At 39.8% G+C, this 62,447-nt stretch overlaps 1 protein-coding gene across 1 annotated transcript; it reads left to right on the top strand.

Moving 5' to 3' along the window:
* The first annotated feature begins 2,030 nt into the window (after window positions 1–2,030).
* On the top strand, window positions 2,031–52,841 carry LOC146614931 (leucine-rich repeat-containing G protein-coupled receptor 5-like). Its single transcript, XM_085375725.1, has 20 exons — window positions 2,031–2,308; window positions 19,095–19,166; window positions 21,089–21,160; window positions 23,317–23,388; window positions 30,588–30,803; window positions 32,170–32,241; window positions 37,610–37,678; window positions 38,003–38,074; window positions 38,560–38,631; window positions 40,729–40,797; window positions 43,319–43,390; window positions 43,649–43,714; window positions 46,014–46,085; window positions 46,937–47,008; window positions 47,425–47,550; window positions 47,944–48,086; window positions 49,470–49,553; window positions 50,013–50,256; window positions 50,843–50,997; window positions 52,120–52,841. Exons 1-20 carry the CDS (start codon window positions 2,031–2,033, stop codon window positions 52,839–52,841), a joined length of 2,820 nt encoding a protein of 939 aa, XP_085231851.1.
* Window positions 52,842–62,447: the final 9,606 nt, after the last annotated feature.

Raw genomic sequence — 62,447 nt, forward strand, 5'->3', positions numbered from 1 at the left:
ATCAAATTTGCACAACATTTGAATTCAGTTTTTATGTTTAATCTATTTAATCTTTACTCTCAGATCATTAAAAGCCACAGTTCAAAGAATACAAACTACCATATGCACATCTAAATAATAATTTAATGAGGTAATAATTATAACATATCAGATTTTATGATTTGTAATAACAGGGCTGCTACATGTTAACATGTACTGTCAGCTTTCTTTGGCTTCAAATACTAATATTTTTCCAGTTTTAGTGTGCACATGTTCATACAGCATTTTAAGTACTAAACTGCCATTTGGTGCTTTTCCTGTTACTAATACTCATACAGCTTATTTGCCAGCAGCTGTGTTACTTTCCGTCTGTATTGCGTTTATAATCGCTTCATATTATTCTAATACTGTACTTTTCTCTTCCTTGCTCTGCTGCCAGCACATTTATCCCTCTTTGTGATTGGTCAGGTGCTGCCAGCACCACCCCTTTCTTGTAGCTTGACTATTGAAACCTGGGCTGACTTACAGAGTTGACATGTGACCTCTGAGCCTGATTGCTGATATCAGGTTAAGTGAAGGTAATGAAAGCTATGCTGGCTATGATGAGCTTGCTTTGTAGCACAGGGCTCTGGAATATGAATAACAAGATTACTTGCTGAGACTGTTTTGTGCAACCCAAATTTTTTGCAGACAGGTTAAAAAAATACTGTGATTAACAGCTGAAAAACATTAGCACTGTTAAGTTATTTGTTATAGTTATGTTTTGTTTCAATGGAATGTAAAAGAGAAAAAATAGCTACAATAAATAAGCATATCAACATCAGCTATGAGACAAATAGCTGTTGGGGGGGGGCAACTCTGTTGCAGAGCGAACAAGCTAGGCTCGTTGGTGGCACTGCAGGCCAAGAGCAAAGAGATGGAGAAGATGGTTCAGCTCATTATCAACATCATTTAAAAAAAAAAAACCTGCAAGTTTATGCATAAAATGCATGAAATTCTTTAAATGTCTTTCATGTTTCCACAGCTTATAAGAAGTGAGTTTCAAATGTGAGTGCAGGTTTCCTTTGAGCACTTGGAAGGATGCAGATGGATTTTGGGGTCCTTTCTGAGGAAAATTTAAACCTCAGACTCTAATTTTTAACAGACTCAGCTTCATTAAACCATTTGAAAGGATTCGGTTTAATTGAGTTTTATTTATATAGCACCAAATCATAACATCAGTTGCATCGAATTGCTTTATATTGTAAAGACCCTACAATAACAGAGAGAAATCCCCAACAACAAAATGAAGAGCTCGATGAGCAAGCACTTTGCTGACAGAGGGAAGGAAAAACTTACTTTTAACGGGAAGAAACCTCTGGCAGAGCCAGGCTCAGCGACCGACTGTGGGTGTGAGGAAGTTTCCTAGGTCTTGTTATAAGAAGCATGCTACTAAACAATAGTTAAAACAGTAGAAATAATAAGAATAAATACTAAAGTAAATAAAAAGTAGATAATAAATGTCCTATATCAATTTGTGGTGGAAATTACTTTTTTATGTGAAGGAAACTGAAGTTAATCCTCTCCTGTACGTTTTTATTGGGGGGGGGGGGGGGGGGGGGGGGGGGGACATGCATGTGACATAAATAATGAGGGACATGCTCTGTGGATTTTAATATTTACTTGTTTTTTCACTGCTGCTATTAAAAATCACGGCACACGCAGAAGCAGAGACACACCGCCTATATAAAGTGAACCACGGTTTACACACTCCTGTAGAGTGAGTGGAGGGACACACACACGCACACTCTTGCTGTGCAGCTCCACGCGTTCAGCCTGGAAAGCGACCAAACTTCAGACAACCTGCACTTTTATTCCACTCTTCAAATCCTCTTTGTGCTCCACTTTACATCCGGATCAGAGGAAGTTAAAACTGAGCGGTTTCCAGTTTGCTTCTGGTGAGTAGGGACCAAAAACCACCACAACGTGATCCAGATCCCAGGCTGCAACTTTATATTTCCACATCACTTCTGACTGAAACTTTCACCCTGCGGAGACAGACCACGCAGGACATGCTAGGGTTTGTGCCTGTCCTAGCCGCCTTTGCGCTGCTCTCGGTGGGCTTCAGGAGCGCGGGGGCTGAGCTGGAGATGCGGAGCTCCGCCGTGCCCGCGGTGCAGAGAGCTGCAGCTGGGTTGAACAGCTCCGGGGACGAGGTCGGGGGAGCGGGGCGGACCAGCTGCCCTGGCCGCTGCCGGTGTGAGGTGGACGGGCTGCTGCACTGGGTGGACTGTTCGGACCTGGGCCTCCGGGAAATACCGAGCAACCTGAGCGTCTTCACATCTTACCTGTAAGTCAGCAGCGAAGGTTTTCGTTTTCTTTAAGGTAACCTGTTGATCCAAAGTCTGCACAAAGTAAGTGTTGTGTGTGTGTGTGTGTGTGTGTGTGTGTGTGTGTGTGTGTGTGTGTGTGTGTGTGTGTGTGAGCGTGCCTGCGCGCGCACGGGTGATGTTATGTAGTGGTGAGAAACGGAACACCTGTCCTCTGTGCCTGTTTTTCGGGTGCATGTCAGGTGCTGTGGTTCATGATGTTTAAGGAAAAACATTTAATCTGCAGAGACCCAGAGTGCATCACTGAATTTACACCTGGAGACAAAAATAAGTTCCCAAATTCAACCACAGCACAAATGAAGCTGCAGTTCCCCGAATGCCCACTTGAGGCAGTCTCCAACAGTGGGTCAGTCCCCATAGATTCCCATATTACAATGTCCAACGTTAGAGGAGAGAAAACACGTTCACAGCCTGATACAAAAACACCTTTGCTCTCTTCACTAACTGCTGCAGTAGGATTATTTTTTATATAACTTAAAGAATTAAAATTTGAGTAAAAGCCATTACACACCGAGGACAAACAGGGACACGACATTCAGAATTTTTCAGATCTGAACTTGTTGCATTTTTTACAGAAAATTCACCCTCAAAAAACACACACTGTGAAAAAAATGAAGTGGACACCAAGCGATGAAGAGCTGGTCCTGATGTTTCTAAACAAGAAAAGGAAGAAACTGAGATTCTGGGTTCATCTAATTCTCAGGAGAAGGCAGAGGTAGGGTCAGTTTCATGGTTTGACCCAGGAGTTGAATCTGTGTTGCACAGCTGCTTTTGTGCACATTTCAGGATGTTGGTGGGGCAGTATGAACTCTCGTTAGCAGGGTTCGGACCACGTAAGAGAAGGCATAGAAATCATTTCAGAGAGCCTACTGACCTGAGCAGTGTCTATGTGTATGTCTGAGGTTCAAAAAATAATAAATGCCGCAAATTCGTCCATCAAAATTACGGCGGTGTTGTGAACAGCTGCCAAATGGCTGCTCTCGGGGGACTCTAAGTGTTAAGAATAGGTGAGTCCAAAAAATATTTTTTATGCTTGAAATATTACACGGATTTTATGAGTCCGGCCTTAACACTTAAAAGTTCATGTCTTAGCTGAATCTATAACCAGGTACATTGCACAGACTGCAGGGTAAGAGTGCCAACATCAGGACAGGTGTTATTTCGGAAACCGTTTTCAGCCAAGACTCATTGAAGAAGCTCCTGGAGTTTTTCAAGTGATTCTATTCTTTCTACGTTTAGACAAATTTGGAGAGGTTTCAGCAGTTTTAAAGGAGCTCTGATATTTCAGGTTTCATTCTTTAAAGGCATTTAAGAGATTTTTAATTGTTTCAGGAACCTGTTGAAGGAGTTCTTAAAGTTTTCTAAATGGTTGTGCTGACTGGAAAAAATAATTGGATGATCGACAGATTATCAACTTTGAAGAGTATAAGAACAGTTTTAATAAGGTTTCAAGACCTTTGAAGAAGATTACCTCGTTTATCAGGAATGTATTGGAGTTTTTTCTTTGCTTCTGTGATCCTTAAAAGAGACTTCTCAAGTACATCAGGGATATCAGGGAATTCTTGTAGATGTTTTGATAGTTTCTCTGAAGCTTTAGGATTGTAGAATTCTAACATACATTTAGAGACATTGAAGATTCTTTAAAGGACTTTTAATTTATTCCTCTACAGGCAAACAGGAATGTGTGGACTGACAATGTTTCAAGGGTGTTGAAACATCAGAAGACAATTTGGTGTCTTCTGATAGAGGATTAACAGATCCTTGAGTTTAGCCCACAAATGTAGAGTTTCCTGGAGGTTTTGAGAAGGTTAGAGGGATTTCTCAAGAGGTGCAGCTGGTGAAAGAGTTTTGCAGAAGCTCCAGGCGTTCTTCAGGAAGTTTTGGTTGTGGATCCTAGGGTGCACATGAAGGTAAATAAAGAGGTTTGATGTTTAAGGACATTTCGTCACATTCAGTGATCTCTAAAGAGGCTCCTGGAACAATTCAAGCTGTTTCATTGTTTTTGAGGAGGGAGTTTTCAGGTGTGCTTAGAGACATTTCATTTAGTTTTACAGAAACGCTAAACTTTCAGGAACACCTGAAAGGGGTCCTTAAAGATTAATGGAAGCTTGGGTGCTATGACAGCTTATTGGATCGCATCATAATAAAAGCTAAACAGCCCGAAAAATGGACTCAGTGGAATTTTAAATGTAGACGACTGGGAAAGTCTTTGAAGAATACACCCCAAAAGTGAATGTATACAAAAAGTTTGATGTTTGATCCTTGAGGACTTCTTTTCAGCTTCAGTGAGTCTTAGAAAGTTATTCTGGACTTTTGAAAGAGGTTCCACAGGTTTTTTTGAGGCTTCTGGTGTCCTCCGGGAAGACGTTTTATGGCTGCTTAAAGAAGTTCTACAGATTTCTGTGGCCATGTAACAACAGTATTTGCGAAGTTTTAGTGTTTCTACTTGAGTGTAAACTACTGTTAAAGCAAGACACTTAAATGAATTCAAATCCATTTCACCTCACAGCAGGTCATCGGCCTCGATACAAGACTTGTTTCAGCTTCTGCAAAAGCATTACGTCATTGTACTTTGTGTGTGTGTGGAAGGAAAACCTGCTCATCTTGGCTGTAGCTGCAAAGCAGCACAATGTCCAGGATTTAAATTTCACTCTCATTAAAGAAAACCTTCCCCTATTCAGAACAGCCGTGTGTGTGTGTGTGTGTGTGTGTGTGTGTGTGTGTGTGTGTGTGTGTGTGTGTGTGTGTGTGTGTGTGTGTGTGCTTCACAGTGAAAGCACTTTCCTTACAGTTCGTCCACGACAGGCAGATGGACACACACAAACCCACTCACACAGCGACTGCCAATCAAAGAGTCTTTGTGTCTTTATTAAAGCTCCAATCAGGAATCGAATCCAACAAAACATCAAGGAGTTCCTGTGTCTTTCTTTGTTTTGGAGACTAACCAGATAAATTTTTACATTTTTGTTTTGGTGCAAAAAACCCCCAACAAAACCCTGCATCCACAGAAGGGACCTGCTCTAAAAACCTAAAACTAAACATGAGTCATTATTTTTATTATTACTAAATGTAAATGCTGGAAATCAAAACTGCTTAATTGATGAAGAAATTACAAAGGAATAGTCCACACCTGTCCAAACAGTTTAAAGTCAGCTGCTCACTTACTATGGTTCTTTGAAAAGAATATGCATTAATGTAATATCTTCAAATGAAACCTTCAAATTATAATACATTTGCGATATAGTCCTTTTTTCTGGCGTTAAACAAATGTGTCCATTTCTATTCTGTTTTTGATATTTGTAACCTAGAAAATTGGGGACATTAGGCCAATTTAAATTTTTTTCCACATATCAAACAAGGATCAACAGAAAATACCTTCTGTCTGAAAGTCAGCCGTGGGGAGAGCAGCAGTGCAACCACATCAATGACATTGATTAATTCGGAACAGCATGAAAAGGAGGAGCCAGATGGAAGTGGTTTGCAAAGTGGCTTGCAGATGTGCCGCAACTGTAGGTGGTCTAAAGCAGCCTAAATATGCCCACGGTATAAGATTCACCGACTGGATATGAAGATGTGAATATGTAAAAGGCTTAAGACTGATGGTGTTTGTGGCTTGACTTGACCTGAACTAACGCTACGCTCAGTTTATTAATAGTAACTGGTATGAAGAGAACATGCCCCAATTTAAATACTTGGCCAATTCAATGGCCAATTAGCATATGTCAGCAGAATGTTAGCAATATAAGGACAAAATCAGCTTCACTTTAAGACAAATTAAAGAATAATAGGTTGACCAATTGCATTTATTTCCAAAAAAGGTTTTAAAAATTCATTTTTATTTACGAAAACCTTTTTTGAGAAGCTGCTCTCTCCTTAGTGTCCTCTGGGTGAATTGAAGCGCTTCTCATAAGTTGGGTTTGTCTTAAATTCAGTCCTCCTGAGCACGTGCTTATAGTATACAACAGGGGTGCCCAATCCCAGTCCTCGAGAGCTACCGTCCTGCAGCTTTTAGACGCATCCTTCTTCTGACACACCTGAATCAACTGAATGCCTTGTTATCAGGCCTTTGCCAAACTTGATGGCATGCTGAAGAGGTAATCACACCATTTGATTCAGCTGTGTTGGAGTAGGGATGCATCTAAAAGCTGCAGGATAGTAGATCTCGAGGACTGGGATTGGGCACCCCTGGTATACAAGAAGCCGTAGAACACCATCAAAGAGAAACAACTATACTCAGCTTTTTGTTATCAATTTGATGCAACAGATCTTGAAAGCAAAAGTTTTGATTCAAACAGATGAAAACTGTTGATGACAAACAGTTGATGAGTTTGTTGTTGTCTATGATCAGGACTTGTTATGTCACTTTTTTGAAACCAGAAACAATCAATTAAAATATCAGCTCGAATGTCCTGTTGTGATTTTGTGCCTCCTGGTTTGTTGTGAGAACTTTAAGGGACCTTCTGAGGAAAGCAACTGATCTCAGAGTCGCTTTACAATCTCCTTCAGTCTGTCTGTCTGTTTGACCGCCGTCAGTCTGAATACTGCCATCTGTCAATGCCTTTGTGTGTGTGTGTGTGTGTGTGTGTGTGCATACACTTGCTGCATGCCTAAGCAGAGCTGCCTGAAGTCTGAATGGGCCTGGAAGTCTCTATTCTACGTGTGACTGACAGCAGCAACACAGGAATGCATTTAGCCTCAATGTGATGAATGGACTGATGTATATATGAAGGTTTCTGTAGCCACGCCCCTTCTGGCAGCCATATTGGACATCCCGAGCCCTGAGCATATAAATCATGTCTGCACTTTCCTACACTAACAGCTCTAAAATTAAATGAATTTCCAGGTAATGCAGATGTTTAGCAAGAGTGAACTTCCTGACCTTTCACGTGACATCACAGGAAGGTAGGTAGCCCGTTTACAGTCCTGAGTGTTTGCACGTCTGCACTAGTGGAGTCTTAGTGTGAGGGAGCTCCATTGGTTTGAGCTCAGCTGTCATCAGATGGTCCTTGTGGATGCCACGGTCCACTGCACACTCACACAGTTAGTTAAAAGAGGACGTGACAGACAGGTAAATGGACTACCTGTCTTCCTGTGGGGGTATGGGAGAGGTCAGGCAGACAATAGAAAGTGATACTGAAATAGCCTTAAGCTATCAGAGATAATTGATTTAAACTCCACAACCGTGAGGCCACAATAAAAATGTTCATCAGTGCTTGGACATTTCTACTCCTAGATCTTAAAATCTGAGGTCAAAACATCCCAGCAAGTAAGCTACACTGATATTACTGAAGCTGTTTTAAAAGGCTGCGTTAAATTGCTAAATGCAGGCACAATGAATGTGGTTCCTTTATCTCGCTTTTAGAAAAACTTTGGACACTAAAAAAATGGTAATGAAAGGATGAGATTACACTGTATATTGAAAATGTGAGCTCATTTTGATTCCTGTAGTCCTGAAAACTTAGTGTTAACTGCTTGACAGCTCAGGACCTGATTGTCAGATTTTTCAGCTCTTTAATCTTCTAAATGTTTTCAGTGGGTGACATGTCTGGACTGCAGGCAGCTGGTTCTTTACCCGTTGTCTAAAACAAGTAGAATATATTTTTACAGTCTTGCTTTTCGGAGAAGACAAAGGTTTATTTAGCGGTTTATGTTCCACCAAACTTTGCACATCTTTCACTATTAATGGTGCCTTCACAGACTGAGCGTCCACCTGGACTAAATGCCTCCCTGTAACTTGTGTTGAACTATCTGATGGGATTATGTTGCTGAAATAATAAAAAAATAAAATGGATGACAGCATATGTTGGTCCAAGAAACTGTAGATCACTCAGCATTAGTGGTATTACCAACATGAATGCTGGATTTGAACTGTGGTGTGATTGTTGCGCTTTTCTTAGATGTCCTAAAAGAATCTCCGGTTTTTTGGCCAGACTACAGGACGGTTTTCCACTTTGCCATCTTAAATCAGTTTTTTTCCCAGGAAAGGCGGTTGGTGACATTTCTGTATCCTATTTTAAACTTGTAGGAGGCTGTGGCTCAGGAGGTAGATTGGATTATGTCGTAACTGGAAGGTTGGTTGCTTGATATTTGGCACATTCAGTCCACATGTTGAATTGTCCTTAAGCAACTGCTTCTGATGTATGAATCTGAGTGTTACTGTGTGCATGATAGGAAAAGCTTAAGGGATGGAGTAAAGTGTTGGATGAATGAGGCTTGTAGTACCTTTTCATGTTTAATTTGGGATGCAGAGATGAACTGTGTTCGATGATGATGATGGTTTTCAGAAGTGTTCCTGAGCCCATGCAGGAGTACCCACCACAGAATCAGGTCTGTTTTTAATGCAGCGCTGCCTGAGGACCCAAGGACCACCAACATTTAACTTGCAGCTTTGTCTATTTGCACAGGAACTTGTCTGAATCTTTGTTATTACGAACATTTACTATTTTTAAATGCTTATAGCTTCAAATGATTTGGAAAACATCCTGTTTTTATCCCGTGGTGAGAGATTTGATTACAGGTACAGCCTGGTCCTGACTGCTGTTTGCATCTTTGGTAAGAAGAAGCAAACACATTCTTGAAGCTGTGATTGCAGCTTTCCTCATTGCTGCAGCTTCACGTTGTTGCTCTCTCTTATCTCTGCTACTACGTTAAAAACACGGATCGTCACACCTTCAGACTTTTGTACTGTTTCTAAAGCTCTGAGCATTTTTGCTACACAGGGGACCAGAACTAATGTCTTAGACAGATAAACTCTTGATGTCTAGATTCATAAACATTTGTTCTTATTTCACTGACTGAGCAGCTCGTTTTAGGCGATCATCTGCGCCTCAGGTTACCTTCGTGGACACACAAACACAGATCTGACAGAGCTGCTGTTTATCTTGAGGTATCTTTTCCTTTTGGAGGAGACGACACAGACTGATTGAACCGACCGGGGAATAAACCTCCTGATGTTCTCTCGCCTCGGGGGGCCCCCCGCTGACCCACCCCCGAAAGACTGAAAGAAAGGCAAAAAGAAAGAGCAAAAAAAGACAAAAACTGAGAGGCCTCGCTGTCACACTACGCCTCCAAACTACACAGTTCCCTTTTCTTTTTTTTTTCCAGAGTTTGTCTTTCTGCAGCCCGCCGACATTTGAATAATCGTCTGATATCCATCAGTTTGAGCCTGAGGAGACGGAAAATAGACAACACACACACAAAGCTTCGTCCACCACAACATCGAGAGGGAAAAACACACAACATGGATAATGTATTCGTCTTTTCTTTCATCCTTCTGTTCGCCTTGTTCTTCATATGTGCCTCTCTTTCTCCTCCAGAAAAAAAACAACTCAGAAAATATTCAAGCGTCTGCCTTAAAGATCTTTTGGAAAAGTTTTGATCCGGTACTTTAAATTTACAGTATCAACAGTTTGCTGTACTTCAAGGTCCAGAAAAAGTCAAAGATCCTGAAAGAGTTTCTGGGAAGTTCATAAAGTATTACAATTTATCTTCAAAATATTTCAGAGTAATTCAACATTTTCTTGACTTCATGCACTTTATTGCCCCAAAAACCCTGCAGTTATTAAATCTTTATTAAACCTTTAGAGCCGATCGGAGCGGACACGCTCTGTTTTGCGTAACTATTTTTAAATCCCAGTAGCACTGCAACCACGTAAGCTAGCGCAAAAATTTTTTTTGCATATGAAACCGGAGGAGTTGTACTTACATCTTATGCCATCAGCTTGTCCTAGGTCACGGTTTCCTTCCACATAAAGCTTTGCAAAAACTGCATAAAAACCGCTTGCAGGAACAAAAACATAATATTCCAGAAACACGCTTTACCGATCCGATCAGCTGTTCATAACACTTCCTACGTTGGAATAGACGTCAGCGCGAACTTTTGCATTTCCGCCATTACCTGCCCGAAACCGGAAGTGACGTCATTTTCGCAGAAATGTAGTCTTTTTTGCGATCAGGGCCTCAGGGCCTATACTGGTCTTTTTAAAACTTATCTTTGACTTTATGACTTTCTGTGTCGTTTCTGGGATGCTTAGGACTCATATTGCACTGCTGGAAATAGTTTATTTTGATGCATGTGCTGCTTTTTTGCAAATTTGCACTATAATATTTATTTTCGTTTTTCCTGCAGTGTATAAAAATTGGTGTATTTCAAAAATAAAACTATGAAGACACTCAAAATAAATTTCCTGTGGTGGGAAACTATTTTGTGCAACTTTTTTGTATTTACAGTTTTGAGGGATAAGCCTCTTAAATTTCTCTAACTACAAATATATGTTAAAAAAATCAAAAACGATTTTCAATTTTTTTGTAGTTTATTGCACTTTTTTGCAATTTATGTAATTACTATGCACTTAATGCATACATATTATTAAAATCTGGGCTATAATGGTTGTATTGATGTATAGCAACTTGAAATGCTCCCAAAAATGGCTCCACAGCATGTAAAAATATAATATAAGCTCTGGCGGACTTGGTTCTATCAAATCAAATCAAATCACTTTTTATTGTCACATCACATGTGCAGGCACACTGGCACAGCACATGCGAGTGAAATTCTTGTGTGCGAGCCCCACAAGCAACAGAGATGTGCAAACACAACAACACAAACGAGCAAAATACAAGAATGGCCAACCTGAAACTAATAAATATATGTACAATATATAATAGTGTATGCATTTCTGGATGTGTATACTAAATATTTTCCTACGTGTGTGTGTGTGTGTGTGTGTGTGTGTGTGTGTGTGTGTGTGTGTGTATGTATACACATTTTTACAAATTAAATAGTAAAAAAATAAAATAATAATAATAATAATAAAATATATAAAATATACAGAGTTGAATATGTGCAAAACAAGTGGCATTTATATACAGTGTGGAGTGCATAATGTTGAAGTTCCAGTAGTGAAGCTGAGGTGTCTATGACGTGTTCAGCAGTCTGATGGCCTGATGGAAGAAGCTGTCTCTCAGTCTGCTGGTACGGGACCGGATGCTGCAGAACCTCCTTCCTGATGGAAGCAGTCTGAACAGTTTATGGCTGGGGTGACTGGAGTCCTTGATGATCCTCCCCGCTTTCCTCAGGCACCGCTTCCTGTAGATGTCTTGGAGGGAGGGAAGCTCACCTCCAATTATCCGTTCAGAGCACCGCACTACTCGCTGGAGAGCTTTGCAGTTGTAGGCGGTGCTGTTGCCATACCAGGTGGTGATGCATCCAGTGAGGATGCTCTCAATGGCACAGTGATAGAAGGTCCTGAGGATGCGGGGGCTCATGCCGAATCTTTTCAGTCTCCTGAGAAAGAAGAGGCGCTGCTGCGCCTTCTTCACTGTTTTGTTTGTGTGTACTGACCACGTAAGATCCTCAGCCAGGTGTACGCCAAGGAACCGGAAGCTGCTCACTCTCTCCACAGCAGCGCCGTTGATGGTGATGGGGGTGTGTACTTCTCTGCACCTCCGGAAGTCCACTATCAACTCCTTTGTCTTTGCGACGTTGAGGGTGAGATGGTTGTCTTGACACCAGTGGGTCAGGGCGCTGACCTCCTCCCTGTAAGCCGTCTCATCACCGTTGGTGATAAGACCCACCACTGTAGTGTCGTCCGCAAACTTCACAATGATGTTGGAGCTGTTAGTGGCTGTGCAGTCATAGGTGTAGAGTGAGTACAGGAGAGGGCTCAGTACACACCCCTGTGGAGCACCAGTGTTCAGTGTGATGGGGGATGAGGTGATGCTGCCCAGTCTGACCACCTGGCGTCTGTCAGACAGGAAGCTGAGGATCCAGCTGCAGAGGGAGCTGCTCAGTCCTAGATCCTGCAGTTTCCTGTCCAGCTTCGAGGGAACGATGGTATTGAATGCTGAGCTGTAATCTACAAACAGCATCCTCACATACGTGTCTCTCTTCTCCAGGTGTGACAGGGCAGTGTGTAGTGTCAGGGCTATGGCATCATCAGTGGACCTGTTGTGGCGGTATGCAAACTGTAGAGGGTCCAGTGAGTCGGGTAGTGCAGAGCAGATGAAGTCCCTGACCAGCTTCTCGAAGCATTTGCTTACGATGGGGGTCAGGGCTACAGGTCGCCAGTCGTTCAATGAGGAGATGGTGGAGGATTTGGGTACAGGGACGATGGTGGCCATTTTGAAGCAGGCTGGGACTACAGACAGAGAGAGGGAAAGGTTGAAGATGTGCGTGAACACTCCAGCCAGCTGAGCCGCGCATGACCTGAGGACGCGGCCGGGAATCCCGTCCGGACCAGTAGCTTTGCGTGCGTTCACCTTCCTGAAGCACTTCCGCACATCCTCCTCAGACACAGTGTGCGCACTGACGTCATCCGCGGTGCGCACACTGTCCGGTCTCATGGTGTTCGCTGTGTCGAATCTAGCGTAGAATACGTTTAGATCCTCACACAGAGAGGCCGTGGTCTGCGGTGTGCTGGTTTTCCCTCTAAAGTCTGTGATCGTGTTTAGTCCCTGCCACATACTCCGAGGGTTGTCAAACTGTTGTTCCACCCTGTCCCTGTACTCACGTTTGGCTGCTTTGATCGTCTTCCGGAGTTGGTAATGTGCGTGTTTGTAGTCCGATGTGTTCGCGGAGGCAAAGGCGGTGTTCCGTGCCGCCAGTGCCGCGCGAACATCTCCGTTAATCCAGGGTTTTTGATTTGGGAAGGATTTGACTGTTCTGGATGGGACGACATCTTCCACGCATTTCCTGATAAATCCACAGACTGAGTCTGTGTATTCATCAATGTCTCTGGCGGCCACGTGAAACATTTCCCAGTCCGCGTGATCAAAACAGTCCCGCAGCGCAGACTCCGATTGGTCCGTCCAACAGTGCACCGCCCTCCGGGTTGGAGCTTCCTGTTTCAGCTTCTGCCTGTAGGCGGGCAGGAGCAGGATGGAGCAGTGATCTGATTGGCCGAATGGGGCGCGGGGGAGGGCTTTGTACGCATCCCGGAAAGAGGTGTAACAGTGGTCGAGTTGCCGGTTTCCACGTGTGTTGAAAAGGATGTGTTGATGGAGTTTTGGTGAGACTTTCTTCAGGTTTCCCTTATTAAAGTCTCCGGCTGTGATAAACGCTGCCTCTGGGTGTGCGGTTTCCTCGCTGCTGATCGCGCTGTACAGTTCCCTGAGTGCACGGTCAGTGTCGGCTTGTGGGGGAATGTAAACAGCCGTATGGTAGGTCTTAAAGGGTTAATCAATCCAATCAAATCCAATTCAACTCTATTTATAGAGCAGAGCAAACACCACAGTGCTAAAGTGCTCTCCAGTTATAAGACAGCAATGAAATACAAATTAAATAAAATATTTAAACAAAAAGAAAAAAAATAACGGTAAAACATGTTTTTTGTTTATATTAAAAATACTTTCATCTCAAACATTTAGAAAACCCCTCCCCTATTTAGAAAAATAAGATGTGCTTTAAAAAACATAAAATAAAAAATTTTTTTTTAGGAACTTATTGTTATAGAAATGTACAAGATGTAACTTTATTTTTGTAAAAACGAGCAGGTTTAAAGGCAGATTGGCATAATTTTACATTGTATATGCAAAATATCTTCAATCAGAACATAAATCTTTTTTTTTTGCAGCAAAAACATTCAAACTTTTCATAAATCTCTTTAAATTTGTTTCTTTTTGTTCTATTATCCATGAAATAAACATAATTTTGTATATATTTTGCAATAAAACATATAAAAATATATACAGATATAAAAAACAGTATTTAATTTCTTAAGTCTAATTTCTAGATATACTTAATTTTGAATTTATTTGTAAAATATTTCACCCTTTTTAACTATTTTAAATGTAATTATTATTATTATTATTATTATTATTATTATTATTATTATTATTATTATTATTAATATTAGTAGTAGTAGTAGTAGTAGTAGTATAAAACAACAATGATGATAATAATATCATTGTTGTTTTTGTTATAAATTCCATAATAACTTTGTTTCCGGTATTTGACAGAAACATTGAGTCAGAGTGCACAGGAAACTTGGCAATTTCAAAATAAAAGCTCTGGCCTTCAGTCAGACAACAAACACAGTTTGTAGTTCCTGTGTATGTTTATACTGTCAGCATGCTAATCAGTGCTGGATGTTTACTTATTGTTAAAGCACAACAATACCTACTCCCATTGTCATCATCATCTCATCTTCATTGCAAAGTCGTGTGTGTGTGTGTGTGTGCGTGCGTGCGTGCGTACGTGCGTGCGTGTGTGTGTGTGTGTGTGTGTGTGTGTGTGTGTGTGTGTGTGTGTGTGTGTGTGTGTGGTTGGGTGTGTATTCCGTGAAGGAAATCAAAACATAGGACACACTGTTGTCTGTCTGCTGCTTTCAGTCAACTTTCTTTCGATTTCGAATCTGTGTGGCAGTGAAAACAGCCTCTGGACCTCGGTCATCAGTGCTTTCTAAATAAATGATTCCACCTGTAAATATGCTGCTTTTCTTGCTGTTACTCTGAGTGGAACATTTTTCTTTGATGGTGTATTAGATAATTACAATAATAAAGGGTAGAAATGATTGAACTGGTGAGGCGGTGGGTGCTGTTCCGTGGGTTTTCTCTCAGTGTGGAGAGGAAAGAGTCAATTAAAAAGAAAACATAATGTTTGCTGTGTGAGTCTGTAGGCTGAGGTGCAGTGTCAGCACACCCTCTGGAACAAACAAGCAAGACTAAAACTATATCATTGTGCAACTATCTCTTCATCTGAAAACCTTCTTCACTTTCAATAGGAATCTTACACACATGCAGATTCATTCATGTACAGTACAGTCACAACAACAACGACAACATCAGTGACGGCACGCACAGCAACAACACAGCAGTAATTCCTCTTTTCCTCGAGCGTCTACAAGACTACTCGGTTTAGTTCAAGTTTGCCATCACAATTGAGTACCAACTCAATGTATGAGCTGTACGAGCTGGTGCTATAGCAACGCAAAAGTCCCGTTACATCATTTTTGTGCAACATAAACACAAACACAACAATCGAGGAGATCAGGGCGATTGTACACTGACTGCTAAACTGGTGGTAAGTGTCTGTTTCTCGACATTAGACCGCACTGTTGGTTTGCGTGTAGCTCTCATGACTCATCTAGTGATGTTACTCCCTGGCAAATTTTTGTCATGTGTTGTGTTGATGTCACAGTTTTGGCTTGACTCAGCTTGCTTGGAAGCCTGCCCAAAAAAAGTACCTGGTACCAGGTACTACCACATAATGGAAAACCCTAAAAACCGAGCCGAGGAGAGCAGGTGTTCGAGGAAAGATATGTAAAGGTGACAATGATTGTTATGAACTGATGGTTTTGTGTTTTGTTGCAATTTTCTTTAAACAAGAAAAAACAAACCAAAAGTTACCAAACTAATAAACTTATCAAGTAATTTTCATTAACAGCTTTTTCTTTTTCATGCTCCAGACTTGATCTCCACTGACGGTCAGTGTCATGTTGCGCTAAACATGTAGTGACCCTCCAGAGATCCTTAGGATGGTGCTGATGTGATAACATAATACGACAGCATATGGTGCTCCATGTCTGTGCCAAGAGCTAATGGTGATCCAGCAGCTAATGTTACAGGGGAGAGACCTTACTGTTTGATAATATGGAGATTCATGAAAGTAAAAAACTGTTCTAAAAATGTACTATTCTTAAAGTTGAACTTTTGTATTAAGTAAAAACCTTTTTAACTCATTCATATCTTCAGATTCCAATCTGCTTTAACTTGTTTGTTGCAGTAGATGTTCCTATTAAGCATCTCTTTAAATGTAACCCTGTGAAACAAAAGGCTTCCGAATACTCTAATGATCAGGAACCTCCGAGACCAAAAAATACAGCCAAATGTGGAAGTCCCAAAACTCGCAGTTCCTCTAATGTCCACTTGAGGCTCCAAAAGTGAGTCACTTGCACACCCACTTCTAGCTCTACACACACCTCTAGCTATCGAAGCACAGAAGCCACACCCAGCTGCTGTTCAAACCTCTTGTTTGTGAGAAGGAGCCAATCAGAATAAGTTGTCCTAACAAGTGAACAAATGGCAGTAAAACTGCTTCTTTCAGACAGTGGATGAGCTGAGGGACTAAAATCAAGGCTCATTATAAGATGAAAAAGGATTATTTTGAAATATGAATCATACAAAGCTGCTCTAATAGAGCCCAAGTATTAAAAACATTTAAAGCTGGAAATAAGCAGCTTTAAGTAAAATCACATTTGCAATCATAAAGAAACACATACAGCGATTTCTGTTTATGTTAATGTTCTGTATGTGGGCGCATGCAGAGGCCTCCGCCTGACTAATGAACAGCCCGGTGTGTTGAAGCACGCTCACACGCAGCCTACACGACTACATATTTATCTTTATGAATGAATGAGTGAATGAAATGTGCTGGTGTTTTTGTGAGCGGCAGTAAAAGCCAATCAGCCATAACGGCGTTAGTCTGCTCAAGAGTAAAGGAGCATTCTGCTAAAATAAAGCTAAACAGAGGCGCTCTGTGTGTGTCTGTCTGTGCGACCAGACTACCTGTGGACACACATTAACAGGTTTTATGGAGTGTTGAGAAAGTTCCTTAACAACCGGTGTATTCAACCTGCAGACACACCCTCTCTCTCTCTGTGTGTGTGTGTGTTAAAGACAGAGACAGTCTGTCTCGGCTTCCTTTCAGACCCGAGCCCTCCTGGAAAGACGCTACCTGCCGATAGTTATCAGAGAGCAGAAAATAGACGGTTCAGATAAGAGAAGAAAAGAAAGGAGGAAGAACGTCATGGCTGCACACAAACACAACATACAACAAACGGTGTCCCTGCAGCCAATCACAAGCACCGATGTCGGCTTGTTTTGACTTTGCTTTTGAGCCGTGGAGCCATAAAAGTTCCAAAAATATTCACGACAGCGCCCCAAACGTGAATTGTCGAGCAAAAAAATTAATAAATAAAAAATTAACCAACATGCTGATGATTTTTTTTCTGTTTCTGCAGCCTTGCTAGTAAACAGATGAGATCACATTCCTGACATAGTGTTGAGGTGTGTGGATGCACAGGTGTGTATGCGTGGGTTATGATAGTGATGTAGTGTGTGGGGTTTTTTTTTGGTTGTTTGTTTGTTTCTTTTCGGTAATTCTGTGAATGTGCTGTGTCCTTATAATCAGATTGTTTCACTTGTAGTCATTTGCTTCTCTTTGTAAAAAATCTTTAATTTAATTGTAATTTATTTTTCTGTGTTCAGTTTTCATCTGTTTACAATTATTTTGTAACTTAATGGATGATTTTCCACTTTATGCGGTAGCTTTTCTCTTTCAGAATGCCCCAAATGTTTTTTTTTATCAGCCTTTGTGTTTGTTTATTTATTCATTTATTTTATTTTCAGGTCCATTTCACTCAAAGAAAATACTTTTACTGGAGGCTTGTTTTATGGTATTGGTGTTTGGACAAAAACTTTAATTAAGACTTCATAACATCTGTGTGTGGGTGAAATATTTTGACTCGCCAATTTAAATTTAATTAAAGTCTAAAACTACATCTTCATTAAAGTCTGAAGTCACTTCTCCAGGCTCAGGCTGAAAGTTGCTTGGATGAGGGATGAAGTGTTTCTCCCACTGAAATATGTGTTCAGGTGAACTGAATCAACCTCCTTGGATTTCCTTACCTGGGTTATTCATCACGCGTCAAGAGATTAAAAGTTATTGATATTAACTTAACAAAATAGCTTTAGCAAACACGAGTTAAAGCAGCTAGCAAGCGGTTGGACTAAAGCTTTGTCTGAGAGTGTTTATTTAACTGCAGCGCATAAATCTGAAGATCAGAATACAGAGACCATTACTGTAGATTTCTGTGAGTCTTTTTTAGTGGGAAACAACACAGATCTGTGTACAAATCAGAGCTGTCACTAGTGATTCAAAGTTCTTGAGCTAAGATAACGTGAAGGAACAGGGAAGATAAAAGTGTTTGAGTTTGGCTGAGGTCACTGTGAGCAAGCGTGAAGGAGGGAAACCTGCTCCTTTCTTTCCTCCGGCTCTCCTGCTTTCAGTGTTTCCAGTAATTTCTACTCCTGTCTTGTTTCTCACTCAGGTGTGTGTTGACTCATTCCTTTCACCGGCCTTAAAAGAGGCGGGAAGTCCTGCATGGGTGTGTTTATGTGCTTGTATGTCTAACTCTGTGCATAGGAAACCGCTACACTCATGGCCACCTCGTTTTTACCCTGAACTCTGCTAGACTGGTTTTGTGTGATTGAAATTGCAAAATAATCCTTTTTAATCTTATACTGGGCCTTCGTGCAGCCCTTCAGTTCAGATCTTCTGTCTGAAGCGATTTGTTTTAGTGCTTCCTATTAAAGCCATCATTTTTCTGATTGGCTCCCCTACATTAACAGCGGGACATTAGTTTGGGTTCAGCATGAGGGGTCTTCACAAATGTGGAAATATATGCGTAACGGGGCTCCCAGAGGTTGTCAGACTAAATGTTTTTACGTGCGAAGGCTGTTGAATGGTTCCTGTGTCTGAGCATAAACAGGTCTCTGTGGTTCTTTAATAATTCATACGTCTAAATAATTCTGTTTATTTTCAATGTGTGTCATTATTTTTACAGTCAACACTGATTCATTAATATGTATTGGATGACTTTTTATTAGTTTATGCTCTGTTTTGTTTCTGTACTTACAAATCCAGGTGTGTCAGTCACGTCTGAGCCAAAAGGTCAGATGTGACTGACTAAAGCTAAAGATAGAGCGACACTAACAGTCTCTCTCTCTCTCTCTGTGTCTCTGCAGTGATCTCAGTATGAATAATCTGACTGTGTTATCCAGCGGAGCTCTGTCCAACCTGCACTTCCTGGAGGAGCTGTGAGTCACACAAACACATGGTCATGTTTTCATCATTTCAGAGGGCCTTTACACAACCTGTACTTATTTCCTGAAGACTTACTTGAAGTCAGTGTAGACTCAGAAGAAGTCTTGCCATTTCGAAACAATGGAGAAGATTCAGCATATATCACAGAGGTACAAGTGCAAGGTGACACGATGACACCGCTAATAGCTGCTCTAAAAGTAGAAGCCTCTCTAAAAATGGTCCAGAGGTGCACGAAAAGATGACCTTGAACCAACAATCAGGCTAACTTAAACCAGGCTTGTAGCTTTTAAGAACCTGTTCTCAGAATCTCCTCTCCACACCTTGTATATGTTTTCTTCTTTATCATCCTTCAAGTCTCCACACATGATCAGATATCTTACGAACTCTTGTTGGTGGGCGATGGACTGAGATGGATGAAAGTGAGGGTGTCTGAGCGGGCGTTGAGCTCATGTATCTGTGAGGAGATGATATGTAATCCCATCTCTCCTCACCTAGCAGCCGCCACGTCCTGTACGAACATTTCCTTAAAGCTGGGGAGCCGAGAGACAGCGAGGCTGACCTCACAGGGACCTGAACATGACTCTGACTGCTGTTATGCTCTGCTGCCAGCTGTATGTGTCTGTGTGTGTGTGTGATATTTGTCACCGCAGCGTGAGAAACGTCACTGCGGCGATAGGACACCGCACAGATGCATGCTGGGTGTAGGCAGACTGGCTGAACTTTGTGTGGCCCCTGAAAAACATACAGACCTACAGGACCCACTGTGGGTCAGTGTTTTGCTGTTGGTTTGAAATGAAAGCACCGTGTGTGCTGGAAACACGGATCCCCAAACACACCTGATGTCTGACTGTCAACTTGTCTAAAAGATGATGCTCAGTGCGAGTCTTAAAGCTAAACTTGTGAGTTTTTGGAAACAAATTCATCAGTTCATCTTGCAGACTGTATCCAAGCAGCTCTAAATTTTAATTGCTTAGGAATGGCATCTTCTAAAGATGAGATAAGATGCTGTCATATTCAGCATATAAGATGTCATATTTTTGCATTAAACTCGGAAACGTTTCAAAATATTAAGATAAATGTTGGTTGCAGTAAACCCTGCAAGCTCAAGGATTTGCTGTTAACATCCTCACCTGGACTGTGTTCTGACGTCCCGTCTGAAGAAGTAAAACAACAAACAACAGGCTCATAATTGAGGAAATACCCACAGCGGAGTATGAGTTCTACATTAGGAATGAAAAGGATTTTTTTTTTTCATTATTATTATTCATTTTGAGAATAAATCCAAAATTTTGAGATTAAAGTTGAAATGGTATTTTGTAGAGAGTATAGCAGCCGTGGCAGCTGTTTGACTTGAAACAATTTTAACCTCCGTATTCCCACTTTATTCTCAACATGAACAATAATAATTTATCTTAAAACAATGTTCTTAATGTCTAATACTCCTTTGTAAATGCCTCCACCTACAACAGCAAGCACCAAAAGCACTAAGGACCCACTGCCAAAGTGTAAAAGAATAGTAAAAGCCCTCTTTTTGAGACACTTTGTTAGCATGAATGCAGCAGCTTTGATTGGTTGGCCCATCTCTGATGGGGGTGGACACGCTGAAAGGTGATGGTGGCACTTCATCTGAAGTTTACTTGGAACACTGAAGAGGACACCTTTTCTCATACCGGTACATGTTTCATTTTCATATTTGGAGGCTGTTTATAGGCTGACATGGTGCTTTGGGGTCACCCTGTGTAAAAGATATTCATGGCTGTACACAAAAAACATTCACTTTGGACTCCTCATAGAAACATTAAAAAATATTTTCCATTTGTAAACACATCCCTCATTTAGTTCATTTTTATGCTAATTTGGCCAAAAATGATCTGAAGTCAGTAATGCTTATAATCTCTCTCTCTCTGTGTCTCAGGCGTTTGGCGGGAAATGATCTGACCTTCATCCCCAGAGGAGCGTTCACTGGCCTCTACAACCTCAAAGTGCTGTAAGTTCACACATATTTCCTCACTGGCATGATGCCTCAGCAAACATACACATTTTATGATTGTTATGTGAATATGTTCCTAAAAGAACATCCTGGTTAAACACTAAAAAAAAAAACATTTATTGGTTTTTGGTGTTTAACCTAGACTGTTTAATCCCATTATACTGTCTCTGCTGGGCTATTTTTACTGGGCTATTCTCTACCTGTATTAAGATCTGTTCCTTCAAACTTGATCTTGACCTTTAAACGTCCTTTGAATTTGTAAAGATTGGCCAAGATGCATCAGAGAGCTTTATTGTCATTGTGCAAGCAGTGAAACTTCACTGGAGACTTCACACATGTTCAAAGATAAATGGGACTGGAGTAAGATAAGAGCTGTATACGGTTTACATCGGGGTGCATAAAGCATCAGTGATAAAGGTGCGATCTAACAGATTACGATTGTTTAAAACTGATAAGGGTCCTCAGAAAGATAGCAACTCAACCCCACCCTCTCCACAACCCTCACCCACCTCCTACCCCCCGGACACACACACACACAAGCACGCACACAAACACTGGAATATTGTGTGGTATGTTTACTGGTGCTAATCATTCACAGAGACACTTTGAAGATTTCATGTGTGTCTCGGTTTAGTGCACAGTTTCTGCAGTTTGGAACAACACTTCTGTTCCCTGTTTACATTTTACACATTCGCTCGTACCAACACATTATTCTGTTGTCTTTCATTCTTCTCTCTGTTCATTTCTGGGTCAGTTAATTTTCTATTTTATTGATCTGTAAACATTGGGACTGTTGAACTCCTGTTATTGCAGCACTTTATAGTACTGTCTTTATAATATTTCTAAAAGCTACAATCATACACATTATTAGTCTTGAAACTTGGTATTTGGTAAAGCATTTTTCTACTCAAACTGAACACACAAAGGGCTTTTTAATTACAAGCCTCATTCACCCAATATCATACACATTCATGCAATTGTTTTTTTATGCCTATGCACCTTGACACACCCACTCACACGGATTAATCAGGGACAACTCAGGGGTCGATATCTTGTCCAAAAAGACTTTGACATGCTGGCTGAAGTAACTAGAGATTAAACATCTCACCTTCTGATTGAGAGAGACCCGCTCTTCCTCCTGAGCCACAGCTGGCTGTGTTTTATGAATGGACGTTTCACATTTTTTGTTTTATTGTTAGACTTCATAAAATAATTGGGATTGACCAACACAGAAAGAAAGCAAGAAAATAAGTTTCCAGGTAACACAGAAACTTCTAAAAGATTTACAAAACAAATTCTGTAATAAATGGAGTTCCACAGGGTTGTGCACTAGGGCCTATTATATTTTCATGGGCCAGTAACTTCTACAATCTAAAGAGCCATTTTGAGCTAATTATTTTGTCCCCAAAATCTGCCTCAAAATATATTTGAGTCTTGTATTGAAGCCAACACAACATGTCAATATTACTATTAAGTATAAACATCTTTGTATTCATAGAATTATTTGGTACTTTACAGATATTTATCTGGTATTAAACTTTTTTAATACTTTACTTAGTATATAGTATACTTTAAATACTTTTTCATTTCATTAACATCATGTTTATTGTTGCACTTAATGGGTTTTGATCTAAAAGAACATAACCTATCAACATAAAAAAAAATATGCAAGCATATACAGGCCAAAACAGAGTAAGCAGTCTATTTTTAGTCACTCTGCAACCAGGAGCATTGGCAGTGAAAGCTGCAGTTTTGAAAGGCATAGACAATATTTTAGATAACACAGAATACATGTTTGTTTGCTATGCAGATGACACCCAGGTATGTTTATCTATGAAGTCTGATTTATTACTTAATATACAAACATGTCTTGAAGAAAAGGAGGATATATCCTTTAACAAACCAATATTATAAACTAAAATATTTTTTTTAAAAATCACAACACAACACAGACAAGTATAAAAATAGTTATTCACCACTTTTAATCTATTTCCTTAATTTCCAGACTTTATGCTAAGATTACTGGCTTCTGATTATCCTGTAGATATACATGCGACTCTAGTATTTCCCAAAATGTGGTCCTTGTAAACCATCTTTGTGTTGTTTTGTTGCGTTTAACACTTTTTGTTAAAGTTTTGATTGCGTTTTTACAGGATGCTTCAAAACAACCAGTTGAGATCTGTTCCTGCTGAAGCCTTCAACAACCTGCACAACCTGCAGTCACTGTGAGTCACATTTCACTTTGGTTTTTTTTAGTTTCGTGTATTATATTATGTTAATTCTTACTTTATAAATATACCGTGCCATTTTACTGACCACACATTTTAGCTTTTATTAATACTGTGTATTATTTTAGTTTCTCTTAAATTCCTTTGTGTGCTATAATCATTTGTCTTATGTAAACCTAATTTTGAATCTATGCTTAATATAACTATACCTTTAACCTAACTTTAACCCCAAGTTAAACTACACCCTCTGTCTTTGTGCTATTGATGTATCTTATGGGAACATTTGTTAAAACATGTTTTTAACATATTCCTCAGCACATATGTTTTTATGTGCTGAGGAAGGCAACCTCTGTCCTGTTGTGCTCAGATCATCCTCTCTTTAATGATTTTCAACTGCTTCCATCAGGTCGTCGTTATAAAGTGCCTGCAGTGAAGACAAAGAGACATAGATTGTCTTTTGTACCTACTGCTATTATCATAGTTAATAACACTAAACCATAAGTGTTGTTGCCATTGCACATTGTACTTTTTTGATGAAAAATCTAGGTTGTTTTCTCAGGCTTATATTATATTATATTATATTATATTATATTATATTATTTTGGAGTGTGTATGTGATGTGTTGGTTGTCTGTTTGTTTGTTTGTACGGACATACTGCAAATCAATTTCCCGTTAGGGACAATAAAGTTACCAATAACCAATAATAAGTCCATGCGATATTAAAATGGCTTAATTTTCCTACAAAAAATGAATAATACACATATAGACACACTAATCCAGCGGTCCTCAACCCAAGTCGTTTGGTACCGGGCCGCGAGAGTTGAGTTTTCAGAGTTTTTATCTGTTTTAATTGTTATTTTTTTTATCGTTTTTGTTGTTAACCCTTTAAACCCTAACCCATCACGGGTGACGGTTAGCATTTTCAGCAAGGATGGGCAACTCCAGGCCCCGAGGGCCGGTGTCCTGCTGGTTTTAGATCTCACCCTGGGTCAACACACCTGAATCAAATGAGTAGTTCATTACCAGGCCTCTGGGGAACTTCAAGACATGTTGCGGAGGTAATTTAGCCATTTGAATCAGCTGTGTTAGATCAAGGACACATCTAAAACCTGCAGGACATCTGCTCATAAGGCCTGGAGTTGTCTTCCCCTGGTTTAAAGGGTAAATTAGGTCAGGGTTTGAAGGGTTAACTCAGTTTCCCTGGGTCTTTGAATGTGTTATGAAAAGAGATGGGCAGTAACGCGTAACGTGTTACTGTAATCCGATTACTTTTTTCAAGTAATGTAAGGGATTACTATTGCAAAAAAAGGTAATTAGATTACTGTTACTTTCCCGTAAGCACGCCGCGTTACTGCATTACTAAAACTGTGATTTTTTTTGCAAGAGTGACAATGACGTAAGCGAGTACGACATTCGTGGAAACAGCTGTGTGCAGATAAACAATGGATCATATATCGAGTGCGGGAGAGAGTATGAGCGTGCAGTGTTTAAAGCGTGGAAGTACTGACCTTACTTTGAGTTTGATTCCGTAAAAAGTGACAAAAACATTAGCGTCCGCTGTTCACTGCGTGGGAAGAAAACTTATTTTTACAGCGAAAAAACCCTTAACTTCCAAGCAAGCACCGAGTGCGCTACGACGGAATGTGAAAGTCATAGACAAACTCGCAGATTCTTCCACTGACTGCTGCGGCACATCTGCACCAGGGTAATCCTCTGCCTGCTATACAGGTGAAAATAGAGCAACAGGACCACTGAGTCTTTGATATTTTCTGCTGTGTTTTACTTGCATCTATTTGAAAGACTGAGTGTAAACACAAAAAAATATTTTATTTTATGTGCTGGGATGTGCAGAAAATAGGTTTAAATGTTAAACAAATTTCTTCCAGTCAGAGAATGTTGCATATAATTGAATTTTTGCTTGATGCATAAAGTTAAAAGATTAAAACTAATAAAACAAGTTTTAAAAAGGGACCTTTCCATTTGATTACATTTTATATGATGGATTATGCAGTAAAAGTAGAATTGGGCTGAATGATTTCTTTATTACCTATTCAGGTTGTAAATCGTGTTTTTAAAAAGTAACTAAGTAACTAACAATTAATTACTTTTGAAAATAAGTAATCAGTAAAGTAACAGGATTACTTTTTGGGGGAAGTAATCAGTGATTAGTTACTGATAACCTTTTTCAATTAACTTGACCAACACTGGTGATGAATAAATCTTCCTTTTTTTGCTACCAGTACTGGTTTCATTTTGTTGTATTTATCCGCGACAGCTTAAAGGTATAAACCGGTCTGTAGCGCAAAAAAGGGAGCGCTGCACTAATCCCTTCGTTTCATTTTACTCTTTGGTGGAAAGGAATCTGTCTCACACACACGGCTCAGTATATTAATGTATGTAGTGCAGCGAGTGTGTTCTCTGAGCCTGATAACACACAGTAATTATACTGAAACTGTACCTCTCTCTCGCTGTGTGTGTGTGTGTGTGTGTGTGTGTGTGTGTGTGTGTGTGTGTGTTCGGGGGGGGGGGGGGGGGGGGGGGGAGAGATAAGGGTATAAGAATGGAGACGTCTGAGTCTTTCTTTTGGTCTAAGGTCTCTCTCATTTATCTAATGGACAATTATGTGAAGTCCCATCCTTCTCTTCTCTCTCCATGTGAACAGAGGAACTACTGTTAGGATGAACATACAGTCAGCTCTCTCTTTATATCTACAGATCTTGCATGTTTATGTTGCACAGCCTGCAAAAGAGCTGTGAGTTTTCTGCCTGAACTCAAGACAGCAAAAGTCAGTAAAAGGGAACTGAATGATATTCAGTAACTTTTTAAAATTAATATTAAACTGGTCAATTAGTAAATTAAGACCAGACCCTTAGACATCTCTGTGCCAATATCTCAAATATCCCCACACCCAATCAGTCAATCACTGAGTTTAATCTGAGCATGTAGCATTAGCAGAATTATCATTTATCCTATATGCAACATCTATATCTGAATCAAACTTCCCTGATTCAGAGCACAAATCAACAGGTGTTAAAGGTAAAATGTTCCATATTGGGAAATATTAAAACACTGTCTATCAGATTTTATTCATATTATAAAAAACAGGAAAAGCTATACCAAGTATTTATGTATTATAATATTCAAATAAGTTGTATTTATATAGTGCTAAACACAACAAATGTTGCCTCAGCCCCTAAATTGTTGTGTAAAGAGGAAACCCCAACAATCAGATGACTCAGTTTATGAGCAAGCACTTGGCAACAGTGAGAAGGCAAAACTCCCTTTTAACAGGAAGAAATCTCTTACAGAACAATGCTTAAGAAGGAGCAGCCATCTGCAACCAGCTGGGGTGAGGGGAAGGAAACAGAACAAAAGACACACTGTGAAAGAGAGCCAGAATTTAAAATGAATTAGGTAATGATTAAACAGTGGTGTATAAACTCATGAAGAGTGAAAACAGATGAGTGAAGAAGAAGTGGTCAGTGTCTATTGCAGCGTAACTAAGAGAGGGTTCAGGGTCACCTGATCCAGCTCTACCTAACAACCTCTCTTTGAGCAACACAGTTAAAAATCAAACAGGGTGGTAAGACTGAAAAAAATGTTTTGATGCTGTAACATGTGTATAGAAGTTAATTAACACATAAACAAGACACAAACAAATTAAAATGGACCTTTAAATGCTTCAGTTCAAATAATTAAGCAATTATTTTTGCGTCTTTGCATTGTTTAATACCACTGCCTAACAAATGTTCAGTCACTCACTTATTAAGGCTTATTGTTTTAATTTTCCTGCTTTTTGAGAGCTATGCCTTTGTCCGACTCACAAAATCCACACAATCACATGAGTAATAAGTGTGGTCATTAAAATACCTTCATTTGACCTGAGAGCCGAGAGGCTGGTTGAGTGGTGCTTGAGCAGCCTGCCGATCATTCCTTTGCTGCTGGTCAAACACTTGATTTCTAATGTTCCTCTTGAACAGACAGTGAAGTGAAGCCTTCAGTTTTGCATTTTGAGTCTCTAAACATAGAGCTTTTATTGTGCATCTCAAAAAGTAGATGTTTTCTGTTATTATGTGAATAATTTAATAATAATTTAATCAGTAAAGAGAGTTATTAGTTCTAAAGTGTCTTAATTATGTAACTATAATGCCGCATTAAGTTAAAAATTGCAGAAAGGATGGCTGGGTTTTTTGTACTTTTTATTAAAAATGAGAAATTAGTATGTTATCTGCAGAGCAGGGCCCTATTTCAGGAAGCCGGTTTAGAAAACTCAGAGTGAAAAACGATACTCAGGGTTGAGTAACCCCGAACTGTCCAACTCGGAATATTCGGATTCAGAAAGGCTGATAACAATTAGTTCAGTCAACGCGGAGTTGCTTTAACCCCAAGTTAAAGCACGAGGATACATAAAGCCCTGATTAGTGGAGCACAGATTAAGCGAGTCACCATGGAGACGGAGGGAAAGAAGGCGCGGTCAATGTATTTTACAGCACTTGAGGCCGAAATTCTGATGGCAGCATATGCCGATAACATGCAAATTTTGCGGAAAAAAAGTAACACAGCCTCAGCTGCAAAAGAAAGGGAGCATGCATGGCAAAACATAGCCGACAGAGTCAATGCGTGAGTGTTAATCTAAACATTGATCGAGGGATTTCCACCCATTTAACACGTTATTTTATTATATTTTATTTTATTTTATATTTTATACATTTTATTTTGTGATGTGACGTGAGCGCAGGTGCAACCCAACAGGCCCCAAACGTTCCTGGCAGCAAGTAAAAATGAAATATAAAAATATAGTCCAAACAGGTAAGGTGTAATTGTATTATGAGCCATAGTGCTTGGTCTGTTTGTCCGATGTAAATCAATTGCAGTTAGAGGCTACATTAATTTCCCCTCTGTAAGCACTTATTGAAATTATCTGAGCACATTACAAGTACATATTTGCTTACTCTGTATGCTCAAATGTGACCCGTTATAGCCAACAGAAAAAAAAGCGGAGGCCGGAAAAACAGGTGGAGGTCCTCCACCACCACCACTCACAGAGGCTGAGCAGTTGGCTTCCATATTTGTGATAATGTTGGCAGCATCACATATGATCTTCACAGTGCAGAGAACACAAATTAGCATCCATTACTATAATGAAATAATTTGTTAGTTTGAAATGCTACAGGGAGCTATGTACCTGTACATTAATGCTGTGGAAAGACTTCCTGTTCACATAGTCTCCTTCATTTACTGAAGGAGCAATGATTGGAATGTGAGTGCCATCTATACAGCCAATCACGCCTGGGAACCGTGAAAATAAATGTAACATTTAAGTAGTAGTTCAAGTATCACCACATCATGAATTAAGTTTTGGTCATCCTGATACCTGCAATTTTGTGGCATCCCTCTTTGATAAATCTTGTGGGTCTATGACCGGGGAACACCACAAACGAGTGCAGGAGACGTTTCAGTGCAACTGTAACATTCCTGACTGCCCGACAGACGGTAGCCTTGGAAACGTGCTCAGCGTAACCAATATTATACAGAAAGCTCCCGTTTGCAAAAAACCGAAGTGCAATACAAATAATATGTAGAGAACTGAGAGGATGTCCGCGATGTGTCACATGAGCAATATTAGGCCTGAAGATGTTATTCAAATAAATTATAGATTGTGCTGAAAAACGGTAACGTTCACACAGGAAATCATCAGGAAATGATAAAATGTCCAAACGCGCTCTAATCACTCTCTCCCGGCGGAGAGCTCTGCAGAGAATTTGGGTTTCAACATCTACTGGCTCTTCAAGGAAGGGACACGCCATGTCTGACACTTCCTACAGTCAGGTTTCTGACAAAGAGGCGGAGACAGTCAGGGTTAGTTGAAGTAAACCTGCTAGGGGGCAGGTTAGCTTCACGGAGTGTGTCGTCATAGTAACTCACTCAGAATTAATCTAAACTCGCTTTGTGAAACCGAAAACCCAGAGTTTTCGTTAACCCAGGGTATACTTACTCAGAGTTTGCACTAAACCGGCTTCCTGAAATAGGGCCCAGAAGTCGAAGGTTCCATCACTAAATTTAGTCTTTGTTTTTGTTTTGTTGTTGTTGTTGTTTTGTTTTGGGGTTTTGTTTTTTTTTACCATTTTTTTTAGTAACTGCACTTTTTTGTACTGTATGTTGTTAGTTTAAAGAAAAAGAAAACTCTTCAATTTAAAAGGCTGTTTATTAATTTTTATGTTTCTACAGTTGAATCAGAAACGTTGCTAGATTTCTAAATACCTCCAAACAGAAAATTTAATTTTGGAGCCAACCCTAAATCTTGTCCCTAATTTATTGATTAAACCAATCTGGGAATCGTCCCAGTCTCTGGGGATAATGGCCAATAGTTTAAGATTTCTGATGTTTCTATCTGATATCTGGAGCTAGCTAGCCATCCTTTCCTATGTGCAAATATTATAGGATCATCGGGTTTTGAAATTACCTCTCGTTTACTGGCAAAGAGCAAAAAACTTTTAGTACCAAAAATCTTACATTCTGCATATTATATACAGTTATGTGTTTGCACCAACCTGACTCATTGGCAATATGTATACAGAATTGCTCAGTGAAACTTTTTTTTTCCCGCCTGTCCCGTTTGGTTCTTTTGCCATCAGAATTATTGTCTAAAGGCAAAGAAAGATGCCCAACAGATTTATTTTACCAAATGGATCATCCCGGCCTTGCTGTATTGGTCTTTTTGATTCACCTTTGCTTTTATTGTTTATTTTATTTTATTTTCACTTGCTACACATGGGACAGACTTGACTGGGGGAAAGAAAAGGGAGAAAGAAAGAGGGAAAGAAAAACAGCAGGCAAGAGGTACGGTGATGAAGGGCAAAAAACAAAAACCAACAAAACAAACAGACAAAAAATACACATATCAATCACCTGGATCATCTGTTGAGAAAGAAAAAAGAGAGAGCAAGCAAAAAAAAAGAGCAATATAATAAACAACATCATCGTGATGATCTATGTGAATATAACAGTAAATATTGAATATTATTGTGCAGCACGTAGGATCGACAGCGCACAGTGTGCTTTGAGGTAGGAGCTAAAATGGGTGTAGATTGTGTGTGTGAAACTGTGAAACTTCATAAATGCATTTACATATATATGTACACATAACTGTTTGCTTGAATGTACATTTAAATTCAGTGTGTATATCTCTTCATAGCCGACTGGACGCCAATCATATCTCTAGTGTTCCCGCTGGCTGTTTCTCCGGCCTGCGTTCACTCCGTCACCTCTGGCTGGATGATAACTCTCTGAGGGAGGTCCCAGTGGAGGCGCTGGGCGAGCTCCCTGCCCTGCAGGCCATGACACTTGCCCTCAACCACATCAGCCACATCCCCGACCATGCCTTCAGCAAGCTGGGCCGCCTGGTGGTGCTGTATGTATACACAACTTGGGTTATCCAGAGCAAACAAATAGAGTAGAATAGAGTAGAACACCTTATGTGACACTAGGGTTCCATTGAATAGAATAGAAATAGAATAGAATAGCCTTTATTGTCATTGTACAGAGTACAACGAAATTGGAGTGCCACTCCCTTGGTGCAAGTTTCAATAATAAATATAAATGTAAAATATAAAAAGTACAAAACAAACAATCGTAAGTACTCAAACAATAGTATGTACAATATATACAGGATAGCCTGTACATTCCAACTATCTACAATGGTTGGAATGTTTACAGGACCGTCTTGGAGGACCAGTTAACTAATGGTGTTGGTAGTAGATTTGCTGTTAAACTAGGCTGGTTACCAATGAAAGGAGCTGGCTAAATTTGGTTTATTTATGAGTAAATCCAACAGTGGTTGTCCATAGCAAACATACCATACATTAGATTTAGGTAGATAGTTTATTAGTAGGCTATCTTACTTTGTTATTCTGTTATAATTGAGACATTTTTTAGCATAGATCCAGTAGCTATAATCTCAGAAACTGATTTCTGAGATTTGTATATAAACATAAAGAATCTGTAGCAAAAGGGAGAAAAAGATTTTTCATGGTCAAATGGATTTCATTTATTTCCTGCTTGTAGTATGATTTTCATTTACCAATCAAGTTTAAGTCAGGCAAACACTCTGTGAGGAGATCAAAAGGAGAATCTCGTTTACCAAAATGATGGTGCGGTATAACCACCGACTACCATCTTACAACAGTTTAGCTTAAATTTGTTTTATCTTTTTAAAAATGTATCTATATATTTTAAAGTTGAAAATTTTGTAAATGAGTTAAATGATAAATAAAAATTCATTCTTTGCCCATATATCTGCTTCAGATTCAGAAAAATAGTTGTGTGTGGTGTAATTTAATTTAAACTCATTTCAAAAAGCTTAACTTAAGTTTACTGACCTTAAAACATCAGGATTTAAATCAGATCTATTCTTCATATGCAGGCTTACAGAAACTCTTTTCCACTTTTTGGGTAGTGTTTTTGTTTTTATCTGTGTGTGTTTTTGTTAGGAGCATTAAGTTCAACCGTGGAAGCGACTGTCCCCGTCCGTCTGTATTAGCTCCTTAATAACATGCAAGCTCTCTGTTTGTGTGATGGCATTCAGCGCGGCAGCATTGAAGTCTGCTGTCATTCCTTTTGTCCAATCGGTTTGAAGCTAATTTGCATGAAATTACCAAAAGAAAAAAACCTTCTTGAGAGACTCCTGGGCCCCTTTGAAAGAACGCACACACACGCACACACACACAGTCTTTGTCTGCTTCATTAGTCCATCAGTCTCTCGCTCTCTCTCTCCCCAGGCATCTCAACAACAATAGGATCGTTTCCATGGGACCGAACTGCTTCCACGGACTCCACAGTTTGGAGACGCTGTGAGTTTCTGTGTGTGCGCTCGTGTGAGTGCGTGTGAGCAGGAGTTGGAGCAGTCAGGGTTGAGTTGGGGTCAGGGTGAAGGGTTAGGAGATGAGAGAGCCTTAATTTTTACATTTGTAGAGGATCCTTAATGGGATTTATGTTCAAAGAACCTGCACTGATTTGGAGGAATCTTTTTTCTTTCTTTTCAAGAGTTTCATCTTTAGCCTACCTTAGCACAAAGATATAAGGAAACAAAGAGAAAGTACCAGCAAAGCTCCAGAGAAAGCCTTAAAGAGCAATGTTAGCACTGCTCTTTAGCGTACATATTTTATTTTGATGTGGTAAGGCAAGCTATGGTAAGACTGTAAAACTGCCGACAGTTCAGATCTGTGGCTTTGAAGAGAATAAACACCTTGATGATCTTTTTTTGATAAGTTGGAGCCCACATCTAGTTTGAAAATTATGCACTCCATCCCTGCATTTATTTCAGTTTGCAAAGGCATTCAGTGGGCTGGACTGGATTACGCCAAATTCTGACTATCAGGAGAAAGTTTGAGATCCCTGCAGTAAGTAATAAATAAACGTTAAACGAAGAAAAAAAACAATTGATAAATCTGATACATTTATTTTTTTAATGTTGTTTTCTGTCATATATGTATATTCAGGCTCAATGTATATAATGGCACTTTACAGTGGCCCTGTGAGATCAACTGCAATGCAACACCAGCAAATAGAAAAAGGCTGCAAAAACACGTAAAACACAACGTGTTGACGTTTCTTCATGTTTGTTCTTGATTTCTTAAGTTGCAGTCTGTTTGATGAGCCGTCATATTTATTTTGTTCAACTTAGTAAACAATCCAAATTATAGACACCAAGGAGACAGGTCAGTCAGGCTGATGGAAAAAAATAAAGAATCTGGAGCTTTCAGATAAACAATAAGATCCACACAATGGAAAAACATCAATTTTCTTTCCTTTATCCAACTCAGGGTCATTGGAGGGCTCAAGAAACTCGAGAGCAAGAATTGATGATGAAGACAAAGATTGAGGGAGAAACTCAATAAAGACCGTGAGCAGGGTGGGAAAAGAACAAAGGAAGGAAGTAAAAACATGAAAGGCTGCTGACTTTCAAAATAAAGGCAGAAATTAACTAATACAGGGAGGAAGACTAAAAATAGGCTGTAAAAACCTCACCTTTATCACAGAAGTTAGACGCTTTTTTTAGATTTATATTCTATTTTGTCATAAACATATTTTTTACAACCAACTTGTCCAAGATCAAAACATCTATTTGTGTCATTTGTAGGTATATTATTAATATACAGTACAGTTTACTGATGGCTAGCAGCATCATGAGCTCCACATACAGCTGATTTTAAAAGATCTAAAAAATGGCGCGTGCTTGAACAGAAACACATGTGGGAATTTTCTGAGAAATGCTCGCTCTTAAAATGATCATCAATCTTATTTTAACCATTTGCAATCCAAGCCAGTACACGCTTTATGGCGAGATACCAGTTGTTTCTGCCGTCACCAGTAAGCATTTTACATGGAAATATTAAATGGAGACAGAGCAGATTAACCTGTGTGTGTGTGTGTTTATGTTGTGTGTGTGCGTATAATCTGAGGAATGTGTGTGTGGATAGAAATGTTTCTGTTTTCTCAGTCAACCAGAGAAGCAGGTTTAAACACACAAACATACACGGACTTCATTTGGAAATACTTCTGTGTGCGCTTAGCTGGCTCTGTGTGTGGCCTGGGCTGTATGCTAATCATAATTACTATTCATGCACACACACATTCATGGGCAGCATGTGTTTGTGTGTGTATGCGTGTTGGGAGGCTGTGTACCTGTATGATGAGCAATAATAAACCAGAGCAGAGACTCGTGTTCATCTGAAGCTACAAACACAGACAGAGAGGGACCAGGAAAACGGATATGAGAGCAGAAAAAAAATTAATGCAACCAAGCTCTGATCAGACCTAAAGGAAAACACATCCGACTTGTGGAAGAACATTCTTTCATGTTTCATGTAGGCCTCCTCCCTTTTGGCCAAATTAAGATTTTCTGGTTCCAGTAAGTGACGGAAACAGTGGTGAACAGAAGACCAAAATCCAGCTCTCAAAACATCTCCACACAAACCTTTGAGACTGTTTGTGGGTAACATGACCCAACCCACAAAAATAAAAACCACCATGCTGACTGACACCTGACAGTCAAGATAATGAGCCATAGCATGTTCTTAATTATTTTCAGTAGAGAAAGTAATATATGTCAATGAAAACCAAGTCTTAAGGGATCAGTTGGGTTTATTTCCACCTGCTGTATTTCCCATTCATTGGGTCTGTCTTTGAACTCTTCAAGTTCACTGGCTAAGGTTTATCACTCTGTGTGCAGAGCTCACCATTCCCACTGTAAAGGTGTTTATCCAAGAGCCAACCATTCCAGTACAGACTATCTAAAAATGATAATATCCAAAGCTTGTGTCGAGCATGGCTGATGTTCCTAATCCAGATTTGATAATGGTCGTCCATCCATCCATCCATCCATTTTTTTCCCATTTATTCATTGGGTTGGAGCTTATCCCAGTTGTCATAGGGCAGCAGATGTCCAAATCTTGAGCTGACTTTCATTAACAAAATTGTCCTAAATTAGAGTTAGCCTTAATGCCTATGATGACTCATAACCTCTCACAGGATTTTTAGCACAGCCTTTAGTCCAAGTTTTGACCGATCATATCCCAGATTAATATTTCCAACGTAATCGTTCTTGCCCCTGATGTTACGCTTCAAAACATTGAGAGTTAACATTACAAATTTGACTCAATATTTCCTGTTTAGAGGATAAATAGATTAGCTTACTAAGTGTAGCAAGCATTAGCAAGGCTGGGGCTAATCATGCTAACTGATGTGCATCTATAACGCTATAAATCAAAGTACAAAGTAATAAAAGAAAACACTTGTTACATGGACATGGAAGACACAATTATTCGGAGGCAGAATTTAAGCTAAAATGATATTTGATTACTATTTACTATTTAATGTAACAAATTATTTGCTTAACTTCAAGGCAAAGGTTTATTAATTTTCCTATCTCTGTAAATACATTCATTACAAAAAACCGAATCATTACATCAAAACTAAAGTAATCTATGAGAGACAGAAACAAGAAGGCTTGATACAAACCCAGCCACAAATCCAAAAATCCTAACCTGATTGTAGATGTCTGAAAAATCTCTCATCCAATCCCAAACGTCCAAGCTCCATCAATAATAACCTTGGAAAACAGAAAGCATACCAGTTATTGTTGTTCCTGATCGTCCCCCGGACACACACATGTACTCACACACTCAGAACCAGACGGAAGCAATTTCAATTTAATGGTATTTTTCACAATGTGGCAGCTTCATTCCACACACAGTGTGTATAATAGCCACCTGCATCCCAGAGATGGATGAGAGAACCTAATTGAAGCCATGTGTGGACTTGAAGAATGCTCTAGTCTCTGCTGGTGATGAAAGAAAAGAGCAAAAGAGGGAGGCACAGTTAAATGTTTCTTTAATAAACTCAAAAGACGGGGAAAAAAAGATTAAGCTAAACATCAAACTTGAAACCCAAACATTTACGTGAAACACTTTTCTAATATAAAGCTGACATTCCCACAGCTTCTTAAAAACTGCTTTTTTGTAATAGAACTAACATAATTCCCAGTGTAGAGCTGGTTTTCTAAATGTGAAGCAGTTACCAGTCTGGAGATGAAATTTCCAGTTTAGATTATTGGTGTGACTTTGGTGCTATTTGCTTCCCAACATTCCTTGTTTAAAGTATATTATTCCCCAAGGGCAGGTGTTTACCATGCTATATTCCCAATCTAAAGGTTATCATTAAGAGTACAGAGTTATATATAAAGTGTATATACTTCTATATACTTTACACTACAGATGGACCAATCCGATATTACGTATCGGTATCTGTCCGATACTGACGTAAATTACTGGATCGGATATTGGAGAGAAATAAAAAAATGTAATCCGATCCATTAAATAACAAAAAAGCACCTCACAAAATAACCGTAGCACGTGGCAGCAGTATGCCTCACGTGATAGAGCGGCTGTGTGTATTTGTAGCCTCGCTACCAATCCGGCATTTCATTTCCGAGGAAGTGATCCCAGAGAGAAGTAAAGCAAATGTGTAAGTTCGTCTCTGAATGTTTGTAAACCATTGCCGAGTTAAGCTTAACAACCGATATATGGAACGACTGCCTCTCTCTCCCTCCCTCTCCTGCTGCTACTTCAATCATGAAACTGATCAATGATCAGCTGATCGGCTTTTCTGTCACGAGTCCGTCTCTCTTGCTTGTCTATCGCCCACTTCGCTCCAGAAAGAGGAAACCAGCGGCTGAACAACAGCAGCACCTTTAAGCTTGATAATCTGTTGTTAGAATTGATTTAATATTACTTTGCACACCAGGATCCTTTTCTACATACAGTGGGGCAAAAAAGTATTTAGTCAGCCACCGATTGTGCAAGTTCCCCCACTTAAAATGATGACAGAGGTCAGTAATTTGCACCAGAGGTACACTTCAACTGTGAGAGACAGAATGTGAAAAAAAAATCCATGAATCCACATGGTAGGATTTGTAAAGAATTTATTCGTGGTTTTTGCTGGGAGTTTTAGAACCCTATTAGTTAGGTTGCTTAATATTTCTGCTAAGTACTCTTTAAAATACCAGAATAGGGAGGATGGTGCAGGTTTAAGTTTATTAGATTGATCAGTTTTGCTGAACTATGAAATATTTTGGGTGCAGTGTATTTTTTGCATACAGGTATGACAGAATAGCTTTAGTGTTTTTTTTTTTAACTTGAGTATGAACTTATACAAAAAGCAGCAAGATATTAAAAAAACAGTTTTATTGATTAAAAAACACTATATCGGATACATATCGGTATCAGCAGATATCCAAATTTATGATATCATTATCGGTATCGGACATGAAAAAGTGGTATCGTGCCATCTCTACTTTACACTATACTCTCAATTTGAGATTTATCAATACTAATATGGGATTTATGTTCAAATTGAGAGTCCACAATTCTCAGTACAGAGATTGTATTTCTAGCCTAGACTTTGCCATTGCCAGTATAACTGGTGCTTCCTGCTACTGGTGACAAATCCAATTTTTTTTTTTTTTGAAACAAACATTATTCTAATTTATAAACATTTTATTGTCAGAAATATTACAGAAATATTAGTTTTCTTCTTTACTGATGTGAAAGGTAATTAATTCAACAAAGTTCAGCAGAACTTTTTAGCACCTTGGCATTTACACACCAAGGGGCGCTGCAGAAGACGCTACATAAGGAAATCTCTCTTTTTCTTCCTCAGAGATCTGAACTTCAACAGCCTGGTGGAGTTTCCCACAGCCATACGATCACTCAGCCACCTCAAGGAGCTGTGAGTCTCAGCCGACTGATTGAAAAAGGCATCTGTTTATCCACAGCAGACATGGCTAGCTCAGGTTCTCCGGTTTAGCAAATTTTAGCATATGAGGCAAGATGTGGACAGCATCTTATGCTTGACTGTTTACATATTTGATGAAAAAGAAAAAAGGACAAAATCAATAAAAAAATTTCCCTGAAAGTTAGTTCAATCAATCACGACTGTCATCAAAATAACGAGAAGGGCGAGGGAAGCTTCCCAGTAATAATGATGAAATGAAGGAAGGAACTTTTATAATAACACATGGTGGAAACTAATTTCCTTTATCTTCCCGTTTAGCGGATTCCATAGCAACAACATCCAGTCTATCCCGGAGCACGCCTTCACTGGGAACCCTTTACTGAACACCATGTAGGTACAACTAATAACAGATTCAACAGATTGCAATATTTTTTACTTCCTGGTTCCAAAATTAATGAGGATAAAATCAATAATCTGCTAAATTCATCTGTTATTTTTTATATCCTTAAGATAGTGACAGTCATGAATGATGATCCTTCTTCTTACTCCGTTGTCACCTTGATAAAAACTTTGCTGATGAGTTTTGTTGAACTAAACATGATGTTTATGCTCGGTGATAATTATTAGTGATAATAATTTTTTTTAAAAAGATCATGAAACATGTTTTATTATGTTTTAGGGTGGGGCATGCAGAGCCCCTCGGTTTCTCAGTTCGATCCCCTGTCGTATGAGAAATCAAAAAGCTACAATAGCATGGTGGCTGTCTCCATGTTTATATCCAGCATCTTAAGTAATTTTGCTAACCTCTGTTTAACACTTGTTAGCTTCTCACTGCAGCCTGAGATGAAAAACGTGTTTTTGTGGATGTTTTGCAGATTTTTTTATGACAACCCAATTCACTCTGTCGGACGCTCGGCCTTCCAGAACCTACCAGAGCTTCGCATGCTGTGAGAAACACTCAAATTCAACACACAAATAACACAGCACAGCACTTTTATAGATTTAACTAAACCTGTTAAGTGCTTCAGTATGTTTTGGGACTTTTCTGCCTGACAAACAATAGAATAGAGACATTTTTACTTCTGCCTAATCAAGATCAGAGACATAAATAAGTCTCAAAGCAATGAGTCAGTTAAAACTACTGAATCTTTTCTAAATATTCTTGAATCTGAATTTAGATTGAACTGTAAGGACCTTCACCTTCACACCAGAAACTCCTTCCAGCCATTCAAAGAGGAGGCTGGCATAACATAAACTCCTCGAACTTTATGAGCCGATAATATTCATAAAGGTCCAAATGATCATTTCTAGACAAACAGGCTTAAACTAAAAGTGAAACTGATATCAAGGAGCAATTTTTTAAACATGTCTACATAAATATGGGAACTTTCTTCCATTATTAGAAGTCAATAAAAGGAGCAGGGAATTTTACCCCCCCAAAAAAACAAGAAAACAACAGGTATTTTAGACATCTGTCCAAAACATCTGCAAAACTACATTTATATTGTTACTTATTAGGCAAAAACAAACTGCATTCCAAATTTAAGCCAACACACTGCACTTGAAAGCATAACATTCAACAAATTAAAATATATATTTTTTCTGTTCAGGAATGCAAGTAAAGTATTTAAATATTTAAGCAAGTATTTAAGAATTACCAAGCTTGTTCATACAGGCTGATTAACCGATTACAGAAACATAAAACGTGATTTCAGTAATTACCAATACTGTGCATTTAGGATAGCTATGGCATATCCTTCCATTGGGTGGTGCGCTAATAAATTTATTAATCACTGTACATCTTCTGTTCGATTGATGGATGTTCATTAAACATGAATAAAGTTCCAAATAAGATGAGGCAATAATGCCCATGACCCAAATTTCTGTCTAACAATCTTGTCACAGATATGTATATTATCAGTATTACATAATTTCTGCTCTGGATTTCCGGTCAACACGTTAAGGATGTGAGATAGTTGTTTCTTTTTTATTTCTTTCAACACGGCACCTGAAGACATTTTGCTGGACCCTTCATGCAGCATCACAAGTCCTTAAGTTATCTTTATTTCAGGAAAACAAATTACATTTTTCTGATTTTGTTTTAGGAATATATCATTAGTAAAATCTTTCAAAACCAAGCTGTAAATGCACTCCATTCACGCTCCAAGACCAGTTTCAGTAGTGCCACAGAGATATACTCTGAAGGTAGAGCATGGCAGCAGCTATTACAAAGTTAGCCACCTCTTGTAGGACCATCAAGGATGATCAAAATGCTTGCTGGCCTTTCACAGGCCCTTAGTATGGTAGAGGTATCTTCCATTGCCTCAGAAGTTTCAGCTCTGCATCAAAGCAAAATGGAATGACAACATAAGATGCTGGACCAAAATGTCTTACATCTGGATGTATGGATGGCATAAAGCAGTAGCTGTGGAGTCAAAGAGATGTCCATCTGCCCTTTCCTTCAGCCACTAAAGACAGATTCAGTGGTTTCCAATGAACATATCCATAAACTGAGTTTAAATACCATCCAAAGCAATGGCCGACTGTAGCAGAAGGAGAGCACCAAGACTGAAAGGCAAGGTTTACAAGATGGTAGTGAGACCTGCTGTGATGTTTGGTTTGGAGACGGTGGCACTGGAAAAAAAGACAGGAGGCCAAGCTGGTGGTGACAGAACTATTGAAGTGAAGGAGGACATGCAGAGGGTGGTGTGGCTGAGGAGGATGGGGGGTTTGGGTGAGAGTGGGTTAAGTGATTCCCTGTGGTGACCCCTGAAGGGAGCAGCTGAAAGAAGAAGAAGCAGCACTGATAAACTGAAGTTGAAGCTTCTGTCTTTGAACCTCACAGATCCGCCCCATGACAGATCCAAGTGTTGACAGCTTTAGATGAGAAATATCAAGTAATCGCTGAGCATATATGACATGCAGACTCAACCTCCCTGTTGCCCTTTTGTTCAGTGCAGATGTTAATTACGCAAATAATGAAACGCAGTAAATCATTTTCTGCTTCTCTTAGCTTAAACGCTCTTTCCGTGTCCAACTCTCAGATCTCTGAATGGAGCTGCAGATCTCACTGAGTTTCCAGATCTGACGGGAACCAAAAGCCTGGAGAGCCTGTAAGTGACACGCACACACACACACACACACACACACACACACACACACACACACACACACACACAGGAATGTTTCATATCCGAGTGTGTTTCTGAGAGCTGAACACCCCAAATCACACTGCTGTTATTAATACACAGCAATTATTATTCTATCTGACAGACTGTAACTTTATTTTTCTGCAGCTCGGCGTGAAATTAAAACCCTTCTTTCTTCTTGTTGTGACCCACTTTTCCGTGTCACAATAAACACCTTGGCTGTGTTTATTTTCTTGTCTTTTTCCATTTAAGCTCATTTCTGAAAGCAGTGTGTATTTAACAGTAACCTCACGCTGAACCAGTAGGTGGAAATAAAAAGTCCAACCAAACAAACCGTCCCACATTCTTCCATTTGACCCCCTCCAGTGTTAACCCCCCTCTCCAACATCCTGTTTCATCCTGTGAATCCAAATTCTGCACGTAGCTGCTTTTCTTTAATCAGACTTTTCCATATTGATGATTTATTTTTCATATAATGAGCTTGGACCGCTCACCGTATTACTCATTACTGTACTGGCTTCATTTCAGTCATGTGGATAAGGGAGTCATTCCAACCTTAATGCAACTTCAAAGCACCTCAACACATGGCTGTAAAGTGTAATGCACTGTGGACGCCCCTGGACACATCACAATGTTTCTACATGCTATTTAACAAGCATATACAGTTTATTTTACACAATTTACAATACAATATACCCAAACATGTTGTGTACTAACCTGTTTCCAAAAAAAACAAGACTACAATAAATTGAAAATGGTTCAAAGACAACAATAACTTAATTTCAGATTTAATCACTTTCTTAAAGGCTTTACAGGCCAAAAGAATCTGTGTTTGGCAGATTGTTTTTTTTGTTGTAACAAACTTTCTAGCAATAAATCTTATAGCACTAGGAAGCCTGTTTATTTCCCCTTTTCCTCTGATGTGGAGCCACATTTTCAAGGAAAATGCATCTGTGGGTTGCCCCCATGAAAAACTCAGATCTTCTTTGCCAGTGCCAAACATCTTATTCTGCTACCGACTCTTGTCTGGTGTCGTTTACTGGATTGGATGAGTGAAGTCTGAAGAAACAATTTGTTCATTAAACAAACAGGTAGCATGTGGAAGTACCATGTGCAGCTACGACAGCCTGGCACCTCCTCGTCATGCTTGTCACGAGCTTGGACACGCACTGCTGAGAGATGACATCCCATTCTTCAACTAGCATTTGCCGCAAGTCGGTCAGTGTGGGTGTGTTTGTCACTCTGACAGGAGCAGCACAGCCAGGCTGATCTCACAAGAGTTCAGTGGGGTTGAGGTCAAGACTGCAGGCAGGTCGTTACGTCCTCTCCACTCCCAAATTCTGGATGTGGTCTCTGATAAACTCCGCTCTGTGGGGGCAAATACTGTCATCTTGGAGTATAGAGTTTGGTCCCAGACTGTGGAGATATGGGATTGCTACAAGTTGCAGAACCTTATCTCAATGTCTTTCTGCTTTAAGATTGCCTCCAACACCTGGAGTACAATAAACTCAAAACAAAAGCCAAAAGCAGAATAAGCTGTTTGTCATTGGCAGAGAAGATTTGTCAATTTTTTCATGGGTGCAAACCACATACTCAACTCTGCTGCTCAACCAACAAATTCATTTCCTTACAAGTGTGGCACCATTTAAGGGGAAATAAACAAGTTTTTCAACAGTATAACATTTACTGCCAAGAAGCACTGTCACAATAAAGAAATAATCAACCAAACACAAATTCCCTTACTTCTTGTACCTTATTTAATGTTAAAAATTAAAAAATCTAACAGTTTTCCTATTTATTTTTTTTAAACGTCACGATCAGGCTGAGAAAGTTGTATAATCCTACTTAAAAAACAAATGCATCCAGATGAAGACCTTGCTTATTTACGCAAGACCATGCCATCCTCCATGATGGTATTGCAGAGGCATTAGTGCCTGTGGGGGAGTATCTTGTTCATCCGTGACAGCAGCATTGATGTTCAACGGTTTCTACAGACTTTGAAGAAACATATGTCACCACCCAGATTCCCAGCGTCTCTGTACGAGAAAGACGTGCATATTTCAGGATAGCAATACCAAACCACATTCTGCATGTATCCCAGCCCTTTAAAAACATCTGGAACAATATGAAACTAAATATATGACAAAGGCAGTCCAGATCTATGGAGCAGCTAGCTAACTTGCAACAAGCAAGAACTCTTTTTAAAGAAGGTCGAAGGCATCACACTGTGAAATATTCCCTGGCACATTCTTTTTAAACATGTTGCTGATGATAAATTTGTAATATGAATGTAATATCTGTAAGGGGAAAAAACTTAAAAATTCCAAGTTTTAGCATTTTATCTTTTAGGTTGTTTCATTTTCACAAGATTCACAGCCCTGTTTCTTCTTATTAGAAACAGGGCTGTGAATACATAACACATTTTTAATCTACTTCTAAATTGCTCCCGTGGAAAACTAGTTCTGTTTTATCTCTCTGTGTGTAGGACTATCACCGGAGCTCAAATCACCTCATTGCCCAGTTCGGTTTGTGAGCAGCTTCCAAAGCTGCAGCTGCTGTGAGTCCAAACACAACAATTACATCCACATCTCTGCATGTCTCTGAACACTGAACTCAGGCTGAAGGTGGTCCCTGAAGGCCCTGTATATCATCAGGGACTATTCATGTCTGTCCATCAAATCATATCTGCTGTTGCTTCATTTATTTCAGATATTTTTTTAAGTCTTGGCTTGTATGCTGGGAGCTGCTGTGATGTGTTCAGTGTGTATAGGAAATTACGGTGCTGACAGCTTCAACTCACTCTCTCCCTCTGCAGCGATCTCTCCTATAATCAAATCCAGACTCTTCCCAGCTTTTCCGGCTGTGAGAGCATTCGAAAAATGTGAGTTTAATGTTCATTTTACATTTAATTAAACTGTTCTTCTTAATGTTTTATTGCCTTTTTTGGGAGGGTCGGATATAGCTTATTTTTTGCCCGTGAAGCTTTTAAGACACAGTTATTAAATCTGAAGTTACCATAACAATCAATAAAGTACAGACAGCTGTGCATTGTGGGAATAATTATCACCCTCATAGTCTATTTCTGACCAATCAGGTCATTCAGGAAACACTTGCTGTAAAACAGATTCTTTAGTGATGTAATGGAAACAACGATGGCTAATATGTGTGTGTACATGTATGTCTGTTTTTGTGAGGACCGCAGTGAGTTCTGGGCCTTGTGAGGACATTTTGCACAGTGAGAGTTGAGAGTTTGTACAGTTCAGGGCTTCAGATTTAGTTTTCGGGGGATATGAGTTAGATCAAGTGGCACCCCCCATTTTATCTATTATTTAGCAGGTACAGTATGTGTGCCCGTGTGAAGCACCCATACAGCTTATGGATACAACTAATCAATAATAATAATAATAATGATAATAATACATTTTATTTGAGGGCGCCTTTCAGAAACCCAAGGTCACCTTACAAAAAACACAATTAATAAAATGAACAGTAGTCATAAAATACATAAAATAAGTTAAAATTACAAAACAGAGAACTGGGGTAATATGAGCACTTAACGGAGTGCAAGTTATGACCCGAGCTACAGAATTTTGAAGAAGTTGGAGTTTATGAAAGGACCTTTTAGGGAGACCAAATAGGAGGGAATTACAGTAATCAATACGGGACGTAATAAGACTATGGACAAGGATGGCAGCAGCATGAGGAGTAAGGAAGGGACAGAGTCAGTTAATATTACGTAAAGCAGACCGGGTTATGTAATTAATGTGAGACTGGAATGAAAGAGTATTATCAAGTATGACACCCAAACTCTTAACCTGAGGGGAGGGAAGGGTAGGAGCATTTTCAATGTTAATGGAAAAACTGTGGGATGTGGTTAAGATAGATGGTGTACCAACAAGTAAAACTTCAGTTTTATTACTGTTAAGTTTGAGAAAATTGGAGGAGAACCAGGATCTAATCTCAATAAGACAGTTTGAGAGGGAGGTAGGTGGGAGAGATGAATTGGGTTTAGAAGAAAGGTAGAGCTGGGTGTCATCGGCATAACAGTGAAAATTGATATTATATTTTCGGAATATATAACCAAGAGAAAGCATATGAATAATGAATAAAAGAGGCCCTAATACTGAACCCTGGGACACACCAGCAGAAACAGGATGGAGAGTTGAGGAATGGGATTTAAATTAAAGGATATTTAAGGATAAACTGAGTGCGGTCTGAGAGATAGCAGGTAAACCAGGCAAGGGGGGTGTGACTAATACCAATGGATGCTAACCGGTTCAGGAGAGAAATGGTATCAAACGCCGCACTAAGATCAAGAAGGATGAGAATGGATAGGAGACCAGAATCAGCTGCCATCAGAAGGTCATTGGTAATTCTTAACAGAGCAGTTTCTGTGCTATGATTGGGGCGGAAACCAGATTGAAATTGTTCATAGAGATTATGGTCATTGAGATGTAAATGAAGCTGGGCAGCGACAACTTTTTCAAGAATTTTTGAAATAAAGGGGAGATTTGATATAGGGTGAAGATTATCAAAGTTATTGGGGTCTGCACCAGGCTTTTTGAGAATTGGGATAACAGAAGCCTTTTTCAGTGCTTCAGGAACAATCCCAGTGTTCAGGGAGGAATGAATAATATTGGTTATGAGAGGTGCTAACAAGGGAAGACAGGCTTTAACTAACACAGTAGGGAGAGGGTCAAGTTGACAGGTGGATGACTTAGATTTTTTAATGAGATTAGATACGTCAGTTATGGAGGGAAGAGTAAAGCTTGAAAATAACTCACAGGAAGACAGTAGGGGAACCAGGAAGTCTACTTCAGAGTCAGGAGCTCCTAAAGAGTTAAGTTGACGGTGAATGTCTGAGATTTTACAAGTGAAAAAAGAGAAAAAAGAGCACAAGAGAGTTGCAAAAATCAACAGAATACATGTGGGAGGAGAATGTGTCTGGAGGTTTTGTAATTTTACTGAACAATGAATAGAGGGACCTGGAGTTACCTTCATTAAACCAACCAGACTAGCTGGCATTTCTCCACACACTCCAGCCTTTCATCCAAACCTTCTCCATAAACCATGTTTCATTTACAGCCCGAGAACTCAGGTTGATGGAGCGGCATGTGAATGCATCATATGAGCGATGGTCCTCTCAAAGATAGAAATACAAACATGTGTGTGTTTTTCAGTGATCTGCATCACAATGTGGTAGAAAAACTGGAGGAAAACACATTCGCTGGTCTGCTATCACTACGCTCACTGTAAGCATGCAAACACACACGCACACACACACACACACACACACACAGACACACATCGCCAATTTAATTGGCCAGCAGATCCTGAGCAGAGATCCCTCTGTAAGTATTTCCAAATGGAAACTCACTTAGTCATCCAGGTGGTCCGCTTGTGGATGGGACAGGTTTGATGCTATGGTTTGGAACAAAGACAAGAATCTGTACAGCACTACACCTGATACTACAGCTCATACTAACACTACACTTAGGACTATTAGGGTTAGGACTATTTGCAGCCTCCAGTATTACAGCATCTCAAACTGAGAAACGAGACATGCCTCTCTTAACATTACTGCTAATTTTATTATGGTATTACAGACGTAAGAGTATTATGTGCACAGTTTCTTTTATTCTGGGATTAGAAACAAAGACCTGCTGTTTCGTAGGCCTGCGGTGCTTTCGCTTTAATCCGAACTAACAGCCTACGCAACAGCAGAGATCAGGTCAGCGTACAAAGTTTACCAACAGATTAAAGTGGAGTAAACAAAACTGGACAAAAAATACAGAGAAGGTTATGTGTCTGCACACAAGGTATTCATAGGCTAAAATACAATCATGAAAAATTCAAAAGAAGATGAAACGCATTGATTTTTTACATATTTCCACAAACCCTGCAGACTGGGTTGACAACCAGAAGAACATCAGAGTTCTTTCTGTTAAGGAAAAAGCAACTAAATCTCAGGCACCACGGCTAGTATTTAGCAGAACTAACTTCTTGTAGATTTAACTGACATATTTTTTATTATCATAAATCAGTATTTCTGATCACATGACTGCTGGTTTGTTTTCTGACTTCATGTTTTTCTATCCTGCAGTGATTTGTCCTGGAATCGACTGTCATCAGTGAAGCCAAACTCGTTCTCTGCTCTCCCTGCTCTCACCAAACTGTGAGTTCTTTATCTGTCTGAACATTGGTTAGTAGTTTTGAAACCATTTTTTAAAAATTCCTTTTATAAAAATTAGATAGCGTAGTAGTGGAGAGTGGACAGGAAAGCAGGGAGAGGAAGTAGACAAAGAAGCGCAGCACAGGTCGTTCACAAACTCGTGAGCTGAATGGGTGCCTGGAAAACCATTTTTGATTGAAAAGTTGAGGAAGCACGTTAAAACAGCTGCTAAATTTTCAGCAAATATGTTCAACTGCCCTTAAATATGTCATTTTAAGTTGAAGATTTGTGGTTTGTGTGAGATTGTAACCTATAGATGTCCAGGAGACGGGAAAATGGCCTGTTTTCCTTAAATTTATCTGAATTAGTTATAGAATATAATTAACTGGTTTCCACACTGGTTTCCTCTGTTTTTGCAGTGACTTGTCATCCAATCAGCTTTCCTCTCTGCCTCTGAGTGGCCTGCAGAGTTTGACTCACCTGCGTCTGGCTGGAAACCAGCAGCTGATGGAACTAATAGCCCAAGAGGATCTGCCTCGAGTCAGGTGGGCATTCACTCATAAACAAAGGAAGACATATTTGTATTAAGAGACGTCCACGTACCACCAGACTGTGATGCAGGACCTCCAACATGGTTATCAGGAAGCAGACTTATCCACAAATCTGTCCTGCAATGCAAACACTGCTGATGTGATTTAGGAAAAGGTTTGAATTAACAGCCACTTTGCTGCTGATTAACTCCTGTAGTGTTTAGATGTCACACACACGCAGATTCACACACTCACTCACACACACAGTGTAATCTGTCTCCTCCATCTCTGATGGAAAGCATCTAAAGGGACATTCCACTGAACAGCAGGTGCAATAAAATGAATTTATTTGAGCCATGTTTGGACAGATAGAGGTGTTTATCACTGTGTGCGTCTGTGTGTGCTCAGGGTGATGGAGCTTCCCTACGCCTTCCAGTGCTGTGCCTTCATCTCCTGTGAGCGGAGAGGTGGAGGTGCAGGAGGTTTGTCCTGGGAGAGAGAGGAAGCAAGAGACTCAGCTGGAAGAGATGCAGCTATCCTTTCCAGCCAAGGTGAACCCCAACACACAATGGAAGTTTTCACCTGAGGAACCAAATGATTACATACACCAGGCATAACATCATAACCACTGACAGGTGACATGAATTATACTGATATCGCTTAATCATGGCAAGTGAACATGCCGTCTTCAAATTTTATGTGACCTCACAACTTACAGGTGTTAAAGGATGCTGCTAAAATCTTGGTGCCAGATACCTCAGCACATCTTCCAGGTTGGGTCAGGGTGGTTTTGACAGTACTAGGGGGACAGATGTTATGTTATGCCTGATCAGTGTATTAATAAGAGGTAGACATAACTACTTGCTGGTTTGTGGGCTTCACATTTTAAGCCTCTGCTTTAGCTTTAACTTCATGGAGACAGCTGTCCGCCTCTTTATCTTGAGCCAGAGGTGATCAAGAGGTGAGCAAGAGGGTGAATTCAGACAACACTAACTGTTTTGCTTCGGAAGCTGCATTCATTTCAAGTAAAAGACCAAAACCAGAGCACACTCTTTTTGGATAGTCTATTTGGATAATTAACTGTACAGCAAACATATTATTTGTTGGTTAATTCCATTAGAAATTCTCCAAAAGGCTCCATGAGCACAAATACAGTCCAGACTGCCAGTTCATGGAATCCAGTTAATGGACCTAGCAGAGAGCTAGCATGTCACTAAATTTTAAGTCTCAATTTCCCCCGGACTGGAAATTTTTCTATAGATGCCACAACTGTTTAGTAGCACGCTTTAAATGTGTTTATTACTGCTGTAAAGTTGGATATTTTAGCATGGGAGACTATGGGAACTGACACGCTTTTGGAACTGCCTCAAGTGGCCACTAGAGGAACTGCAGTTTTCCGCTTCATGTTTCAGTGGCAGAGGTTGCACCTTATTTAACTCCTCAGAAAACCCTTCCTCGGGGTACCCCCTTTAAGATGGGACTTAGAACACTGGACAGTGTTAGTTTGTTTCTATTTTTTTGTCAATCAAAACTACAACATGGAGCTTGTTAAGCATTTATAGAAAAAAAGGGGAAGAATCCAGCAGAGATTTGAGGCACTCCTCTACACAGGTCAGCCCTAAAATTTTATTCAGGTCATCATTTTTCTTCATTAGATACAAAACTGTTTTTTTTTTAAAAGAAGCTTGGTCAGAGTGGAAAGCAGGTAATGAATGGGTGGAAAGTGGAAAGTTCCATGAGCTTTATGTAAGATTTAATATGAGGTGTAATCAAAATGTCCCATAAAAATAAAAATATAAAGTTTCCAGTTTCAAATTTGGCTGATCACCAGTTCAAAGTTGTTTTTTCATTCAGCTTTGACTTAGGGATGCTTGTTTTTCCACTAAAAGTAGAAATAAAACCAACGTACTGCTGTCCTCACTGTGTCTCTGCAGTAGATCAAGATTGGGAAGATTTCCTGATGGAGTTGGAAGATGAGCCCAAACCCCAACACTCAGTCCACTGCAGCCCGGCACCAGGTACCAAAAACCCCTGTCTGTCAAATTAAAACACAATAAACACACATCTGTTATATGAAAATTAAGGAAACACAACTCTGAAACAGATTTTATTAGTTTTAGAGAATCAAATCAACAGCACCTCTATGATAGCTGAGTCTTTATCATCAGTGCTACATTACCTATGAGGATTAATTACTTAAATCTTTATCTGTGAGAAAAATCTCAGCTCTACATTTCTACATTTTAAAAACAACTCAGTTGCACATAAGAGCTTAGAGGCACACTTCTTTGGCTTACAATCATTTCTGTATATCCATATCTTATATCTTTGTTTTAATTAAAAATAAATACTTGTTTTAAATGTAAAACACCAGAGGGCGCTGCAGGAAGGGACTTTTATCATTACAGAAGCATAAATACTAGTTGTGTGTACAAAAACATTTAAAAGATCGTGTTAATGGTTTATGTTTCCTGCAGGACCTTTCCGTCCCTGCCTCCACCTGCTCGGCAGCTGGATGATCCGTGGTGGGGTTTGGCTTATCGCAGCAATCTCATTGGTCAGCAACAGTCTTGTCGTCCTTTCAGTCTTCTTTTCTCCAGCCACTTCTCTCACTCCCCCCAAACTACTGATTGGCTTACTTGCCCTGGTGAATGGCCTGATGGGAGTGTGGAGCGGCTGGTTGGCGGCAGTGGACGCTTGGACATTCGGGAGCTTCTGGAGGTAGGACACCAAACCAGAACAGACTGGGGACTCTGGGTATCACTCGAGGGATTTAGGAGGAGATCAAGGAGAAGGGGGGATATACTGTATGTATTAAGGAAATTAGGGATTGATTATTAGAGGAATTTGGGACTACTTTTCCAAAGAGTGTTTTTAATTACCTTAAAATCAGTCGGATTAGAATGCTTTGAAAGCACTGTGGATTACAGGGACCTTGGGCACACAGGAATCCAGACAATGACGTAATTTTTGGGGACTCGTGAGACATTGTGGATTTATTCTGGAAGCAGGGAACAGTTGATTTCTGAGATTCTCAAAAACAGGCAGGGTAGTGATAGATACAGTGAGAGCACTCTGGAGTCTTAGGACAAGCTTGTCATTCCTATTGGCATGAGAAGCTTGCCAATAGGAACCTTATAGATAAACAATAAAATACATGTATCACATCTGTCAGAGAGACTACCCATCTGTTGTATATAAGATGTAGTGATGAGTACTAAACCTGAGTGTATAGTGGTGAACAAAAACAAAACAATCGAAGATTTTATGAGTGGAGACAGAAGTGTTTTGACATTGTATGTTCCAGGTACGGGGCAAAGTGGGAGAGCAGCTTCCTGTGTCGACTCAGTGGGTTCCTTTGTGTGTTTGCGTCACAGACCAGCCTCTTCCTCCTTACCGTTGCAGCTCTAGAGCGATGCGTGGCCACCACTGTAGGACACAGCAAAACTGCTAGCAACAGTGGTGAGGAAACATATATGTAGATCCAGCAGCTTTTATTTACCCTCTACACCAACATTATTGTCTCTACCACCCAAATGTGTCCAAGTCGATTTTTACAAAGCAACACAACTATTTTATATGCCACAGATATAACATATTTTTTATGCACATTACATAATTTCATGTGAAAAAATTATGTAATTTTTTTACATAGATGACACAGTTCTATATGCCAAAACTGTACATTTCATCATGTTATATATTCAAAATCTGCAAAGCTTATTTTTATGCAGATGACACTGTTCTTATATCCAAAAACATCAGGCATCACCAAACTCAGAGATAAAAATTAAAGCCACCAAACCCTAATTGAATTTTAAAGAAAGTGAACTTGTATGATTTTGGGGAACTAATTTCACCAAAGTGATGACATTTTGTGTTTTGATGCATGCTGCAGGTAAGTAAATCCCAAAAAGCTGATTCTGTTCATCTGGATGTAGCGCTTTCAGATGGAGACCAGTGACCATTGATCAGTGGCCATGAGTACCTCAGAGAGAGTTGGCTGCAATCACAGCATTGTAAGATGGTGAAAGAGGTGCCCTTAGGCCCCCTCCTCGACTTAGGTCTTTCCCTTTTTACATAAATGGCCTCCTTGACTCCCCGCTCACACCAGCGTTCCTCCCTGTCCAGGATGTGTGCGTCCTTATCATTGTTCATTCAGTGGGTTAGTTTCCATCATTATTCAAAGGTACTGTTTATAAGGTTGTGGAAACCTGCAGTCAGCTGAGACTGAAGAAGTCACTTGTATGTGTGATGAAACGCTTCTCCCACTGAAAACGCTACGTCCAGATAAACAGAATCAACTTTTCTGTCCAGATGACTTTTGGCTTCATGATTAATAAAAATAGCCTAAAAGACATTCTTTGCTTAAACTCATCTTTAACAGCTCATCAGTACTTTAATTTGGATATTGACTTTAACATGTCTACATGTTTACTGTCTACATACAGTTTTCAAAGCAAAATTTTTTTTGTCATTGATATCCAGCACATATTATTATTTTCGTCTGCCAACATTCAGACACTCTTAAAAGTTGATTTCTGATTTCACTCTTTTTTTTTTCCTTTTTAAAAAAAAATCCAGGTCACTCTTCATCGCCGTTATCCTTCCGTGTTTCCATCTGTCTGTGTTTCCTGTTGGGCTTCACTGTCACAATGCCCTCCCTGGTGGCCGGACACAGCAGCACCTCTCTCTGTTTACCGCTACCTTCCTCATCATCATCGTCGTCCTTAGCCTTCTCCGTGTCTCTGGTGCTCTTCGACTCCCTCTGCTTCCTTCTCATGACGTTCTCCTACACTCATCTCTACTGTCGCGCCCACAAGACTCCACCCAGCTCAGAGGAGGAAGCAGCATTGACGCGACATGTGGCTTGGCTGCTCTTCTCTGACTGCCTCCTCTACCTCCCTGTTGCCTTCCTTACGTTCTCCTCCCTCCTGCGCCTACCAGCCGCTGGACCAGAGGCAGCAAAGGGGGTTCTGCTGCTTGTTGCCCCACTGCCAGCCTGTGTCAACCCTCTGCTCTACCTCCTCTTCAACCCGCTCGCCAGGGAGGAACTGGCCGCACTGGCCAAATGCACCTGCAAGGGCGTGGCACTACTGAAGCTACGCAGGCCGAGAAGAGGAGGAGGCGGAGCTGGAGGTCTGAGGCCATGCACACTGGATTTAGCGTACGACGAGGATGCAGAGAAACAGTCATGTGACTCGACGCAGGTGCTGGTACTTGTCGGAGGTGTCAAAGAAGAAGACGAGGAAGTGGGACAAGGAAAAGCAAAGAGTGACGCACAACATTTAGCGACACTTCAATAAACTGAACACAAACACAAAAGGTTTCAAGTCTCACTTGACAAAAGGTAAATAAGAAAACGTTGTGCCAGCTGGTCACTGCAATCAAAGAGCCCCTGATTAGCTGTAACTAACTATAAAGTAAAGTATTATTAAGTGTAACAGATGACCAAGCCCTGTTTGGATGGGATTTCTTCATGTAGGGAAATCAGCTGATTTAGTGTAATTTTCTGTGAAAAAAAGTGTGTCCCAGGTCCTGTTTTACTTTATCTGTCCTGTCCTAATGGGTTTAAAGCAGTGACCAACATTTAATACAGTCACAAATTATTTTCAGACACACAACCATGAGAATAATGAAAACTGATGGCTGCAGAAGGCACATCAAGGCTTTGTCAAGTGAGACAAAACCAACACAAACATGTACCGTATGTATAATCCACAGCAGACTGACTGACAGGACTGTGAGGCAGCAAATGTAGCAAAGGATGGTGAAAGGAAATGAAGGGTGCTCACCATGAACTCCCCACCAGTTTCTGTTGTTGTCTACCTTCTCCACCATCTTTTTTTTTCTCCTGCAGCAAACTGTCCAAGGCAAAGGCAAAACTCTGAAGAAGTACAAATTAGGAAAAGCAGGAGAAGATGGGACCTATGTTTGGTCCGTTAATCTTATTGACGAGGACAGACACCCACACACAGAAACACACGCATTATCAAGGGTATAAATTCAGCAGCTTTTATTTTGAAATATGACACAATTTACAGCGCAGTGTTACCAAATGTTGCCCCGCATGCTTCTGGTAACAGCTCATGTTTTCGCGGGTGTGTGTGAAAAGTGCAGCGTCCTTGTGAGTGTCGTCACAGTCCATCCTGAAAACAGGCGTCAGGAGACGGAGAGCTGAAGCTCGTGTTCAACACCTGGGAAAAACATCACAACTGGTCCTCCAAACGGAGTAAACCATCTCCTCTCCCAATCATGAGTGTTCAAATTAAACATGGTCGCATTATGATGTCAGAATACTGAATGTAAGAGTGCGAGCAGGACACAAGATGAGCTTCGGGCTGCAGTAAGGGTCATCAAAACATCTAGTGTGAGTTAACAGCTCATGCATGATTCATAATATTCGCACAGTCACTGCAGCTTTAAAGGTTAATGATGCTAGTAAATGAAAGGGGGACACCTGGTGTTTCAGGTGCAACTCGCTCTAGATTGTGTTCCAGGTGGTAAGTACTTAAAGATTAAAAGACTTGGGATCATAGGAATAAGAAACAGAAGGTTCATATTGAACCAAGTGTCCTGTGGCAAATGATTCAGCATGGAGGAATGTACCTTTGAGCCCTTAATCCACCTTAAACAGGCTAAATCTGTAAAACATGCTTTCTCTCTCGATTTAAGCCTTGTCTACTGTCTCCATTTGACACTTTTAACTCTCCAAATGGGTTTACATTAGAAAGATCCGATCTCATGTACCTTCAGTAATCAGGAGCATTTACACTTCTTGTTTTGGACTAAGGAAGCATAATTTTACCCAGATGTACAAAAGTAATTTACTTGAGCAAAAAGATGCTGCATGTGTGTGTGTGTGTGTGTGTGTGTGTGTATGTACAGTAAATGTGTGTACATATTGTTGTAAATACAAGCTACTGTGACAATCTTTTTCTTTCTGTGTAGACTGTGAGAAATCTTTCATTTTTTAATGTTTGTTCATTTTGGCCCAATGTCAACATTTGATTTTCTCTTCAGTTTAATTTATACTGTCATACATGTGCACCTCAATGAGCATTATTAAGCTGTCATAGATTTCAATCCGTGAATTCATCCATTCTTTTTTTCTTTTCTTGTAAGTAATTTGAAGTCAGGTTTGCGGTGGCGACAGATTGACCTCTAAACATCCACCAGGTCACTGGTGAAACGCTTACTGCTGGCGCTAGGGTTCGGTTGTAGTTTAGCCAAATGCTAAACAAGCTCACTTAAAGAAACAAGATGCTGCCTTTCAAATTAAATGTTTTACCTTCGTTCACTTCTGTTTCTACGACTTCTGCAGAGGTGAAAATTCCAAATAAAAGTGTAGATGTGAATCTGAACTTAACCCTAAATAGTAGACTGTTCACAACAAGTTAAGCACTACAGTCCAGATGGTCATTCCCAGGTCTAGAAAGTGGTCTGGTAAATCAGAAATGTTGCCTTTAGGCTCAGATTCCTCTGAACCACAACAGTCCTCTGCATTAGTCCTCTGTACTCTGCCTCCTGTCAACCTCACACTTCATTTTACCCTCATTGTGAAGATCCAGGGAAACTACTTCCACTGAGGCAACAACTGTCCACTGCTAGCTGTCCCAAATCAACTGAATCAATCAAAAAGATCTCGTTTGTACTTTGACATTTACACCATTCAGTATCCACTGAGCGGTTTATTTGGTTCATTTTCCGTGTTTGGTGTTTCCATTTCAAGTAAAGTCTGTAACATTTTGGCCTTACAATTTTTGTAATTTATTTTTTTTCATCACATGTTTCTAAGCAAGCCTTTAAAAATGCTCCTCACCGACCCCAGTTAGCTGAGGTGAAGCCTGGCAGCTACAACCATCTATATGTGTATCCACCTGCCAAAGAGGCCACACCCATAGCAGCAGAAACTTAGTAAGCCTTAATAAAATTTGAACAGGTGAGTTACAAAAACATTCTCCCCACTTACAGTTATTATGAAGGGGGAAATTATCTATAGAGACCAACAAAAACATGTTTGTTTCTGCTGTAAAGCTGGACGTGTTAATGTGGGAGCTTATGGGGTTTACTCACTGCTAGAGCCTCTAGTGGACATTAGAGGAACTGCAGATTTTAGCTTCACCTTTGAGCTTAAGAAGCTGCTACTTGGTTTTAACTTTCAAACAAATGAAATGACTGTGTGTAAACTGGGTTTCAGATAATGATATTTAAAGTAAGTGTGCTGCATGGTCATTGTCCACATCCTGCATGATCTGCATGAGCTTTCACCCAAATTTAATGTGAGCTTGAGGGTGAAAAACAAGATAAAAAAAACAAACAAACAATCAATGTGCTGTTTGTGTAAAAAAAAAGAAAAAAAAAGATATGGGTGGTGTCTCTGGCTCCGCCCACTTTGTTCAGATATAGCACCAGAGCAAATTTAACAAAAAAGAGGAAAAAAGAAATAAAGAAAAGCATGACTGTTTGTATGTGTGCTCTGTGGCAGTTTGACTGCTGCACTTTTCTATGACCAGCACTTAAAATAAATAAAAATAAAGAAGTTCATAAGCTTTGTTAAAACCTGAATGGTTCAAACTTCATCCTTTCACCTGATTTCTGGTTATCTTGTAAACGACTGTAAAATATTTGAGTGTCTTTTGTTTTAATTTGTAAAACTGAGAATGAAGTTTTAGTTTTGTGACATGAATAAAGGTGTGTGGCCTAAACTGCACTGAGCTGTCTCTCTATTTTTTTCCAGAAAGAACAGAACAAATAAATGACAGTCAAACTGTCTTGTATATATGTGTATTATTTTGAAACATAACCAACATAGAAACCTATGGGAACTTATCCTCTGAGTCTCACCAACAGCCACTCAGTCAGAACCTCATGGGAGCCACAGCAGTCAGATGCAGACCCAGTGGTGGAGTAAGAGCCTGCAAGTAAAGGTGCCACAAACTATATATAAAAGACAGAAGCCACTGTGTCACCCATGAGATGGCTTGTTGAAGCTTCAGTGAAGCTTTAGTGTTTTGGCCACTGCCAAGTGAGATTCTTTAGAACCAAAAGTGATTATATTGCACAGACAAAGATACCTACCAAATGGTAATCATTAACATCAGAATAAAATCCCACTCACTCACCAGAGAACCAGAACATGGACTTCTTGAACAGTCTGTTAGTACAATAATTTCACATCAGCCATTATATTGGTCAAATTATGTAATTAAAAATGCTCCAAAAGGCTCTAACAGCACAAACACAGTCCAGAGGTCAAGTTCAGGAACTCCAATTAGCTTAGGTGTAGTATAGCATACAGCTAGCAGCTACAGCTGTCACCACTTAGCTTTCTGTCAAAGAGGCCACGCCCCTAAATTGAAAAAGATGACCTGTGCACAGCTGTTACATTACCTTAAATACATAGACCAAAACGGTGTTTGTATCAGGATCTAAAGTAGAATATTTTACATTGCAGTCTATAGGGGCTGACTCACTGCTGGAGCCTCCAGTGGTCAATACAGGAAAAACTGTTTTTGGCATTCAGCTATGGAAAATGATGTTAAGACACGAAATTCCACACAATCCTAGATAAATAGATAATAAATCTTCTCAGATTTACTCAATCAAGGGACGATGTGTTGAACCAACTCAGCGTGAGAAACCCAATCAGAATGTTTTTTTAAGACTAGCAAACTAAGCTGTTATGAAGACTTATTTGTGCTTCCTACTTTGTGTTATCAAATTACACGCACCAAGCACGTCTCGCATCAGTATCATCTTGTGCTGACAGATACTAAATCCAGTTCTTTAGTTTATTTACTGACGTCTGTAAAACAAAGCAGAAAACTGAAATTTGGAGTAAAAAGCAAAACATTCTCTCTGGAGTCAAGAATAAATCAGCACTTTACAGGATAGCTGGAGTGATGTCTGTCACACTTGAGCACTTGGTGACATTCTTGATGTTTAATGAATGACTCCACCGCTGTCGCTTTCAGAGAGACTGATGACGAACCTTCACAGCTGACTGAAGACATTGGAGCAGAAGCTGCTGACGCGTGAAAAGGTCAGGATTCCCTCGCTCGTTTTTAAATCTTCTCCACCGATGTGGAACGATGACTCTACGAGTCTGCCGACAAACGCAGAGCACGCTGTGCTCCGCCGCGAACCTCTGTGTAATTGTCTAAACTTAAACCCTATTTTTGCGAGAATGAGTCACTGCAGCCTGTTTGACATTCAGATCACTGACTGATGGAGGATTATGACGATGATGAGGAGGATAAATCATAACACACGGATTGTGCACTTCTGAAGTTTCTCTCGGGGGATCGGCATTGATAAAAATGCTCACGACTCACCTTTTAGCCTCTGTAACTTCTTCACTGACCTTACAAACAATCCAGAGCTGCACCATACGTTCATCAGTGAGCAGTTTGTTAGCCACCACACTAAAGCTGTGCCTCAAACAGACTCAGGTAACCCAAACGTCTCCTTCTCTGCTCACTGTTGGGTTTCTTTTAATCATACCTGAGGCCCAAAAACTGACTGATAGCTACATGTGGACAAGTAAACCTCCACACTTTTCTTGGTGATTGTTTTTATTTCATTTGAGATAATCTTATCATGTTTTGGTCATTTTGTATCATTTTGTATCATTTGTTCATAATTTCTCATTGTTTGGTGGTTTTAGTTAGTCTATGTTGCTTCTGATCTAATGGACAGTGATTATGGGATGTTGCAAATTTGAGCACAATCACATTTGCCCTACAATATAAATAAAAAAAAAAAAAAAAAATAATAATAATAATAATATATATATATATATATATATATATATATATATATATATATACACATCTCGCCTCTGGATTCTCTCTTTCTTCTAGTCATTATCACGTGTACATGTACAGTTTTCTGAGAGGTTTGTCTACTCACTGATTCCTGTTGGATCCCCAATAGCTCCCACACCTGCTACTCCATACAAATCACCTGCAGTACTTACAGAGGTCAGGACTCAGGCCTCACACCAAAGTTTCTCATCCATGTCTTTATGGACCTTGCTTTCTGCACTGGTGCAGAGCCATGTTGGAACAGGATGATGGATCAGGTACATAGAGATTCTGATTGGAAGTTCCTGCTTTGACTACCTCTTAATTAACACACACTTTAACTGTCTTAATTGTGACTCAGCTGGGTAGGGTGGAGATGGAGTTGGCCCTATGGGTTTGTCATAAGATAGATACTAAACTCTGTGTATGTATGCATTTTTGGGTCCACCAGATTATGAAAAGAGATCAATAATTTTAAGACTGCATTTGTCCAGTGTTGGGATTTCTGCTCTGGAAAACTCTGCAGATGTGTGAACATTTAAATAAACGAAGCCTCATTTGCAGATTTAAAGTCAAAATTTCAAAAAAACTAAAAATGTGTCAGAATGTTGTCAGTTTTCATGGTGATCTGATTTATTGAAATTAAGTCTTTTGATGCAGAAGTTCTGAATCTGTGCTGGTGACGCACTTTGTGTTCCTACAAGCTCACCAATGAGAGCATTTTGTGTTTCATTAAAGTTTTCTGTGTGAGTCAGCTGTTAGAAACTTTCTTTTTTTTCCTATCTGCTGTGGAACTCAAACCCATCGGGTGAAGAAAACCAGAGTGACGTGAGTCACACTGATTATTTCTTAAAACAATCGCACAATTACCCAGAACAAACCACAAAGTACCGGAGCACTGACTCATCGTGAACTGTGGCTGAGGTGAATTTGTTTAACGATCCCAGTCGATGGCTTACAAACAAACCCGAGTAGATCATTTGCCTCTAGCAAAAATAGGTGCGTCTGCTGCTTCTCTGATGGATTTCTACTGATTACAGTTCAATCTCCACATTTAAGGCTTAAAGGTCACATAATTAAGTAGAAGTAATTGACATAATAACACTAATACTTCTTTTTTGTTACTGAGACCTCCACAGCTCCAAAGTTTAAAGTAAAGGACAGACTGTATATAAAAGATGGCATCACCTTTTTAGTATTTTAACATTTTAAAACTGGACTTGATGGCATGAATCTCATACTTCACACTGATTGACTAACACTTTGATATTTTTGTATTTTACTAAACAAAAATCATGTTGCATACACGAGCAAGTGAGCTAACGCGCTCATGAGGAAACTGAATGCTGAGGTCAGAAATCCAAAGAGCCGAGGGCCATTTTCTCTTTGCACTCAGAGCAGTTGCCCCCCGCTGGTCATTAGAAATAATGCAGTTTTAAATTCCTCAGCACGTCAGTTCAGTTTAATCTGTGGTTTGCTTTAATCATGTGAAAGCTTGTTTTCATAGGCCTGCCTGTTCTTAAACACCGTACTCATTTTAGTTTATTCTGGGAATGTGTCTTTTACTACTGGCTGCTTCACAACTCGTATGTGTGTACACGTCTATAATATCTTTAATGTGTCACTTTCCTTTAAATTGTGAAGCACTTTCCTACTGTGAATATATTTTTGTTGTGGCTGTGTGTGACATATATCATAATTCTTTAGGAAAAACTTTTCCAGTTACAGGGCAGCATCAAAACTGCTCTTTTATTGTCTTCATGTGTTCACTTTTTTGTGTTTGACTCCTTATGGTTGACTTGTCAGCCTGTGAAGCCACAGTTTGACTGAGCAATTTGTAGTCCTGCAGCACCACCTGCTGGCCAGATGGAGAGGCACTGATCAACTGATGTGAACCATTTGCTATATATGTAATTATTTATTAGGTTAAAAACGTCATTACGCCATTTTTTCATTATCAGACTGATGACAGTTCAGTCTCTGCTGCCACCTGCTGGTCAAACAATGACACAGCATGAGCTCAAAAGTACTGCGTGGTTGAAGGTTTCCCTGTTCTTTAACATTCAATTCTTTAACATTCAGTAAAGGAGGGTCAGCCAGACACTGGACCAAGGACTCACTGCTTAAGTATTAGCATCAGCAGGCAGCCCAAGCCACAGCTGCAGGATTTTCCTGCAAATTTGAGGTTATTTCCACAAAAAGAAGCAGGATGATATTTCAGAGATTTACGGTTTTGTTTTTCTTTAAATAAATCCTGCTGGTGACCACCGAAGAGGTTTTGGATCTTCCCTGAAAGAAATTTAATCTGAATGGTGATCTTGATGTTTTAAACCAGCTTTCTTTAGGGAATTTACTGCAAATCTCTGTGTTTTTAAATAGTTTTAAAATTCCTAAAATGAACTAAATCTATCAGGAAAATGAGAAGAAATCACAGCTTTGACATTATGTGTACAACAGGTAAACAGTGTTTAAGAGTCATCAACTGAAGTGTGGCTGTAGTCAGAGGGCTGTAGTTAACGTAGCAGACTGACAGTAGAGAAAGTGTCATGACTCATGAGGAAATAGATACTGGGCTATTCAGGAGAAATTTAAAAGAGAAGCATGTAAAATACCTTTTTGTTATAGGCTATAGGTTACAGATTATGTAACTCAGACAAATTTGTCTGAACTACATATGTGGCACATTTCTGCCTGCAGGTACAGTCACACCACCACGCCCCACAAACCCCTGAATTATCGACTCTTTGCGGTCTGAATCTGACGTTTGAAGCCAAACAGCCAATAAACAGATCACGTGTGGTGTGTCGGAGGGAATATTCATCAGAGTACAGAAATGTAATTGTTTGAAACTCACACCGAACCACTTAATCACACATTACACCCTCAGCTTCGCAGATGTATAAATGCGAACTTGAATTTCTGCATAGCAAAGACAGAAACAGCAGCCTCTGATGTGTGGATGCTTTCATTCAGCTTGTTAACACTTTTTTTTTATTCCCCCTGTGAAACATCACGAGGTGATGAGGAGAAAGAAAGTACAGCAACATTTACAGAGAGGCTCGGCATGCGTGTGCTTCCAGAATATGACTGGCTGGTTTATGGATGTCCGCCTCTGTCAGGTGTGCGAATGCCTCTTCCTGTTCAAAGCTCAAAGTCCAGCTGACAGACAGAGACAATCCACACAGCACCGCATACAACCACAAGAAAACATTTTTATTCTTTAAAGGAGGGATTTCCCTCGGCTGCACACACAGAGAAAGACGAGGAACAGTGGACACTTTGGGGAGTCTTTGAGGATCTGAAACATGGAACACTGAATCCGTCCTTACACATGGATTGTACCTGAAGACAGCAGCTTGGATAAAGTCTGAAATCACCACTGACTGGCGGCCATCTTGCAGACAGGTGTGTTTGAACAAACATGTCCCAGCAGATCTGAGCTGTTTAAACAGGACATTTCAGGTGATTTATTGACTGCAGGTGTCGTCAGACACGCATTACCAATAAAAACAAATCAAGTGTGTTCTCACTTTTCTGCTTTTAACCATTTTCAGAGTAAGTTGATGAATGAACTGAAATTATAAATACATAATTAAAGCAATCATAAATGGATGTATGCTGTATTTGTGTATAGGCTTTCTCTAAGAAGGCCTTTTCCCTGCAGGTGATTAGACGGAGCAGCTGTCCATCTTCAAAACAAAAAACAGGTTAAAGCAGGCAGCTTTAATTCAATTCAATTTCAGTTATACAGTACTTAATCACAGCAACAGTCACCTGACAGTGCTTTTTATAAAAGACTATACAATAATGCAGAGAAAACTATGAGCACTTGGCAACAGTGGGAAGGAAAAACTCCCTTTTTACAGGAAATAACATCAAGCAGAACCAGGCTCAGGTACGGGCAGTGGTCTTCCGTGACCATTTGGGGGTGACAGGACAAAGACGTGCTGTGGAAGAGAGCCAGAGATTACTAACAAGTAATGATTAAATGCAGATCAGATTCAGGATCGCCTGATACAGCGCTAACTAAACGCTTTATCAAAAAGGAAAGTTTTAAGTTTAATCTTAAAAGTAGAGAAGGTGTCTGTCTGTTTGGTAACATAT

The sequence above is a fragment of the Diplotaxodon limnothrissa genome, linkage group LG17 (genome assembly GCF_057381915.1).
Source record: "Diplotaxodon limnothrissa isolate DT_005_m linkage group LG17, D_limnothrissa_male_GT1.1, whole genome shotgun sequence".
NCBI classification, from domain to species: domain Eukaryota; kingdom Metazoa; phylum Chordata; class Actinopteri; order Cichliformes; family Cichlidae; genus Diplotaxodon; species Diplotaxodon limnothrissa.

Excerpts from the sequence above, each read along its gene's own strand:
- LOC146614931 (XM_085375725.1), top strand. The coding sequence starts at position 2,031 with ATGCTAGGGTTTGTGCCTGTCCTAGCCGCCTTTGCGCTGCTCTCGGTG. Across the intron at positions 23,389-30,587 it reads CTGCACAACCTGCAGTCACT|CCGACTGGACGCCAATCATA; the intron begins GTGAGTCACATT and ends ATCTCTTCATAG. Across the intron at positions 47,551-47,943 it reads GAGGATCTGCCTCGAGTCAG|GGTGATGGAGCTTCCCTACG; the intron begins GTGGGCATTCAC and ends GTGTGTGCTCAG.